The sequence below is a fragment of the Ambystoma mexicanum genome, chromosome 4p, assembly GCF_040938575.1.
Source record: "Ambystoma mexicanum isolate Mex_15411 chromosome 4p, UKY_AmexF1_1, whole genome shotgun sequence".
Taxonomy (NCBI): Eukaryota; Metazoa; Chordata; class Amphibia; order Caudata; family Ambystomatidae; genus Ambystoma; species Ambystoma mexicanum.
This window is the reverse complement of record NC_090927.1, coordinates 839,096,710-839,168,798: the sequence shown is the minus strand read 5'-3', so window position 1 is coordinate 839,168,798 and position 72,089 is coordinate 839,096,710.

The following is a 72,089-nucleotide window of genomic DNA, read 5'->3' as shown; positions in this document are numbered from 1 at the left end:
GTTAAATACTTGAGATGTTAGATCCACAATGGACTTGATCTTGCAGATTAGAACCCAAATGAGGGTACCAGCTGACCAATACCCGAACCTGCGTCGCCATGTGCAGTCTTCTATGGCCCAGCCCTGTCCAAATCGCAAGCACCCTAGAGTGATAACGCATGAAGGTAAAAAAAATTACACATTTAGCATGAGATACCAAGTGTACAAATAGAGCAATATAACAGTGAGGCTTTAATCAAAAATGCCATACCCTCCTACATTGGCTTTGAGAGACATACTGTCAAGCAAGAAGTCAGTAGGTCCAACCAATGGCATCAGTCATGGATCAGTAGAAATGGAAGATGAAGCACTCTCAGATTGTTTGGGTCTTTGCGGCAAGCAGAAATTGGACATCTTAAAACATGCAGAAGCTTCTTCAGGGTCCAAAAAGGGAGTTTTGTAGTTATAAATGACACAAAGATTAATTGAATATGACATTTCATGGTTGAGGCCATGGTCATGCAATGTCTGTTTAATGGAGATGAAATTGCAACCTGCCTCCTTATAGAGGAGGTGAAGTCAGGATAAATGGAAATCTTCACATCTTTATACGGGAGATCCCCAACTCTGTGGCTGTATGCAAGATCAAATTGCAATCTCCGTAGTGGAAACGCCATATAATTATGGAGTTTTACAAGGTGGTGATAGTGATCTATTAGCTATCTGAAAAAGTGTAATGAAAATGAATGAGCACAGAGAACATCACAGGTAAGGTTTCCATGTCGGATATAAAGGTCGACTCAGGAAATCAAAGAATGCATATATTTCTCCTGAGGGAGCAGGATTCCAGATTCTCATTCACAGTCTACATGTCATGCATCAGTTTCTCTAACAAAGAAAATATGTTCCTTACCTTCTAGTGTTCTTATCCTGTTGTCAGCAGCAGTTATCGTACTACTTTCTATTTCAAGCCTTGTCTGAAGTGTGTCTATGTTGTGTGCCAGTTTGTCTATCGTCCAGCCTACTGAATCAAAGCCTGCTTTCATTTGGTTGAGGATATCTGCAGCATTATACTGCCATCTAGTGCATGTGCAGTGCTTCAGAATGTGGTATGGGTGTTGCTTCCACGACAAATTGCTAGGGAGTACTCAGATATTCTGTGTCCCTACCCACTCACTTCAAATGAATAATGTAAAACGTACATGAGAGGACAGGTGGGAATCAAGAACAAGGTTACCTTTGGATATATCAGATTCCAAGGACAGGGCCAGACCAACCATTATTTCTCATTGTTACAACTGACACCTATTTCAGAGCGCTCTGCTGTTGCTCCCTATGTCTGAAATGGAAGCAGAAATACCAAGCTCAGCTGTCAATGGTGAAATGGGAAGCAGAAATACCAAATATTGCTAAAGGGTACTGGTACGTGAAAGGGCTCCATCTCAGCACGGATGAACATGCTGCAGAGGAAGTGGGATGCTGCAGGGCAACTCCCCAGATAGGGAATTTAGCAGCATGCGCAATGTTGGCTGGCCCTCTGGCCATGCAAAGTACAAATGCTGCTCCTCTTTCCATATGCAATTTGATAGAAAAACTGCTGCAGCATGAGAAGTGAAAATGCTAACAGCAGCAGGAGCCCTGCAACAGTAATCTGTGGGCTAGGTGTTGTGGTGGCTGAGCCTCCTCAGAAAGTTGACATAGTGTGACGTACCCTCTAGCACACCACAACATATCAAATTGCTATTCAACACTTAATTCCTGCAATGCTATTTGCATAACAGGAATTATTATTACGAAAGGTAATAGTCTTTAATCAATCAACCTGTGAAAGATGAAGGACTTAGCGGGTGGCTGCCCCCTGTGGTAGAACATGAGATCTTGTTTCAAGTTATGGAACCATCATGAGAAAAGACATGGAATGACTTGCCACAGTAGACAACTGCATATGCAAGAGAGCAACTGGCCAAGGCATCTCAACCACTACCAAAGCTATCCATTTCCCAATCCACTTTTCTGTGTCTGATGTGTAGCAGGTGACAAATCATCATCATTATTTGAGCTGGCGTGGTGCCTGGGGCTAAATGTTGTTTGATGGTCTTCTGCAATTAAGTGACTGTTCATTTTGACTTCACCCGTGGTTAGAGTCAATAACATTTCATATTTGTCACTTGGTAATGGGTCATTCGTGTCATTTTAAGTTATATTATTTGCCACACATGTTTCCCATTTGTTTCGTGATTGCTTTCTCTTGAGGTTCGTGTAATCAATTGTTGTATGTATCCACATGTTTGTGTTATCGTGCATTTTTTTACATTTTTGTTAATAGGTATCATTTGTGATTATGAATTTTGAATACGATTTGTAATATATATATTTTCAGATATACTCCCTGGAAGTTATGTATTAGGTGTGTAGCAAAATACCCAACAGGAAATGTCTCTGATGCTATGTATGCACTTCTGGGACACCACTGGTGGAGATGTCTACCTCACACCCAGCCGTTAAGGGTCATTTGGGTGGGCTACAGGGGATATGCTGCTTGAGAGATGGTATGAGGAGGAATGATCTTTCAACTTCTTTGCAAGTCTGCACATGGTGCCTCAGCATGTGGGTCCACATAGATGTGGTACCCAAGTGGGTTCATCCATTCCTCAGTACATTGCTCTCTGGCAGTGTGCAAATGGCCAAACTCAGTTCATGTTTATTCTCTGTGAAGTGTTGCAGCACTTTTGGCTCCTGTCAACTAGCACACAGGATGGGCTCATGTGGTCATGATGATGCTGGTGGTGGTGTGGCCAGTGGTGTTCTAGATGCTACATCATGATGTGATCTGCTTTCCAATCTGCAACAGTAAGGCAGTTTCCAAAATTACTACAGCCCCTACATCTGTGGTGTCATTCTTATTCTATTTTCCTGCAGCAATGGTTGTTTCCATCTGGGCTTTGATGGATACAAATCTTTGTGCTGATCGTCCTTAGTCTTATCATCATTCAATCTTTCTGACTTATCATTGCATGGGGTAGCAGAGATAGAGCACTGGTGTTTCCTCCCACTGCTTTCCTACACCATATGTTGTTCTTCACTGATCTCATCTAGATAACATCTGCATACCTCCTTCTATCCCCCTGAGATACTGTACAGAACTAAATGCCCAACCTCTTCTGTCAGTCTTGGTGGATATTCCCCATAGTGACTGCAATACTCATCGATTTACTTGTACTGGAGCATTTACCCTACAACTACTTGTGAGAGAGGTCCTGTACATGAGTTGGGTGACAGAAAATTGACTATGGGCCATTCACGGCCCCCCAGAGTACACAGTAAGTGCTGTTTCAGGACTGACTGAAACGACTGCAAGCAACATGTCTCCCACTATCTGTTTGTCTGGTGTTGACATATTGTTCTAAATGTGTTGTGTACTCAAGATATGGATAGTGACATTGTGCCATATGCCTCCCTTAATCTCTGCTACTCCCACCCAGCAACTTCAGGTGGGTGTAACTCTCCCAGAAGCTGCCCTCAGGGATGTCTAGCTCCTGCTGCCTCTACTCCCATGTAACACTTGGTAGAAGTTGTCTTGCCCACTCGCTTCAAGAGACAGGCACTGTCACTGACTATTGTGCCACCCTTCTCCTCAAATCTCTATAGTTTTCTCCTAGCAAAATCAGGTAAGTGTGCATCTGCCATAGGCTGCTCTTATGGATTCCCAGCTCCCCCAGCTCCTCCTCAGTGGTGTCACGCAATGGCATGTGTCTCACCTGCTCACTTCATCCCTCTCCCCAAATCCCTGTTGCGAGCTCTCAGCAAAATTAGGAGAGGTTGCGTCTCCCACAATCTGCCCTCAGTGATTCCCAGCTCCTCCCAGGAGCATAACTAGCAATCCAACATGTGAGGGACACAACACATATTGATGAATGTACTGTTTTTAACCATATTCCATTTATTTCCCTATTACAGTCTCCTTTACTGCAGCTTGGTAGGTCTTGTCCAAAGCAGTGTTTTTTTCAGGAACTTTACTAAAAGGGAATCTCATCCTTGGAAATCATTGAGGTATATCCTTTGGTCCCTTCACACGCTCACTCCCCCTAAATACATAAATAAAAGATTAACCACGTTTGACCATTCACCCTGACAGAATCCTTAGCAATAGCATTCTCAGTTGCATTAGGAAGCCTCACACCACTTTGTAGAGCCATTGTTTATCCCTTGATGCCAATGAATGAACTTTTTGAAGGTGCACATCTGTTGTATAATCTTTTTTTTCTCTTCTGTTTTTCGACCATGTGTGTATATTCGCTCACTCTTTATGCAATATATGCCCATTGCTTTAGTGCAGGTCTCTCACTATAGCCATGAAATTGACCAACTTGCAAATGGATAAATGGCATTCACCCATTGGGCTGTTCCTAGCCAACATACTCCAAAATCAACGAGGGTGTAAGGGCAGCAGGAGAAGACGTCCTGATTTTGGGAGAGCAGTTACATAATTTTACATCATAAGCCAAATGATATAAACTTTGCATATTTGGAGGTGCAACTGCACTTTCAATCATATGTGTGCTAGTGTAAAGGACTAGGAATAGCGCAAACATTGCCCTGGTGAAAAAATACATTTTGTTTTATTAGGGCAATTTTTTCCTAGTGCTAATTGCACTTGCATCGATGAAAATGTTCTGTATTGTGGCCCCCTGTCTCACCCTGACCAGCTTCTGCAAATAGTACATTACCCTACTTTTAGAAAAGGCTTTGAAGCAAGATCCTTATCGAATTACTTCTATGATAAAGAGCGAATACAGGTCAAATTACAGGTGCAGCAGAAGCCAGATGTGTGGCAAAGACTGGCAACCTTTAGCTCTGCCAGAGCATCAGATTGCCTAAAAAAAAAGAGAGGGGGCGAGATAAGAGTGTGGGGGAGTGATCGGTGCGGGAAAATGATGGGTTGAATGAGAAAGGAGAGAACTGTGTGATGGCCAGAGGAGACAGTATAATGGACATAACAGGAAGAATGAGTAGAAGTCATAGGGGGTCATTACGACCCAGGCGGTAACCATGGTGCTAGTTTCCGCTGGTATTTTACCGCTGGTATTTTACCGATTGTGAATGGCAGAATTACTGCCCCATTCCAAGGTTGGCGGGCGGTAATTCCCCATTCACCATTGGCCCTTCCCCATTCCCATTTTTGCCCCCATAGGGCTCAATGGAAATGGGGAAGGTGGTAGTTACGGTACTGCAAAGGTCCTTTTGCGGGTCCAATCCTTAACGGCTGGTAAAAACCAGCCGTCAAGGTCGGGACCCGCAAAGGGACCTCGTAATTAGGTGGTAAAGGGTTAACGGCGCCGCCACCTTTTATGGCGCCGTTAACCCCTTACCGCCTTAGTCGTAATGAGGCCCATAGTCACAATACAAAATGCATTTGTACCCAGTGCCCCAGCATTCTATTAGGGCAATTTTTTCCTAGTGCTAATTGCACTTGCATCGATGAAAATGTTCTGTATTGTGGCCCCCTGTCTCACCCTGACCAGCTTCTGCAAATAGTACATTACCCTACTTTTAGAAAAGGCTTTGAAGCAAGATCCTTATCGAATTACTTCTATGATAAAGAGCGAATACAGGTCAAATTACAGGTGCAGCAGAAGCCAGATGTGTGGCAAAGACTGGCAACCTTTAGCTCTGCCAGAGCATCAGATTGCCTAAAAAAAAAGAGAGGGGGCGAGATAAGAGTGTGGGGGAGTGATCGGTGCGGGAAAATGATGGGTTGAATGAGAAAGGAGAGAACTGTGTGATGGCCAGAGGAGACAGTATAATGGACATAACAGGAAGAATGAGTAGAAGTCATAGGGGGTCATTACGACCCAGGCGGTAACCATGGTGCTAGTTTCCGCTGGTATTTTACCGCTGGTATTTTACCGATTGTGAATGGCAGAATTACTGCCCCATTCCAAGGTTGGCGGGCGGTAATTCCCCATTCACCATTGGCCCTTCCCCATTCCCATTTTTGCCCCCATAGGGCTCAATGGAAATGGGGAAGGTGGTAGTTACGGTACTGCAAAGGTCCTTTTGCGGGTCCAATCCTTAACGGCTGGTAAAAACCAGCCGTCAAGGTCGGGACCCGCAAAGGGACCTCGTAATTAGGTGGTAAAGGGTTAACGGCGCCGCCACCTTTTATGGCGCCGTTAACCCCTTACCGCCTTAGTCGTAATGAGGCCCATAGTCACAATACAAAATGCATTTGTACCCAGTGCCCCAGCATTCTATGCCAAGACTGGAGGCGAGCATTCCTGCATGTGAGGGAGAGCTCCTGCGGCACCAAGCCCCCACCCTCAGGTAGGCGGAGCTTGGCGCTCGTGTGGATAGCCGGCTCCTCAGTGCAGAAGAGTGAAGCCCCCACCTTTTAGAGGGCGGAGTAAAGCTCACACAGAGTGCGGTGCGTGAAGACTCCAGCGCCCAGCCCCCTCCCTTGGAGAGGAGGAGTCGGAGTGTTCAAGAAGACGGCGGCGAGATATGAACATCGTTTTATTGCGACGGATTCGTTGGAAGGAGCCGTACGCCTCACATGTGTTAGCTTGCAAAAAGGATTAAATCCTTATAGAAAGCGATTTCACGATCACACGCGCTCAGCAGCACCGGCAGCATAGATCAGCTGCTTAGGAGCACGTCAGAAGCAGCAAAGCCACAAAAGCTGCCCAGGCTGCTAGAGACTAAACATAGAGCGCAGGAAAGCGAGGGACCTCGCAGCAGCCGGCTGAAGGCAGAAGATAAATACAACTGGTGCAGCCACAAAATAAAAACATTAAAAAAAAACATTTAATTAAGAAAGGCATCACAGGAGCAGTGGGCGTGCTATGACACCTGATTCAGGTACACAGGCACACAGCACAGAATTAATATGTCTGAATTTGAGTGGAGCGAAGAGGAACAGCCTTTTGATCTCGCTGCCAGCTTCAAAGATGTGCTGGGCAGCTCCCTGATGGATGCAGTGGCAGAAGGGGTCAGGCCTGTGCAGGAGAGACTGGAGTCGCTATAAGCTATGCTCTCACAACCCAGTAATAGCACCAGAGACTTGGAGCGCACGCCCACAGAACCCTTAAAAAGAGGGCATAAGGGGAGTAAGACATCCCTCAAGAGGAAAGCCTCTGACGACCCCCAGGGCTCATTGGACGGGGCGGAAGACAAGGCTCCAGAGGTAGCCAACACTTTTGCGTCAGGCAGTGCCAGTCCTCATGACCCCCTCTCCAGGGGATGATAACACAGGAGATGACCCAGGCTCGGAAGAAGAGCCAGTAGACGACCAATCCTCGCAAGAAGGAGAAGAGGTCGCAGAGGAAAATTGGGCGAAGCCCAGTGGGGGTAAAACGGCGCGTAAGGAGAAACATCTCCATGAAGCCCAAGAAGATATAATTGATCCGGACAACATCCGGAACCCAAGGTCCACGGAGTGGCAGCCATCCCCCTCGAGTAGCGCAGTATATGACAATGAGACTACGCAAAGCGCTGGACAAGGAGGTGAGGCAGCGCCTACGAGCAGAATGCCCGCGACCGGACCTCCCAGGGAAAGTAGCAGAGACTCCCGAATTAGACAAGCAAGGACCCTCGTAAGGGTATTGACAGGTCATGGAGGAGCTGCCAGGAGAAGGTGCTGGACCTGGCAGGACCCCTCGCTAAGATCATGGATCTAGCAGAGAGGGCAAAGGATACCGGAGAGGAAATGGACCCGGACGCTCTCGCCGGTTGGGCGCAAAGACCTGTCTGTCTCCTTGGTAATGCGAACTGTGCAATCACATCAGAAAGAAGAAGGGGTCTGCTGCTGAAAATAGACCAGAAACTCAGCGATCTGGCGTCATATGAAGCAGGAGAAGGAGCACAAGGACTCCTTTTTGGAGAAACCTTTGGCAAGGAAATGGGCCAATTCGTCGGGACCTACACGTCGCTTGATTAAGTGCAAGCATCTATCAGGAACATTTTCCCGAGTACAGTTTTTGGTGAGACCGGCAGCTTCAGGGGTCATGCAGCCAGTCGCGGTCAGGGTGGAAGAAGACCCTCGAATCCCAGAGCACAATACTGGGAAAACAAGCAACAAGACACGATCTTCCCGTCCAGAGGGAGATTCCCGAGAGGACGCAGGCCCAGAGGTGCAGGCCAAGGTCAAGGATTTACACCAGGTGAGAGTCATTCAGTATCCTCCGGTAGGAGGGAGGACGCGCATGTTTTTAGAGAATTGGCGCAAGCTTTCAAGCGATTCCTGGATATTGCAAACCGTCAGAGGTTTGCAGCTAGATTTCATAAAGACCCCAATCCAGCCACGCAGGCCGCAGAGGCAGTGGGTAGCGCAAGCAGAACAGAATTGTCTAGACAGCAAACTAGTGCAGTTAGTTCAGAAGAGGGCGATAGAGAGGTGCGAATCAACCCTGAGATTCGTGAGCAACATGTTCCTAGTGCACAGGAAAGAAAAGGTGCGCCCGCTTATAAACCTCAAGGAGCTGAACAGATGGATCATATACCGACATTTCAAAATGGAGGGCATCCATCAGCTTCGAGATTCCCTGAGAAAGGGAGACTGGTTGACGCGTCTAGACTTGAAGGACACATACCGGACAGTCCCAGAGTTCAAGGATTACAGGACGTTCCTAGCGTTTCACTGGCAAGGACAGTTCTTGCAATTCAGAACGATGCCATTCGGGCTTGCTTCAGCTCCTTGGGCATTCACAAAGTTAATGAAGCCAGTAGCAGCAGCGATCAGGGAGAAGGGGATTAGGTTGATTATCTACCTAGACGACATATTACTCCTAGCAGAAGATCGAGAAGTACTAGTGTACCAGAGGCAATGGGTACAGGACCTACTCGGATCGCTGGAGTTCCTAGTGAACATGGAGAAATCAGATACCACGTGAGCGCAGAGATTAGACTTCCTAGGGTTCATCCTAGATACCAAGAAGGCTACCCTAGAGCTACCTGCTCGGAAAATGAAGGATATCAAGAGGGAGATCAGAGCATGCTTAGAGAAGCAGCAAGTATCGCTCAGTGCCTTGGCAAGGATAGTTGGGTTGCTAGCAGCATCTATTCAAGCCATATTCCCAGGTCCCCTGCACTACCGAGCACTGCAGAGGTTGAAGATAAAGCATCTTCAACAGGGCCTGAGGTATCACCAGCAAGTGCCTCTGGACCAAGAGTGAATTAAGGAACTAGAGTGGTGGTTAAGGAATATGAATGCCTCGAATGGGCGAGCCATATTTGGGGACAGACCGGACCTCATAATAGAATCAGACGCCAGCAGGAAGGGCTGGGGAGCCAGATATGGCAGTCTAGAGACCGGAGGCAAGTGGAGCGAAGAGGAGCTTTGTCTGCACATAAACTGCCTGGAGCTTCTGGCAGGGTCGTTCGCAAACAAGGCATTCACAAAAGGAAGAGTGAAATTGTGCGTCCAGCTGAAAATGGACAACGTATCGGCAGTACGATACATAAACCACAAAGGTGGGATGAAGTCCAAGATGCCGGCGGAACTAGCGAAGGACTTTTGGCATTTCTGCCTATGCTCAGAGATGTCAGTGGCAGCAGAGTACCTGCCCGACCCGCTGAACGTAGTAGCAGATTTGAACTCGCGATGTCTGACAGACACCAGTGATTGGAGACTGGATCCGGTAGTGTTTCAGAGGCTGAACACGAGATGGGGGCCAGTAAACATGGACCTCTTCGCCTCCCGGCTCAATGCTCAGACGAACCATTACTTCAGCTGGAGGATGGACCCGGAAGCGCAAGGAACTGATGCCTTCCTGCAAGAATGGTCAGGAGGTCTTCACTACGCATTTCCTCCCTTCGTGATGTTGAGCAGAGCTGTAGCGAAATGTCGGAGGGAGAGGGCGGAGCTGGTCTTAGTTGTGCCATTATGGAAATCACAAGTGTGGTTTCCAACGTTGATGGAACTAGTAACGGATGCTCCCAAAGTACTCTCCAAAGGAGAGCGACTGCTCAAGGACCCAGCTGGGTTGTGTCATCCTCTAAGAGTGAGAGGGACACTCCCGCTAGCCGCGTGCAGGATATCAGGAAATGTTGGGCACTGGCAGGAATTTCGGCGCAAGCTGCAGAGCTTATCACGGATTCTTGGGCTCCATCCACTAGGAGGAGCTATGACGCAGCTTGGGTGAAGTGGACAATCTGGTGCAAAGGGAGAGGTGTTCATCCCGTTTTAGCACATGTAGTGGAAATACTGAATTTTTTAGCAAATCTATTACAGAACGGAAGAGCTTTCCGTACGATAGGAGTTTACAGGTCAGCAATTTCAGAAGGTAAACATGGATCAGGGACAGATGTATTTGCTGCTTTTATTGGATTAGTCAGCAGCTTTGACTTGGTAGATTTTAAATTGTTGTTTTAAAGGATGCAACCTGAGGCGCTTTTATCTAAACAGGCAGCAGAATGGATGCTATCATTTTTAACTGATTGTATTGTCAGGGTTTGCAATGGCCATGTGGAAGCTGACCCTGTGACCCTGGCCCATGGTTTTCCACAGGGTCCTGTCTCTACGCAACTCATTTTAATTTATATAGGAAGCCTCTATTTTCAATGCTGGATGATGCTGGGGACTTTTACATGAACTATGCTGATGACTCTCAGATCATGTTAGTATTGTACTGTGATTACATTGCTGATTGATTTGATACAGCACTGGATGGGATAAATGGATTGATATTCAACGAAGCAAAAACTGAATTGCTTCTTGTAGGTACCCCCCAAAGGCTAGCTAAACTCCCGGCTCTGTATAAACATTTTACTATGGCTGGTTGTCAGTTTGAGTTTCTGTTGAACGTTAGAACATTAGGGGTCTGCCTGGATGCTACTTAATCCATGAAAGATCAGGTCTGCTCGGTTTGTTCCACCTCTGCATACCATCTCAGTTTATTGGCTAAGATGTGCCCCTTTGTAAATCAGAGGGAGAGCATACTATCTTTTGACTTTCTGGCTGAAGACTTTCTTTTTTACTTAAGTATGGACTTGTTTTTAGGATTTTCGTAATATGGATGATGTTCCTCTGCTGCTCTGTTTTTACTTTTTTTTATTGTTTTAATTTTTTGCATATTTGGCCTTGTTTTATGTTTTTATGCTGTGCTTATTGCATTTCATTTTTTATCCTGTTTGTTTGTCTGATTTTATGTGCAGCGCCCATTTGCCTCTGGGCCTCAAGTGCTTTAGCAATGTTAAATAAATAAATACATTAAATAGGGTTTCTAAAGTACCACGATTGTGTCTGTATGTGGGTGACTTGTGACCCTTCCTAGGGTGTCAAACATACTGCGGTCTGTGTGGTAAAAAGGAGAAGGGAAACTGGGAGGGTAGGGAAGAGGAAAACTAGGAGCAAGACATACAAACAGAGTTGAGGCAAGTGATAGTGGTTGCAGTGAAAGCTGTAAAGATTTTGTCCTGGAAAGACAGAAATCTCATACTGAGTGCTTGCTTGCAGAGTTTAGGTTTCTCTGTTTGCAGAATGGTCCCTTATTTCTACTTTCTTATTTATTGTGTAGTAGATGTAACCCTTTAACTCCTGCTGCATGTTATGCCAAAAGCATCTTGTATCAGTCAAGCATTTGAAATGCAGAGTGTGTTTTGCCTCATTGGCGTCCATTTTTGCAACGCTCTCTCCTTATTAAAACTAGAGCCCTCCTGTATCAATGAGCGGTTTCACTGAATTAAGTATATTGACTTGTGGTTACAAACCTTGATAAATGACTTGAATTACATTATCATTAAAAATTCCCTATAAAAAACAGGAAAGCACACCAGGATAGTGCACTCTAATGTATGTGTCCGGGCATAGGAGTGGGTGTGAATGTAGGGCATGGTGACGGAACCCTCACCATAAAAGAAGGGAAAAATACATTGAAGTAGTTGAAAATTGGTGTACCCAAATTCGTATAAAAATATGGTTGTGGGAAATGATAAGTTGTCCATTTCCAGCCAGGAAAGTGCTAGAGAACCAGGGTCCCTGTTAAAAGGGCTCATCCAAAGCAGGAATCACTGGGAAAATCCATACCAGCAAATTCCACGTGGACCAGGAGAGCCAGGTGAGGTGCTGGGGGTGTTTGAAGGCAGCATTAACAGGGGCCCACTGGATGCGGGGACCCAGCCACACATCTAAAGATTGAGGAAGCAGACCAGAGGGGGTAAGAGAGGAGGGACTCCATTTGCAATCTCAATTGATGTTCCCCCAACAATGAAGGCCCACATCAAAGGCCCTGTCTGTGCCTGTCCAGGCCAAGGAGGGCCACCCATTTTGTCTCCTTCTTCAAACTATGAAGCTGCCCCTTGCTGTGCAGCCTGCTACCCCACAAACATGGGCCCCTTCACCTCTACGCTCACTGTAAATATGCCAGTGAGTGATGGCTGAACTTTTATACTGCTTTAAGTTTGGCAGGACCTCGAGAAGCAGGTAAGGACTGTTTTTTTGGCAGTAGTTAAAGGATGTGTAATTGTGTCCGGCTAGGCCTAAAATAAGATTATCAGTCTATGTGTCAGTCATCCGGCGCTTTCTAAGAGTGACTAATGTGGGCTTTGTGAGTGACAGATATGCCAACCAATCAAAGATAAGCAGAGCTTTTATTCTGGCTAAGAGAACCAACCAGAGATGTATCCTGAATTTGCATCCAAGTATTGCATCATTGAAAAGGAACTACATAAGCAAGCTGATTGCAGCAGCTCTGTGTGCCTTCCAGCCTTGTTACCAAATGGCAAATATTCACTTTTAGGCATAACTCATTTTCTATCCCGTTTCCAGAATATATTTTCACATATTCATGATGTGCGTGTAATACCTGAGGCAGCCTTCACTTCCTGATTCATTCTGACTCCAAAAAATATGTGCTGCCGCACATGCACTCTTTTTTCTTCAAAAAGCACAATAATTCTGATTTTTGCAATACTCGAACCATTGATCAGCCTATCATGTTACCTATACTCAGTTTGAGGGGGGGTCTGATACCCCTATACAGAGGGAGCGGGATAGGAAGGATCTCAGTCTTGCTGGCATTGAGGTAGAGATCATTGGAAGTACACCCGGACTGGATGGTGGATAGACAATCAGGAATGATAGATGAAGTGAGAAGTGGATCAGGGGGAAGTTTGAAGAAGAGTTGTGTGTCATCTGCATAACATTGGACGTATGGGGAGAAGGTAGAAATGATGTGTTCAAGTGGGGCATGATAGTTGTTATAAAGCCAAGGAAAAAGGTTGGAGCCCTGAGGGACACTGCAGGTAGAGATAGAGGTGAGGGAGGCGAAAGATCCCAGAATGACCTGGGATGAATGGTCACTGAGGAAGGAGGTCAGCCAATCCAGTACCTGCTCTGCGATACCTTCAGTATCATGAAGCTGTTTTATGAGGACGGAGTGGTTGACCACATCAAATACAGAGCAGAGATCAAGTAAAATGAGAACAGCTGTAGAGTTTGAGTGGAGATGTGAGCAATTCCTCAAGTGTGTTCAGGAGAGCAGTTTACGTGCCTCTGGATGCTCTGAATCTAGATTGATGATCGTGAAGGCAACCAATGAGTTCAGTGTTCTGGGTAAGTTGGGGGAAGACCAGTTTCTCCAAGAGTTTCCCAAGGAGGGGGCTGATAGATATGGGGTGGTAATTGGCTGGACAAGACAGGTCTGCAGAAGGTTCTTTCAGAAGGGGACACACAAGGGAGTGCTTGAGGGAGGGTGGGAAGATAGAATAGCAAAATATTGGTTGCAGAAATCAGTAAGTGCAGGGGCAAGAGAACCAATGTTATCCTTAAAGGTTCTGGAGAAGCAGGCATACTTTCCTGGAGCGGTCAGTTCTGGTGACCTCATCAGGTGTGACAGGATAGAAGGTATTGAAAAGGCAGAGGGGGATGGGATGCCAAAGGAGGCAAGGGGGCAGGAAATGGGGAGGGGCGCAAGGGTGCTCCGGATGTCCTGGGTTTTTGCAGTGTGTTGTACCTATGTCAGTTTATCTCTATCCATGGGAAGACGATAACACCAGAACGTGCATCTGCAGTACGCAGCACACCCCAGCCAGTGACAGTAAAAGACATCCAGAAGTTCCTGGGGCTATGTAATTACTGTAGGGCCTTGCATTTCCACTACGCCACTTACACACGGCAGTTGTTACAGGCACTCAAAGAGGCCCAAAAGACAAAGGCCCTCATTACGACCCTGGCGGAAATCGAAAAACGATGGCGGAAATGCAATTCCGCCATCGAATAGCGCTCGGTGCGACTATGACCCGTCACCGCAAAGTACGATGCCAGTAGCGACACCGTAGTGAACGCCAACGCTAACTGCACCAAGTACGCGCGCGCGCGCCATGCCAAACCGTAAATACCACCATGGCGCAACGGTACGCGAATTCCGACCCTAGCGGACATGTACCTAACGCCATCAAGCACGGCGGAAAGTACCATTCCGCCATGGCGAGAAGTACGGCATCGCGAATCAACCGTAAACGGCCCCACTGAGTGCCTGTACACCGCTCCCTGCCCACAAAGTACAACTCCCCGTAGGTGCAATGAAGTCACAATGCAACCAGTGAAATGTACAAGTCACCCATGCATGCCAACGAACAAAAGAATCACAAGAGGGGCCGATGGGAGCTGCAGGGCACAGATGGCACGAATACAGAAGCCATCCCAATGGACATGACCACAGTCCCCCACCAAGAAACGCACGCAAACACAGGCACCTGTGACCAGCAATATTCCGAAAATCACATCATTCCACCAGTCCACCTGGCTGACCGGCATCTGTTACACAAAACCCAATCCCCCGCCCCTGAGCATGACAACATTCAAACAGTCATATTGGCAGCCCCCATCCCTGACCTCACTGGGCTTCGTAGGCAAACGCGCCCAGCACAGTACCACGCAACTAAACTCCGAAGCTGGAACCCAATGCAGATCTCCTCACAATACATCGCTCCCCAAATAGGAATATGCCACATCACTTGCAAAGAAGAACGCTACACGGCCCATATCAGAATAGAAATTTAATGCACAACAAAATCACCAAGCCCATACAGCCATTAGGCCATGAACTCCAAAACACATTTCACCATTGTGGGCTGCATCCGCAAGAAATGACCAGCTACTACTTGTGTGACGCCCTGTTCCATCATGGTACACAGAGCCACATTCACGTACGAAAAGGCAACATGGAAGCGCACAGAACCGCAGGGCCGTCCCAATGGGGAGGCACTAGTCCAGCTGAAAGGCCGAAATGTTGCTCCGAGCCACTAGTACTGCGTAAGGGCATGTGGCCCATTGGCGATCGTCCCATAAGATCGTAATGCTGCTCCACTGATTAACACGAAGCAGCAGGTGTCGGGAGTGGCATACAGATGGCAGTGGCAAAAGGGGAGGAGATACCTGTCAACCAAAAGAAAAGAAAAAGAACAGAATGGCCATCAGAACTACATTCGAACAACTCACTTCAATGATCACACTAAATCCACAGCCATATGCATGCTAGCCCACTCCAAAGGATCATCACCACCCCAAAACCACTTGCGACTCATAACCATCTATATCGAGGTGCAAACACCATCACAAACGAGTGTACCTGTGCATGCGTCTGTGAAAACAGAATCCATCAGATGGGAATGTTAACGTGCATGGACACAAGTGTCTGAAGGCGCGTCGAGACAGGGAGGGCTCAACAAGGCCAGATAGACGATGGTCCCACTATGGCAGCCCTGCATCACATAGCGCAGGGGAGGCGGACAGATTCCAAGAAGCCCTGTACATGGCAAACTCTGTATCAAATCATCTGCCCATGCATCCATTCATCATTCCCTCATCCCGGTATAAAAACGCCTGAATATTAACTCACATAACATTAGAAATATCCATTGAGTCTGTGCGTTATGCAGCCTGCAAAATCCACAGTGCCCCAGCCCGGAATTCCAGTGTTGTGAAGTAACATGTATTTGGGAACGTCCGGCCTCATCGCCCACGTCGCTATTGCGCATCCCAAACTATTCATATCAATCATTGCATCCTCGCCATGGCCCCTGTCTCAAGGACATTGAACAATAGAACGTTATATTTGCAGTCAGACCTGTGGGCATCTCCTCGCCGCTAGCTGAAAACCGAAAGTGCCGCCCTTCGAATTCCTCATTTGCAACATCACGTCGAAAAGGCATCTGTGGCCGTTTGAAATCACAAATTAATCCATCTAGTGCGGCTGTGTGTGAAAATGGCAACTGCCTTCACCCACAAATGGGACGCCCCGCCCGTCGGTGCAACTCGGTACAGTGATGCATGAGGGCCCACCGTTACTCGAGTACTACGTTCCACTGACCCTTCACAAGTCTGTTCGCGACTGCAAAGATTGTATGTGAAACAATGGGACCATAGCCGAATGTACATATCAACCAATGTTACACGGCCATCGGGTACAAATACATGATTGCAATAGCAAGATGCCATTACTCGAATTGCAGCGTTGTGTGCGGGACGTGCTCGGCCAAAGGGGAGAGCAGCTTGCACAGGTGGAATGAATCACCACAGGTGGAGGCCATACAGCCTGAAAACACATAAATTGCACACCCAGTCTCCTCCCACAACCACACGCACTCCGAAATGCTACCGGCAGGACTCGCGATGTTGGCCCTGGGGGACCTGATAGCACTGCAAGTACTCCAACTCCAAGAAGAAGACGAACACCAACTACAACCGGCCGCACGGAGGAGACGCAGGAGGAGGAGGAGGGCAAGGCAGGGCCAGCAAGGGCCGCCAGTACAGCCACTACCACCACGCAGGCAGCCCGCAATCCCACGCCTCCGAGCACATCCGTTCAACCTCACTGCTGAGCAGATCCACACCCTCTACCGTTTGGACCGGGACACCATAGCCGCCATTGTGGACATGACACAGGCTGACCTTGTCAGCATGATAGATAGCCCAACCGCCATCCCACCCCTACTGAAGGTGGTGTCTGTACTCCACTTCCTGGCCACAGGCACCTACCAGCACACAGTCGGACAGTTGCATGGCATTTCTCAGCCACTGTTCTCACGGACACTATTGCAAGTGCTCGATGCCCTCCTGCAGCACGCAGACGACTACATCTCTCTACCACGCTCGGAGCAGGAAATTACCAACACAAAAGTGGGATTCCATGCACTTGCCGGCATACCGGGTTGCATTGGTGCCATCGACTGCACCCATGTGGAATTGGTCGTCCCACATGCCATGGAGGCCCAGTACCGCAACCGAAAACAATTCCATTGCCTGAATGTACAAATGGTGTGTGACTCCAACAGGATCATTACACATTGTTGTGCCCGATTCCCTGGATCAACCCATGATTCTATGGTCTTGAGGAACTCTACAATACCACGCTACATGGAGCGACACGCAGGGAACAGATCCTGGCTACTCGGTGAGTCTCATTTCATGCATGATGATGTGGGGTATGTGATTCGTCAATGACCTGGCAGGAAGGGGGGGGTGTGCGTACGTAGCAATGGCATTCCACATCATACGTTTATCGTCCACATACAGGTGATGCTGGATATCCACTGAAGAGATGGCTCCTCACACCAGTCCGGAACCCACGGGACCAGCATGAGGAGGACTACAACCATGCCCACTCACGTACCCGTGTAGTCATTGAACAGGCATTCGGCCTACTGAAGACTCGTTTCCGCTGCCTCAGCAGGTCTGGCGGGGCACTCCTGTACCGCCATGAGAAGGTTGCAAAGATGGTCATGGCATGTGTCATGCTCCACAACATGTGCGTACGTAGAAATGTGCCCATGCCCCCTGACGCAGAACTGCAAGCACCTGAAGATGGCCATGATGAGGGTGGGGATGTGGCAGCACCTCAAGGAGTCTGCGAGGCACCGGAGGGCCGTGACATTCGTCAGCATCTCATTGATGCATGCTTCTAGCACTCACGCCTGGTGGCTGATACATGGACACGGTACTCGTGGCACTGTGTGTGTCTGGTACATGCACAATATGGACTGTACGCCTATGATGGCCTAGTACACAAAGATCATTGTCCACACATTTCATTGGTTGATCGTGCATTGTTTATGGCATATGTGATATCATGTTGAACACCCTATCGACCCGCCACCCAAGTGAGCCCAAAACACCCCCTCCATCCTCCTACCTCCCCCCCGAACACCAGTGTCCAAAGATGCTCATCGTCAGTGGGCAGTCGCTATTGCAAGCCCCCTCTGCGGGTATCAGGGGCACCCCTGCCTGTGGAGCGCAGGTTCCTCCCAGATCTACGTTGGGGGCTGCCCTGGACGGAACTTGCAACGGATGATGTCTCTGCCTGCTCACGTCCATGCATGTCCCTAAGGGTTTGTGAGAGCTCAGTGAGCACACGGCGCACTGCGGCAAGTTCGGCACATACGTCTTTGGACGTCGCATGCAGTTCCCCCCTCAGGCTCTCGGTGCTTCTCTCCATTTGGACTCTCAGGCTCTCAGTGCTACTCTCCATTTGTACTCTCAGGCTCTCGGTGCTACTCTCCATTTGTACTCTCAGGCTCTCGGTGCTACTCTCCATTTGTGCCCTTAGTGTCTCTGTACTTCTCTCCATTTCTGCCCTAAGTGTCTCAGTTGATGTTTCTATGTCTGCCTTAGTGCCCCCACATTCATCGGCATGGTCCTTGAGGAGCGTGGCCAGTTGCTGCTGTTGCACGATTAACTGGTCGAGGGACTGTTGCCTCTGCTGGGCCATGGCCATTTGCGGTGGTGTCACAGAGGGGCTGGTGACCTCATGTTGCCTTGCCACAGGGCTTGTGGGGGATGGCCAGTCGTCGTCTTGTGGGTGCCCCTGCGTGGTATCCTCATGGTGTACGGGATGGGACAGACAGGGGGATTGGGACAGGTCATGGATGGATCTGACTTCGACATCCCCGTTTTCTGTGTCGGAGCATGCTGCCATCAATGGGGTGTCACCTATGGTGCTGCTGCCACCAGAGGCAGTGCCTTCTGTGGCATCCATTGGGGGGACCTGTGGTGGTGGTGTTGTGGGCATGCTGGCTGCTGGGGTGCCTGTTGATGTTCCCTCCTCTGTGCTGCCACCTGATTTGTGCTGCTGCCGTGTCTTGATCCGTGCAGCTGAGGTGGAGGGTCTTTGGCCGTTGGTCTTGGCCCTCTTTGCAGCTGTGCTGGTAGGGGTGTCCTGATGCTCGTCGTTTGGATCGGACCCTGTGGTGGAGTAAAGGAGGGCGAGGGTTATTAATGGGTCTGTGGGAATTGGAATGGCATTGTATCACATGCATTGGGGTGGTACCTGAGGGTGATTTGGGTCGGGGCCTTGGAGGTGCTTTCATTTGTGTGTGGAGTGAGGGTGCAGTTGTTTGGCAGCCTGCAGTTAGGGTGTGCCTGCTGCACGTGTAGTGGGTGTTTTAGGGGTTTTTAATTATTTATGTATTTATTGTGAGTTTTAAAGTGCGCTATCAGGCCAATGTGTGTGGACGTTCTCCTGGACATGTGTTTCTGTTGCACTATGGGGACACATGGTACTTCACATGATTGGAAATTGTGGATTTAGCATTGTTTTATTTGGGCCACCTACCTGATTCTTCGGATGTCTGCACTCCTTTCTCCATCCCTCCGACTCCCTCTATGCTCTCCATTCCAATGGTGGAGGCACAGATTTCTTCCCAGGGGGTCAACTTGATGGGTGATTCAGGACCTCCCCCGGTGGCTGTGGCAATGTTGCGGTTGGCAGAAAGTATGCTACGGACGCGTATCCGCAGGTCGTCCCATCGCTTTCTGCATTGCTGTGGGTTGCGGGGTGCGGTCCCCACCGCACTTACACGCTGTGCCACCAGGGCCCACTAGGCCTTCTTGTTCGCAAGTGCCGTCCTGGTCATTTGCGTGGAGAAGACGACGGCAGCATTCTCCTGGAGGGTCTCTGTTAGCACGGTGAGTTCCTCACGGGAGAAGTGGACCTGCCGCTTGCGGTCGCACACTTTCTTCGCTACTTTTCCCATTTTTCTTGGTTTCGCTAGGGTGGATGACGGGTTGGGGTGTGTTTCAGGGTAGTGTTTTTAGTGGTTGTGTGGATTTTGTGGTTTTATAGGTGTACGGCGGGATGTTTCCCGTTCCGGGCCCATGTTTTTACTTCCGTTTCCGTATATTTACGGTCACCGTACTTTCCGGTTGGCGCTCACTGCGGTGTCCGCTAAGATGGGTGGCGGTATTGCACCTAGGGCGCCGTACGGCGGCGGTGTGGGCCGTTTTGGGGTCATTTCCGCCATCGCGGACTTTGCACTTCCGCCATGCCGTGGTGCTCGTGCCCGATGGGTCGGAATGGGCCGCACTTTGCTCCTTCGTGCAATGGCGGAAACGCTATTCACGCTGTGGCGGTCCGGTCAGTCACTTTCCGCCAGGGTCGTAATGAGGGCCAAGGAGTGTTATCACATGGATAGAGGATATGCTGACTAGTTTCCAAGAGCTAAAAGAGGTGATTGCCACAGCTCCAGTATTAGCTACACCTGACTATACACAACACTTTTATCTTTTCTCACACTCTGATTGGCAGATGGTGACAGCAGTAATGACACAAAAGAGCAGAATGGGCCACAAGCCCTTGCCCTATTATAGTGGCATGTTGGATTCGGTAATGTAGGGACAGTTCATGTGCAAGCAGGCACTCACTGCAGCGGCACTTGCTATAGAGGAGTCATCTACAATTACTGTGGGGTGTTCTGAGATGCTGTATGTAGAGCATGCAGAATTTGCCATTTTAGAAAGGTCCAAATCAACATTGACTGCGCAGCGAGCATCAGCATATGATATTCTACTGTCCAGCCTCAGTATTCACATAGTATGATGCAAAATAGTGAACCCTGCAACCTTTCAGACATAAACTATTACTGCTGATGATGAGGTCCATGACCGTGCGACTTATGAGGTACCAGACAATGACACCCCAAAATCACTTGTTTTTCATTGATGGGTTGGCAACTATTGACCAAGAGACAGTGAGGAGGCATACAGGTGCAGCTGTGGTTCGCCTAATGGAGGGAATGTATGAGACACTAGTACAGAAAGGGTTACCCATGCATGTTTCAGCCAGACAGCTGAACTGATTGATTTAACTGAGGCCCTGGAAGCACCACAGGGGTGTAGATTGACAATCTACTCCCATTCAGCGTACATCACTACCACAGTACATTATGGGCAGGCTCGATGGAAAAGACAGGGATTTAGATGCAACATGCTGCCCTACTTAACAAATTAGTATATGCCATATCGCAGTTCACTCTAGTAGCAGTATTGAAATGTACCACCCACACCAATAATACAGACAACATTTCTCTTGGGGATGCCACAACGGACGCAGTGAGCAAACACACAGCATACTTCCCCATACCATAAACAGCAAAATAGCCTGAGGTTGCAAATATGCAGGTGCAATTGCCAGCTCTATACACATCTTTGAAAATTAGTGAAAGCATAGAGATACAAGGGAGGGCTTCACAGAAGACGAAAGGTCTGTGGGTAAATAGAGGGTGTGTACAGTCACCCATAGACCTGATTTGGAGGCAGAGAATAACTAGTAAGGTAGTGATGCCCCACGAGCTGGTGATGGCTGCATTCAAGCAATTACACTTTTCTTCTCATGTGTCGAAAGCAGCACATCTCTGCTGACATACTGGAGAAGTGGTACGCGCTGATCATGCAGTAGTTGTTAAACATGTTTGTTTCTAATTGCACTGTGTCTCAGACTTACAAAACTGGTCAAACATTGCAGACACTACGAGGCACTGTACCTTGCCCTACTGTGCCATTCCTCGAGCTTTGTATCGACTACTCGGACATGGGAGAATGGTGCAAAACACTCAGATACTTAATAGAATGTGTGTGCCCCTTCTCCCGTTGGGTTGAGGCAGGTCCATGTACACATCCAGACACCAAAAGTGCTGCCACATTTCTTGTGCAGGAAGTGTTTCCCAGATGGGGAGTGTGTGAAGTATTAAGGTCAAATAATAGCACACACTTCTTCAATAAGCTGTTCAACAAAATAATAGCTCTATTGGGCATAACGCATAGGTCATGTTCTATTTGTCATCTCCAGGCTAACGGCGTGGTAGAGCGAATGAACAGCTTCTTAAAGGATAAACTTTGGAAGCCATGTGTTACCCTCAGGGAGAATTGGGTCTACTGTTTGCCTTGGTTCCTTTCAGCATGCGGGTGCAGCCCAGCAAGGATCGCCATTTGTCCACACATGAAATTGTAATAGGGTGGAAGAAACACACACCAGTATCTTCATTTCAGAGTGCTTCTGATGCTAACAGGACCTCATCCATCTTGAGGGACGATTTAAAGATTACTTGTCTGTTCTTATGCATTCAACCAAGCTTATTTCTCAACAGATAGCACCAATGAGAACAGAGGATGACACCAATGCTGCATCTGCTTCTGTAGCTCTCCTCCTCTTCAACTGGCCCCTGAAGACCATGTGTTTGTGCGAAAAATCATCCGCAGGTGGAGCAAGACAAGTTATAATGGACACTTTACAGTAGTCTATGCCACTCCATTTGCGGTGAAGGTAAAGGAGTTGAGGTGCTGGGTGCACCTTTCCGATGTGCGATGGCCCGCCCATACAGCACTTCTTGTCGCAGACACAACACCACCATATTCATGATCACAATCTGATGAATTGCATAAAAAATTATGATCATTGTGAATTCCAGGCTACTGTGAATTGTACATAAAACGTGTTTCTTTCAGGATCAACTACTGACTATAACATTGCATATATTGTGGAATTGTACTTTTATAGAAAATTGTTGTATGTACTTTTTTTGTAGTTTTTAAAATCCCAGATTCTTGCTTCTCTCTGCAAAAGCGTTACAGAGCACTCAACAAGACATCTACCTCACTGGACCACCTCGTCAGATGGTAAGCTGCTACAACATGTTGCGAGACTGTCATAATGTTATTATTACTGGCCAGTTACACATGTATAGCACTTTTCAAAAAGCATATTTCGCAGTTTCACACAAACACAAGATTGTCATCGATGTCAGAATATACATATTGCTTTGATTATGTTTTACTTTGCTTCTATTACTTACCAGTGTAATAGGAGTGGATGTGTGAACATGGGAGGGAACATGTTTGGCCAAGAAACCATGCAGGCAGACAGTTACAATGAATTAATGGATGTACAAACTTTGTAAGTGACCAGCACTAGTACCTGGAAGTGATCATACAGAGTAAAAAGCGAGATGGTTGACAGAAGGGGTTCTGATGAATACAGAGGAATTGGAGGAGATACAATGGCAGATCGGCGCCATCCAGAATTTAACAATGTGTGGTATAGCTAAATGAGCTCAATGGGGAAACGGAGGGCAAACAGAATCTGCTATGTCTACTCCTTATTCCCCCATGTGTCTGGCGAGTCCAAAATACTAGGGCCCCAAGAAACGATATCCCTAGAGGCTCAGTGCTTAGTCCATCTAGCGCTATGCCGGGTTGACAGCATGTTCGAAGGGTACAACTTGTCTTTATGAGCAGAGATGAAGAGAAATGTGAAAAAACACCAAAGACCCACAGCGCAAGCCACGCCCACTTCTGAAGATGGAAGGTGTACTGTTAATAGCAGAGAGAGTTCAAAATGGAATAGTGAGTTGTTCAGCTGGGGGAGTGGTGAGGTTTGATGAAGAAGTAATATGGGACGTGAACAATAAATGAGCCACCATCTGGGATACGTATGTCCCAAAGCTGACATGGCTTCAAAATAGAGAAATACCAGTGAAAGTGCAAGCAGAAGAAGAATATCAAATGTGTTTCCAAAAACTTGGCAGTCTCCCTGTGGGAAGCAATAATATGTGCAACAAGACTCTGTATATTCCAGCTATAAACAAGGGTACTGCAGCATAAACCCCTTAACTGCCAGGCTATTATGCAAGTCTATGCAAAAAGGATGAGCATACTCGTCCTTGCCACTTTGGATGTGTCCTCCTCTGCCTACGACATGGTTAACCATGACATCCTGATCACACGTCTCTGTGACACCGTGGGAATCACAGGTCAGGCTCTGGTGTGGTTAACCTCCTTGCTCTCTGACCGCCCATCCCAGGTGGAACTCAGAGCCTTTCACTCAACTACCACTCTGTCAACCTGTGGTGTTCCCCTGGGATCTAACCTATCCCCCTGGTTCTTCAATGTCTATATGGCTGCCCTGGCATGTGTGATTGCCACTTTCACCTCTAACTTCCAGTGCTATGCGGATGACACTCAGCTATCTTTCAGGCTACCCTCAACCGCCTCCTTGCTCCTATCTGACTGTCTGACCGCTATTCAATCTTGGTGTGCTGCAAATGACCTCTGCCTCAATGCCACTAAGACTGAGATTGTTTGCATTGGGACCCCTGCTCCCACTTTCCCACATTCGCTCTGGCCGGCCTCCCTTGGTCCTGCACCTGCACCCACCTGCGAAGCAAGAAACCTTGAGGTGGTCTTTGACTCCACTCTCTCATTCTCCTCTCACATTTCAGACATCTCTAAAAAGTCTAACTATAAGCTGCACCTCCTCGGAGTCACTCCACTTTTTCTCATTCTCCCCCAGAGGCTCACTGTCTCCAGAGCCCTGGTTCTCTCCAGGCTAGACTATTGGTACAGCCTCTTCCTGGCTTCCCCTTCTTCTGCCCTCTGCAACTCATCCAGAACACAACCGCAAGACTTATCCTTGGCCTCAAGCCCAGGGACCACATCTCTCCAGCGCTGAAATCCCTTCACTGGCTCCTCGTGGCTGCGAGGATCAAATTCAAGACCCTTTGCATTATTCACAAGGCTTTCTCGGGCTTGGGACTTACCTACCTGCAACCCTGTCTACCTAAATACTGTCCCTCACGAGCCCTCCGCTCATCTACCTCCAACCTTCTGCGAGTGAGCCGGTTCTCCAAGCAGAGATTTGGAGGGAGATCCTTATCCTCAGCAGGTGACTCCCTCTGGAATAGCCTCCCTGCAACCCTGCGTCTTGAGCCGGATTTCCTTAGATTCCATAAACTTCTCAAGACCTTCCTCTTCTCCTCTTCCTTCTCTCTCCCTCTACCCTGCTAACCTAGTTCTCTGTTTTTTCCCTCTCTCCCTCCTCTTCCTTACAGTATGCTGACTGGACGCCGAGTGTAACTCAGTCTCACTGGTCCCCGGCACCCCCTCCAGTCCTCCTTCGCACTTGCCTCAGGGCCCTACACCCCACCCACACTCAATGCACCTGAGAAATTAATCCAAGAGAGTGGCTCTCTCTGCACTTAACATAATATCAACCGGCTGGGTGCACTTAATCCTCCATCTCCAATTGACCTTTTATGCACTTGCTTGATCCGTACGTACTGTGCCTGAAGATCATCTGTCTGTTGTCCCCTGTCTTCACTCTTTAATTGCACTGTTGAAAATGCAGAATCACCATCAGGCCTATTTGCTGTCTCCCAAACTGTTAAATGTACTTTCTACGCATGTACCTGTGCAGACTATTATTGTCTCAGAATTTCAAGGGCTCTGAGTGACTGTTTTCTCCCCATTCACCCACCCTCCTTGAGCTCTGTGAAACACTTGCCTGTGTATATGCACTAAATAAATAAACAATACCATACCATTTCATACGATACCTTACCATACTGGGTGTCCGGCCATCCTGGAGGGGCACATGCTCATTGGCAAAACTGCAATCAGCCATACTTGTACTTCCTGAAGCACACCTATCAATAGCACCAACTTCTGCCACAGCAAAGTCAAAACAACCCATGCCCCAGCCCCCAAACTACCTATTTGAAAATTCATCCAAGTTACTGAATGAAATATCGGACAAGTATCAACTTTTCTCCAAAACAGAGGTGTGCTTTGCATCCATCATGTTACCTCGAGTGCAGGCTGCGGCAAACTCAAAATGGTTGCAGATCATCAGGTGTGAAATTATCCAGTTGGCGAACGATACCGAGCAAGGATTGTATGGGGTCACGAGTGAGATGCGGACCATCTTGGATATTTTGATAGCCATGGAAGGTGGGGTCTGTAAAAAATTGGACAATCTTCATGTGCATACATACCCCCAAACGTTGCCAAAATTGGTCTTTGTCCCACATAATTGGGGCCCTGCACAGACTTAAGCAGACGACCGGTTTCATTCAATGTTCTCATGGGCGCCATCATGGATGGGAGTGCTAGTGAACATCTTGGTCCAGATTGTGGTAGTCTTGTTGGTGATGTTCTGCAAATGCCAGATGATCCTTCGGTGCTGTGTAAAGAGCATTTCAAATAGCGCAATGATGATGGTTTCAATTATGGAATTGGTGCACCACGTGGTGAAAAAAGGTTGGCCAAGCACAAACAGATGACCGAACTAAGCCCCATATGGTTAGAACAGAGAGACCTATGGATCCCCCTGGGACTGTAACTATGCCCCCTGCAGACCCAGAAAACTATACAGAACACTGGGTCAACTTATCAGGTGACGGAGGGTGTGTTTAACTTACATGTTTCCCACAGCAGTATGCATAGGTGGGGGAAAGCTTGTGTGATGTGTGTAGGGTCTGGTTACCTAAGGGAGGAACAAAGGGGGTTAAAAGAGCAGAAGGATTGACAGCAGAGTTATTTAATTTGGGATTACCTAAAGGGGGGGAATGTTGGGATGCATATTCAAGTCCCCTGCCCGCCCAAAACGGCTCAGAGTGAGGAAAACATATTAAGGATATAGTGTAACATTGAATGGTGACAGTAGAGGCAAGGGGGTGCCTTGTAGGGGTGAAGGAACAGTACAGCTTATAGTACTAGAGGGAATGGGAGCCATCTTTAGCTCAGGGACCATAAGCACTGAACCATCACCATTTCTGAGACTAAGGCCTAGAAAGACCAGGCCCCAGCATTCACAATAACACACCATTGTATTTCTGTCCCCGTTCCCAACTCAGGCGGCCACAGAGAGGCCTTCACGCCAAAAGCAACTATCCTGTTCTCTCACGCTGCAGGCCTATGTACCTAGGAAGGAATGTGGATAGTCGAGCGAGGGTAGGACTGCGCCTGCCTCTGAAGGACAATCTCCTGGGAGCCAGGGCAGATGTCCGGAGCTGCCAAAATATCCCAGTCCAGATTTAGGGCCCCAGTGCCCCCACAATACTGGTCACTCTATTGAACTACCAAATGCCCACCATTAGAAATCTTAAATCCCTCAAAGAGTGACTGATTATTCTAGTCCCTGCCCAAGCCTAGGTGAAAGCCCAGGGAGGCTGCCAAGGGGGATCTCAGAGCAGGATATCTTGTGATGTGTACTGCGAGGTTAACAGGGTGAGGATAACAAATCTCGGTTAATGCCAGGGAGGCATGGTGGGGGCACCCTTGTGTCTGGCATCCAAGTAGCACCTTGCATTTGAGAAGGCCAATTTGACCTCGAGAGTATCCACTGAGCTCATGTCCAACTACCAAGTGCACATCACGTGAGGTGTTCATGGGGGGGGGAGAAGTGTTCATTATTGAGGTTGCATTCATATCGCATGAACTTAGAGTGGCAAGGACAAGGACCACGTGTAAAGGGATTGATACAATCACCTGGGAACCAATCATATGCAGCGGTTGGTATGTACATAGGGGAGGGCCAATGAGCAAGGGGAATCAACAATGTATATTGATTGCATCACTTGTGACGACAATGTTGCTTAAAACATACTGCTTTGCTCTGAAGTATGCAGTGCGTGCTCCGTAGGAGTCGGAATTGAATGCCCCTAACATGTTCTGACTTTACTTTGGAAATAAAACTTTGTTATGCTTGCAAGAGATGTACCAAATCTTTTCCTTAGAGGATTGTCATTTACTCGTCTGGTTGCCGGTGGTCTGCCCTACAGTACCAGTGGAGGCCCAAAGGCAAATACTTTGTGACCTTGTTCCAGAGCATCCGTTGATTGGTATACAACTTGAAGTTCCCTCTGGAGACTAGTGGGAGTCAGCAGACATATGTAAGTTCAGGCGAGATGTGGTGTGTCCTTTCTATACCAAAGACAAACCTTTATGCGCTGGTCCAGCCGGGGTGCTTTATGGGATCTCTTTGGTAACTCTGCATACACAGTGTTTCAGAAGCCTGTTATTGTTAGCGCTCTTTTACTGATTGAGTAGTTAATATTATTATAGTTCAGGCGAAACAGCATTCCAGTGTATTCAGTGCAGAGTTGGAAGAGAGTCTTGGCACTCCCAACCGTGCAGCGTGCTACCTCATGTACGCATAAAAAAGCCAGGTGGATCAAGGAGACGAGAAGACATCAACTGGACAGGAGGGATATTTTTGAGTGCCAATGTGCCAGTTAATTGAACATGTTTTAACTATTTTTTCCCAGACACATTACATTCCTTCAGTCTTCCTTGTTGGAAGGCGACAATATTGCCAAGTGCTATTGCCAAGTGCTGTGTACATAAACAAGTAAATAAATATTATCATCTTCGGCAGGGGAAAGAAAAGGGACCCAGGACTCTCTGGTGGTTTAAAAGGCAATACAACACATTCTTCAAAAAGATGGAATTCACTAGAACAAGTGCTTCTTACTGTAGCGGGGCAGATGTTTGGATTTCTGATCGGCTCTCAGTGATCTGCTGAGCGCATGTGTGCAAGCTCAGCTGGTCCAAACTATGTTGCCCCAGTTCACTAAAATAATAAAAAAATAAACATCCCGGAACATGGTCGCTTAGGACAGCACCCAGACACTGGGCCTCATTACAACCCTGGCGTTGGACCATGGTGCTATTAGCACCATGGTCCATGCCGGATTCCGCCATGGTGGATGGCAGATTTACCGCCCCATTCCAAGGTTGGCGGGGCGGTAAATCCCCATTCACCATGGCCCCTTCCCCATTCCCATTTTTGGCCCATAGGGCTCAATGGGAATGGGGAAGGCGCTAATTACGGCACCGTAAATTACGGTGCCGTAATTAGCACCAAGGTCCCTTAGCGGGATGGATTTTTAACACCTGCAAAAAGCAGGCGTTAAAGTGTGAATCGGGCGTTAAGGGTTTAACGGTGCCACAGCCTTTTACGGCACCGTTAACCCCTTAACGCCAGGGTTGTAATGAGGCCCACTGTCTCCATGAATTGATTGGCACCTATGTTGAAGGTCAGCATGCTGGGCCTACTTTTCTACACTGAAATAACCACAAAAGCTCAAATGGGCAGTGACGGGACATCGGGGCTTTCAATAGTCAGCATAGATGGCATAGACCTCATTTAATGACACATAATGTCCGCAACCAAGAATTCATGTATCATAGATGGTTCCCATTTACAGCCGCCTTGTATTGCTTCAGCGAAGTCAAGATTGCATAGCTGAATACCAAATTGCGACAAGGGCATGTCATCCCCCTCTCCATTCCCATGTTCCCACTTTCCCTATTACCAGGGGTGTTGCTAGGTCTGGAAAAGATCTGGGGCTACGTTAATTTTGGGACTCGGGGCTAGCTAGCCTTTAAATTGTAACCTCTGAGCTTCTATCAGGGGCTGCAACCAAAAGTCCCAGGTCCATGGCCCCCTGAGCCCCCCCATAGCAACACCTCTGGCTGTTACTAATAGATTTTTTAAATTAAATCTGAATTATTATGACACACTAGCACATGCAAATCATTATTGACATTCTATTAGCCAATCAGAAGGTTTAGAGTGCAGTGAACATTCTGTCTTCAGACACGGACCGGGAAGCAACAATGCAATTTCCAGGCAAGACTTTGTTTCAACAAGACAATGTGCCTCATTACGAGTTTGGAGGTAGCCATGCGGTTTTTAGCGGCATGGCTGCCCCCAAACCGGGTACCAGGTCCGGGTCCTGCAAAAGGGGACTTACGGGGCCATTTCAACCTTTGAGGGCCCAGTAATTCCCTTTCGTGAGACCCGGACCTGGTGCATCCCCATTCCCATTTCAGACCCCATGGGGCTCAATGGGAATGGGGAGGATGCTAACAACGGGCCCGTTAATGATGGGCCCGTTGTTAACATCGTGGTCTGCTAGTGGGTCCCGCTCTGCACGTCTGGTCTGGCCAGGCGTCCAGAGTGGGACCCGCTGCAGACCTCGTAATGTGGCAGCCCGGAATGAATGGTGCCGGTCCCATACGTTGTAATGAGGCCCAATCTCTTCCTGGGAGGACCTTTTTGTTGCTGCAACGTGCCATTTAACAAACAAAAGATAAGACATTGGAAAAGCTTTCACTTTCTCATACTACTTTATGTCATGTGATAATGCCGTGGCAACTATTGACACAATAATCACATTATACAGTTTTAGTGGTGATCTGTGCAAATACTTTGCATTGTTTAATATAGCATATTTAGCTTGTTCTTTCCACAGTTACCATTAATTAAGGCCAGCCGCTGTCCGCGGTCAGAACCATTGCCAGTCAGTGTTGTGGACTCGGAGCCCAGGCCCAGTGAGCAAAGTAACGCCTCTTCATGTCTCTTTTTTAACAGTTTGCATAATATATAAATGCAGCTTTAGGCTAGATGACTTATTTTTAAGCCATTTAAAATGCAGATTGCTTCTACAGTATGATAGAAAGCTTTAGTCTGAAGTTAATTAGGAATTATTAAAGAATGAATTAATCAATTTATGGCCAGGTTCTTTGCAGGTTGTCATATAGACTGAAGGTGGTAATGTGAAAGAAAGCTCATTTTGAATGTATCATTATGCAAGCCCATACCCGTGCACATTACACAAGTTCATGTTTAGGAACATGCAATCAAAAGGGGTGTTTCCTAATTTGCATGGCACACGCACTTATGCAAATAAGTACCTGTGTATTTACTGTGTACATTTCTTTTAAAATTGTAATCTTTTTATTGAGGAAATGTACCCAATACAACAACAACAGAGAAAAGCAGGCAACAGCAACCCCTGCCCCTCTATTACATAACAGGCGACTTTAGCATCCCCTCCCACACAACGAAACCCACCCCCCCAAAAGAACAAATCATAAGTGAAAGAGGCTAAAAAGAAAAGGCGTGGTATTTAGAGGAAGCAAGACAGTGAGTGAGCGAGACCCTATAACTGACTGAGCCAGGGGTATCCGAGGCAACACTCATCACACATATCCCAGCGTACCCATAGCCCCATCAGGTGTAGGTGTGCGCAGACACTCAGGATAGAACATTCTATCCATACAATATCATATGAAAGGGTCGGATAGTTCCCAAAAATGTTGGGCTTGTAGGGTGACAGCAGCATTCGAATGAGCAGAGCCCCCACAGGAGGGAAAAGCTACTGGTTAACGATAGCGGGTTTCTTGGCTTTCCAGTTTCAGCCTGTGAATAGCATCAGATGTATCAGCTTCCTGGTCATGGAATCGTCATGCCATTCCTCGGCCCCAGCACCAACCAGCATGGACAAAGGTGACATTAAGACCGCAGAGCCATGTATGAGTAAGACCTGTCTATGGATTTTAGTCCAATATGCCTCAAGCCTGTGGCAGGACCATAGCATGTGACCCAAAGTGCCTGGAAGTCCACACTTCCTCCAGCAGACATCGAAGTGTGCCAGTTTCATGCTATGCAAACATGCGTGAGTAAAATACACTTGCTGAAGAAGTTTATACTGTATTTCCCTTTTGCAGACACTGAGCGACACATTTACTACGTCCGAAAAGAAGCTATGGAGATCACCTACGTCCAGGGCAGTATGTAGATATTCGGCCCAACTAGCCACTAAGGATGTATTTCTGTATAGGTTGTTTGTGACTCCAAAATGTTCAGGCCCATAAAATGTTTTGATTTTTGGGTAAGATATGAGATCCAGCCCGAGTTCGACCTTGCATGAAGATGGGGTGAGTCGGCGATGGTGTGAGCTTTGATAGTGGAGTGAAGAGCTATGTAGTGGAGCCACTCTGAGTCTGAAAGACCCAATAGTCGATTTGCATCTTTAAAGCTGAGGGGTGTGGAATCTTCTAAGAGATCCATGACACGTATGTGTTGGCACTCAGTGAATTGCCTCACGTGCAGCATGCGGTTTAGGGCGTAGGAAAGGACGCTCTTATACTGATCCAAACCGAGGCTGTGTGTATGGTGACCCCCATGCATGACAGCATTTTGTGCTACTGGGAGAGGATCAGGCTGATGAGCAGATGCGCTCTGAGTGTCTTGGGCAGTGTGGACATCAGGATGGCCAGGGCTTCCAGTGTGGGGCCGCAGTGCAAGGAGTTCCAGAGAGCGTCAGCTCGATGAGTCCTCCGTGTTGAGGAAATGCTTGGTCCACACACCTGTGCAGACTGGTGATACAGTTTCCATGACGGAGGTGCTAGGCCACCATCGGATTTGGACGCCTGTAGAATGAATCTTCTGAGGCTCGTCTATTTCCCCTATCATATGAATTTCGTCAGCTGTTTGTCAAATTTGTTAATCATAGTGGTAGGAGGAGCAGTTGGGATCATGGAAGCTAGGTATGTCTATTTTGACATGGTGTTTATTTTGATGGCGTTTATTTTGCCCATTAAAGAGAGGTGTATCAAGGACCATCGGGTTAGATTAATTTTAGCAACAGCAAGAGGGTAATTCAGGGATTAGAGATCAATTATGTTAGCGCTAATGTGAATACCAAGATATTTCAAATGACGAGTTTGGATCCTGAATGATGCAACTCCACCAGTGTCCCATGGGATGTCTGGGTATATTGATAAGACTTCTGACTTCTCCCAATTCACGCTGTATTTGGCTATAAATCCATAGTCCCGAAGGACCAACTGAATACGGGGGAGAGAGGTGGAGCATTGTTTAATGTATAACAGAAGGTCGTCGACATAGAGCGAGAAACAGTGTTCTTCTTCCCCCCTCCATATACCCAACCAGTCATGATCTTTCCATAATTTATGTGCTAACGGTTCAATCACCAGAGAATACAGTAAGGGTAAAAGGAGACAGCCCTGTCTCGTGCCCGTGTAAAGGGGGAAGGTATCAGAAGTGTGGCTGTTTGTGATAACAGCAGCGTGAGGATTAGAGTACAATAGATGGATGAAGTGGAGAATGGACTCAGCAAAGCCAAATTTCATTAACACCTTGAACATGTAATCCCACCACACCCTGTCGAATGCCTTTTCGGCGTTGAAAAAAAGGATTACCTTGTCGGATGCGGACAGGCCTGATATTATGTTAAGGAGCCATCCCACATCGGAAGAATATCGGTGTAGGATAAACCCGGTCTGGTCTTGGTGCACAAGCCGGGGCAGGAGCTTATCGATGTGTCTAGCCAGACACTTAGTGAGGCTCTTCGCAACAGAATGTATTAATGATATTGTGTGATACAAGCCATAATCAGGTGGATTGTGTCCCTTTTTGTGAAGCACAACAGTGTTAGCCATTAGCATGGAATCTGTAAAATGCCCTTCTTCCACGGCCTCAGCGAATAACTACTCAAGTGTCAGAGCCAATTTGTCCCCCAACAACTTATATAGGTCCAGTGGTAGGCCATCAGGGCCTGTCGCTATGGCAGTTGCTAGACTGTTGATGACTTTGACTATTTCATCCTCTGTGATGGGTGTATTTAGGGCCTCTAAATCGGCTGACAAAAGCCCAGGCACGACAAGGCAAAGAAGGGGAACAGAGGTAAGACAGAGACAATGATCTTACTAGGCCAGGTGACATTTAGATCGCGCAAATGCAGGGGAGGGCAGGGGAGCAGAAAGTGCCAGGGGGAAGAGGGAGGGGAAGTGCAGTACATAGGATAGACAGTAAATTAATAAAACAATAAATAAGAACAATAAATAATAAGTGCGGCCAGCTGGTGGCAGGCGCAAAGGTAAGTGCAGACATCAGGTGTTGAGTGCAGGTAGGGGGCTGTAGGGATACAGAAACAGCCTCGGAGTGCAAGGGTTGCCAGGGGGGCAGTGCAGGTTTGCAACTGGCAGGGAGGGGACCTGAGCCTGAGAGTAGAGGGTAGCCAGGGGACCAGTGCAGTTTCAGTTTCAGCCAGGAGTTCAGCAAGCGAGAGGAAGAGAGAAAGCAGAAGCAAAGAGGAAGGTCTTGAAGTACTTCCGGAACCAGAGATGGTTCTCCTCAATTTTCAGAGAGGGAGGGAGGTTGCTCCAGAGGAAGGCTCCAGCCGAAGAAAGAGATCTACCACCAACACGTTGCTTGGAGAAGTGACTGACCCTGAGGGATTTCGAGGCGGATGAGCAAAGAGCTTGAGAAGGGAGATATTTAGGAAGAGAGAGTTGAAGGTATTGAGGTCCCAGGCCCCAGAAGGCCTTGTGGACAATGCAGAGGGTTTTGAACTTAATCCTCACTGCCACTGGGAGCCAGTGCAGAGATGTCAGTCCTGGACAGATACGATCCCTGGGCTTGAGGCCAAGGGCAAGTCTCACAGTCCTGGTTTGGATGAGTTGCAGAGGGCAGAGAGTAGAGGCAAGCAGATTTAGAAAGAGGCTGTTGCAGTACTCCAGCCTAGAGAGAACCAGAACTCTGGAGACAGTGAGTTTCTGGGGGAAGGAAAGGAAAGGGAGAATGCCTCTGAGGAGGTGCAGCTGGTAGTGTGACGTCTTATAGACGTCAGAGATGTGAGGAGAGAAGGACCGTGTGGAGTCGAAGATGACCCCAAGGTTTTTAATCTCACTGGTGAGAGCAGGAAGAGAGGCAAGAGAGGCCGGCCAGAGAGTGAGAGAAAAGGAGGAGGCGGATGTGACGATGGTCAGAGATCATTGGTGGCACAACACTCCTGGATAGCATTCAGACAGTCAGAGATGAGAGATGGAGAAGAGATGGCTGAAGGAAGCCTGAAAGACAGCTGAGTATCATCCGCATAGCACTGAAAGTTGGGGCAGAGAACAGCAATTTGGTGGGCAAGAAGTGCCAGGTATTGGTTGAACAGCCGAGGAGAGAGGTTAGACCCCTGGGGAACACCACAGGTAGAGATAGTGATAGAGACGAGGAAGGACCCAAGTTGAATCTGGGAGGGTTGATCGGAGAGGAAAGAAGTCAGCCAAGCCAGGTCCTGATCAGTGATACCCAGGTTATCACGGAGACGGTTGAGCAGGATGGCATGGTTAACCATGTCAAAGGCAGAAGAGAGATCAAGTAAGATGAGGACCCAAGGGGTGTTGGAAACAAGGTTGGAGAGCAGGTCTTCACAGATGTTCAGGAGAGCAGTTTCTGTGCTTCTGACTAATGATTATGAAGACAACCAACAGATTCAGAGTGAAGATTAAGCTGAGAGATGGCCATCTTTTCCAGGAGTTTGCCCAGGAAAAGTGTTATGGAGATTGGGTGATAGTTAGCCGTGCAGGAAGGGTCGGCTGAGGGTTTCTTAAGAAGAAGGTGCACAAGGGAGTTCTTCAGTGGGGAAGGGAAGACTCCAATGGCAAAGGAGTGGATGCAGAAGTCGGCCAGAGAAGGAGCCAGGGTGTCAATGTGGTGCTTGATGGTTTTGGAGGAACAGAGGTGAACCTTTTTTGACAAGACTTTCATAGATCAGACTTGTCTAGAAACCTTGTCTGGGGAGAACAGGGGAAAGGCAGAGAAGGAGGGAGGAGAGGTGGCCGAAGAAGGGCCAGAGGAAAAGCAGGGAGTAGGGGGAGAGGGGGAGAGGAAGAGAGAGAGGACAGGATGTCCTAGGTTTTAGAGATGAAATGAGAAGCCAGAGCCATGCAAAGGGCCTGGGAGGGTACAGGAGAGGTAGAGACTGCAGCAGGATTGGCCAGTTGCTTGCAGATTTTAAAGAGTTCCACCGAGTTGTTAGATGCCGCAGAGACGTGGTCTTGGATGTGAGCGCTCTTCTTGGTGCGAACATAGAGCCAGTATTGCCTTTGGAGCAGGCGGCGGGACAGTTTGTCAGAGTATGTACCAGAAGCATGCCATTCCCTCTCAGCCACCCTGCAATTGCGTTTGAGTGTGACGAGGTCAGAGTCATACCCGGAGTTGCACTTGGCTTTGGGCTTCAGGCGGATCCTCATGACAGGGGCAAGAACATCGAGAGTATTAGATGTAGCACAGTGGAGCATGGAAAGGGCTGTGTCAGAGTCAGAAAAAGGGGGTGGGAGGTGAGAACGTGGCAGCAAAAGCCTCAACTGACACACGCTTCATGGGTTGGATAACCGAGAAGGTGGGTGGCTGTGCTGGAGGTGGCTTGGCCTGAGAGGTAGAGAAGGTGAGGTGGGAGGAAAGGAGAAAGTGATGACTCCAGGAGAGAGGAGTGGTGAGAATGATAGAAAGGGGAAGGTCTGAAGAAATCAGAACTTCTAGAGTGTGCCCTGCAGAGTGAGTCGGGACAGAGGAGAGAATAGAGAGAGAGAGAGAGAGAGTCGCAGAGGCCGTGAAAGAGTTCAGAGGAAGGACAGGAAGCATCCATGTGGATGTTAAAGTCTCCAAGAAGGAGGAGTTGAGTGGTCGAGACCAGGAGGGAAGAGGAGAGGTCAGCCCGCTCAGAGAAGAAGGAGGAGATCTGACCGGGTGGCCGATAGATGGTAGCCACAGTAAGGGAATGGCCAGGAGAGAGAGAGCCTGAAGACGATGCATTCGAAATAGGAGTAGGCCTGCATAGGAATGACAGAGGCAGGGATCCACTCATGGATGATCAGGGCTACACTCCCTCCGGAACAGTTGGATCTGGGTGCGGAGAGGAACTTGTGGCCATGCGGGTGAATATAATGTCTGCGTGCCAGGGGACAAGCCATTAAGAGTTAATTGACTGGCAGAAGAGGCAGGGACTCAGGGGTATAGAGGGTATGGTTCTGCATCAATAGAAGACCACACGGGACAAGCACAAAGTCTGACTGTGGGCCTGCTAGGGCACCCAACCAGAGCTATGCACACCTGAGGAGAAAGGCCCCAAGGGGTCCGAGCCTGTGTCAACCGGCATACCAAGGCAATGGGAGAATTGAGGTGAGGATATTTGTTGTGCCAGCAGAAATACGGTTAAACATTGTCACAGCTAAGAATACCCATGGTATAATATCATTTTGAGGAGCCCCTCTTATGTGCGTGTGGCAGTAGATAGTGGCCCGAGCCCCCATTTTTGCAGGTTTGGAAGATGTTCTCGCTGGTTGGATGCTCCAAAAAAGTAAACATCACACCGCTGAAGTGATGTTAAGCTTCTTGAACGTATATCCCGTTCACCGGCAGGGCCAGTGGGAGCTCTAGTACACCTTCCTCCTCTAGTGCAGCCATGCATGTCTCGCTGTGGTTGCCAATCCTGGCCAGCCCTGGGGCCTGCACTCGAGAGGGCATGTCGTCGGTAGTCACTAGGTAATGTTAGTATAGAAATCGCCATGCCTCCATGGGGGAATGAAATGTGTGCCACTGACTCTTGAATTGTAGGCACCAGGTGGCTGGGAACTAGACATAGTACCTGTGACTTGAGCCTTTGAGCACCTCAAAGATGGGATTGAAATCTCTCCTGCGCTTGGAGACTTTGGCTGAGAAGTCGTTGAAGATCTGAATGGTGGCGCCACTGTGCTGAATCGTGCCCACCGTGCAGTATGCTTTAAGTAAAGCTAACTTGTGCTGGAAACTGAGAAGTCTCACGGTAATGATGCAGGGGCATTCAGAAATGGCTGGTTTAGTGATTAGAGCTCTATGACCTTGGGAGGAAAGGAGGAGTTTTAGTTGCTTAGTAACAAATTGTCGGGTTATGCCCAAGATATAGCTAGTAACACAATGAAAGAGGGGTGGGCAGACAAACCTTCTAAGCTTCTAAGCTTCTAAGCTTCTAAGCGCCAATGAACATCTATAATGTTCATAGGGGAATCTCCATGTCTCGGGACGAGGTGACGAGAGTACATGATGTACTGGACTACTGGTGTGGTTAACAGATAACGACAACCAGGGTCTGGGCTTTCTAGGTAGGTTAGGTCAGAGTTGTAGCTATAATGCATATCCTGTGCAACCAGTGGGCATCCGGCGAAGGCCAGACATTAAGTAAGAATGAGTACGTATAAGGTGGTCAGACAGGTAGTATCAGCCCGAAGGTAGGCTTGAGCAGCGGGCTCCAGTGAACCACCTTTAGTAAGGCAGAGGAGCGCAGTACCAGGATGTAACCTTAGCTGTATCACGACGGCTGGTAGCTGGAAGCGAAGCAGCATAGGGAGCTGGCTGGGTCACAGACTGTTAGGCTCCTGTTAGGGTCATTCACCACCGGCACACATCGGGCCACAAGTGCCCAGGTAATAGGGTCACCAGTACAATGCTGGGGGTATGGATGCCCCACACCAGAGAACGCGAGAGGAGGAGACCAAAAACAGTTTGCAAAAATAGACACTGATAGCAGAGCCTGGGTGCCACCAAGCAGAACACAGTACCACAGAGTTAACATAACGCCACCAGGTGGACCTCCACCATGATGCCAGTCAATTTGAGAAACTAATCAGGTGTTTTCAGTAACTGCACAGTGAGAGCCCATAGACCAACAGTGTTACTGGAATGCGCCATGTGTTGGAGGGGTAAGAGAGCAGCATACCCGGTCCATGCCAGGTGATGGCAATAGTAATCATGTGCCGAGGCCCTTGCTGGTTTCCAGAGCGGGCTCTAGGGGCTATGGCTCCACAGCCAATGTAGCCAGAGGCCAACCCAGCTTGACAGCAAGGTGCCCCCCCCCCATTTCAGCCGGGAGCTATGAGGGCTATGAGCACAGCTGCTGCACCTAGGCTGCTGCATTTAGGGGCAGAGCCCTTCAGTGCTGCTTCTCCCTCTAGAGGCACGATCCTGTGGTCAACTAGATCGCCTCTCCACTGGCCTCAGATGCAGGTAAACAATGTAGGCCGTGTCCCGGGGCGCCATCCCACAGCATGGAGCAAGGAGGCCACTGCAAACCTCAACCACGCACCACGGCGGGAGCAGTGTAGAAGAGGCAGTAGTCGAGGTAGGATTGTAACGTGACACGGCATCTTCAAAATCTCAGGATTGCTGTACCAAGGGTGTTGGAGCCCAAGCCCATGAATAAAGTCAACCCCTTAGGTAGTGCAGTGGGTGAAATATGAACGGGCCTGCTCATCAGCGGCAGAGCTACGTCAGGATGCTGCCATCTTGCTCGGACTCGCGAGCGCCCCCTCTACTCTGTACATTTTTGTTTTAGCGAAGTATGACCACTGGATATTGAGATGTAGGCACAAACGTGAAAGGTTTGGCACTAGGGTTGATTGGAAATGAGAAGTGTCCTTTAAGCAGAGAGATCATTGTGTTATATTATTCATTCCCACCAGGGGAAGTGAGCTCAGCCAAGTCAGTGGCTGGGAAATCAGGCGAGGAAACATTGTGTACCGCTCGCTTTTTCCAGCTGCTCAAGGATCTTCCTGGGGTGGCGCTATCTTGATTGTGGGGAGGCAACAGGGAGGTTCTCCTGTTGCCTCCCCATATTCCCATTCTCCACCCCCCCCACTAAACAACTGGAACAGAGCATTGTGCTCCAGTCCCAGCACTCTTCCTGCCTGTGGCCGTCACCATGGAAATAGAAAAGAGAGTATGTTTGTGCCTCCCAGTCTCAGAAAGTGATTTGAGCAGAACCAGAAATATCATCATAACCATTAATTGCTGCCAAACCAGCAATCATCCTGCGGGTTGGCTTTCTGCCACATGTATTTGCTGGTAACATTGGTTTCAGGGAGATTATGGCAAGAGATTATGCCTACTGACAAATGTCCAATTGGAATCACTTGCAAAGCTATAACTAAGTTGCATGATGAAGTAAAACTTACAGTGAGAAAGTTATTGGACAAGTCGGAGGATAGGCTAGAAACGTCTTTTTTTACAATGGGTATGTGGATGACTGGCCAAAGCACTGATTACATGTCTGAAACAGTACATTGGGTCACTCTACCCTCTACTGGTGACACTGGCAAGCAAGTTCCACCAATAAACCACTTTGTGCATGCAAGGGTTTGATGGCAGGAGCCACACAGGTGCAGATCTCTGGAATGGAGTGAGTCAGGTGGTGACAGAATGCTATGTCCCTAATAGCTGTCCTTGGACTGTCTGGCTGTTGACAATGGCTCAAATGTGTATTCTGCTTTGCAAATGTTCTCCATCTTGTGGTAACACTTTTTGCAATCATTTGCCCTGTTGCCCTGTCCATGATATGATAAGCTTGCTCTGGCACACAGGAGTGGCCCTCATTTTAGCCGAACACACATCACCACAAATGTTTGAGTGTTGCGGCCACAACAAATACTCCAACACCACCAGCTGAAAATGTCTGTGAGGCCACTATAATTGAACCTTGCATATGCTCAACCACTTGTGTGAACAAGGCAATGCTGTATGTTGTAATATCTACAATCGCTGTTCAGAATCAGACATGACTTTCTTAACACCAACTCAGTGGCAGCACCTGCTAATTGGCTGTTGTATGTTAATGCCCTTTGAGGAAGACAAACAGCATGAGAGCCAGGGCTCTGCTCACTTCATTAGGCACTTCCATTGATACACTTGTTGGAAATTAGCCTTACAAAAAGTGTAACATGAATATAAGGTCATGTTAGACAATGTAAAGCTGGTGAAACAACAGTTGTCAGTCTTTAAATGCATAAGCCTCATGAAAGAAAACATTAAAAAGCTTTTGTCTTCTTTCCTTGACAGCCACTTTAAGGTGAAAGTGGCTACACTGAAAATTATGGGGAGTAGAACAACACAGTGTGAGGCCACAGTTGAAATGTACAAGATTGCACACAAGAGGTATTAGCAACAGAATGTGCTTGCAGAGCAGAGGTATGGAGGGCAGACAATTGCTGAGAATTGCTGAGAATTGCCAATGTCCAAGGCATTTGGTACACCCCTCTTTCCAAAAGCGTCTGTTTCAGGTATGGGGAACTGTGTATACATCCTGAGTCTGCCTTCAGTATGTCTAGGCCTGGGTGTACAATGGCTAGCAGTATAGGGTACACTGCTGCACTGACTGTGAATGCATTTTTGAGTGACAAATGCCCATTTGAAAAGGATGATAACCTATGACGGTTTTCTAAGCGGCCAGTATGTCCACCGGCCAGTAGCACCTCTCAGTGTTGCCATCAATATCCAAAGTGATCACCCAGCTATTGTGAAACTGGAATGTGTTTTCAGTGGTTGAGCTGGGGGTTCAAAGGCCTCTGACAAATAGAGAAGTCTCTCTTTACCTCATGCAAAGCAATTGAGATTTATCAAAATAAATCCACAGGGAAGTGGGTGCACGCAATCTTTTTTCCTCACTTGCACAAGGCAAGCAGCAAACATACACTTTTTGCTACACTCCTGCAAGTAAAGGGGCATTCCCAGAGTTGTTTCTGCACTCACGCACAGAAGGGATGCAGTCATACATTTTGCTGCACTCCTGCAAGAAATGGGAGGGGCACGCACATCTACTTGTTGAGGCCCACCACAAGAAATGGCATACACATGCAATGTCTGCCACACTCGAACAGGTTAAGGAATGCACACACACATTTTCTGCTATACTTCCGAAGGGAAGTGGGGCCAAACACACACTAATGAGGGGTGATTCCTGAAGAACCCCCTCTCAAGCTCCCAAGCCGGAGCTGGCAACTTCTGGAAAATATAATTATCAAATATCACCAGGGCACATTGAACTGTTGCTGAAGGATGCAGCCACAGGGACAGCAACAGCATTTCACAACACTTCAACAGCTGCTCCTATTTCCCACAATCACTAGGCAATCTCTCCTAGGCTGATGATTGTCTATGTTGTCACTGTCTTGTCTCTATGTGACATTGACACTGCGATCAACATTCCCATGTTTGGGATGGGATGGCAGAGGAGGTGTAATTCTGCCAAACAGCTCCTTAAATCAGCACACCAGATGGCACCCAGCTTATCTGCATCCTCCCTGTCACTGGTGTTGTGCCATATGTGCCCTGGCTCTGGGGTGGAAATCATCATTGTGCTGGACTATTGCACAGGGCCCTACCACCCAGTCAACGGGTGTCAGATATCTCACCCCTCAGTTGTGCAGAGCGCCAAATGCTGTCAAGAATGCTTAGAATCCTGTATTAACTCTGATGCACAGCAAGATGACGCAGTTCTAAATAACCTCTAAAGTGGTGTACTGTTGTGCAATAGTAAGGCAGGCATATGAGAGAAGCCTTGATGACCTTACCCATGTGGTGGATGAGAGTTAGCTGGGACCTCTTCACTGACCACTACAATTTCCTACATTTGACTACCACAACAGGAGTCGGATGTATTACATAGTGTTCATTGTGTTTGGAAAGGTCACTTACCCATGTAAAGTATCTTTCCCTAGAAATTTGAAGAGTCAACTGTCGTCCTTAAAGAGGATAGAGCATAACAAGCTTCATTCTGATTAAGCATAAAATGCTTCCTGATTCCGGAAATAGGACACCTGCCTGTTACATGTAAAAACTGACTTGATTATTTGTTCCTGAACACTCAAAACATGACACCAGCCCAATCTACACTGAAGCAAGGTAAACATGTCTTCTTGAGGGTATAATTATTTTGTATCATTTTTGTAATGAGAAAACGGCAAAACTAAACCCCTTCATAACCAAAATGAAATGTATTGGCAATCCTCCTTACTGCCACTGCCACAACAACATTGTCAGCATGTTCAAAATGTGGTCGTGGTGGTGCTTCAGAAAATGCTGAAGCCCACTAGCCAATCTCACCGTCTCTACCTTTCCTCCCCAGAAAATAATCATCCCACATGCTAGACAGTATGAACCAAGCTACTTGACAAATGTGTCTGTGTCTGAGTCACCTAGACAGGGCCTGTGGAACCCATACATCTTGGGGTGCAGCCATGAAAGGGCCTTTGCTTTTCGTGTATAGGAGCCATACTTCTGCAGCTTGAACATGATTCTATCACTGGCAGAACATGCTTTCACTTACAACTGCAACATTATTCCACAGTGTCCTGTGGGCTGTTAACCTCCTCCTCCTCACTTATTTGGGTTTATTGGGTACACAGTGTCAAATACATTGCTATGCCAATGCCACATGTGGTTCAGGAGGACCATTGTACCCAGTGAATGGCTAGTGAACGGCTAAATACACAATGTGCACTGGAAAGCTTCAGCCTCTGCTGGTAAAACCTTCTCAGGCACCTTAAGATAATCACAGGCACAAGAGGATGATGGCAAAGGGGGATTCCTCCTGCTTTCCATTTACCTTTGGAATGACTGCTGGGTCTGATTTTCATCCTTATTGGTGTTTAATCCTTCTTAATGCTGCTGGTTGTATGGCCCTCTCTTTCACCATCCTCTCATCCGCAAGCTCCATCATCCTTTCATTCACCGCCATTACCTCATTATCCTCCTCCCTTTCATTCTATGACACTTCCTCACGCCTCTCCTCCGATTTCCTCCTAAACCACCCTCTCACCTGTAAGCTCTTCCTAGTCCATTGCCGACTCCTCCTACTGCCCCTCATCATCATTGATCCTGCCATCAATCCCAGCCCAATCATCAAAGCCAGTGACACCACCAGTCTCACCATCAACTCCAGCATCACCTGTTGGAGGAGGAGGAATATTGCCCTTGTGCCTCATCACACCAAAAATGTGATATTCCCTCTCCTTTCTTATATTCAAGGTAGGGTTGGAGGACACCAATGATATGTCTCCCTGGACCTCTTCATCAGGATTGCTGGACTCACAAATGGATGCACAGCATTTTCATCCTCTAACACTATCATTTTCTTTAAAGAAAATGGTCCCCCTAACCAAACTGGCTTCACAAAACAAAAACTCCCCATCTCCTGCCACTGTGTAAAAGCTTTTCATCACATCCCTGCAGCTAAACTTGACCCACAGAGGAAACAGGAAGTTGCATATTCCTTTATAGCCAGTCACACTCCCCTTCAACCAAAGAACTAACCCAGATTGTCACGCAAGTAACCAATCAAATATGAGCAGCACTATCCTGCCAGTATCCTCACCCGAATTGTAGTGCTGGTGGCATTTAGACTATGGTCTTCATTTCATGCGCAGGAATCTAGTGGTTGAGCTTCATGATTTGCGGATGAGTTCTTGGAAAATTACCCCAGGGTTCATGCCTTACTTGTTTGCCATGTGAAAGAAAAGGCATGTGGCAAGTCCAAACTAAACATTCATTCACAATGACCTCATCTCTCAGGTTGCATCCATCACATATGTCGTCATCACTTGCCAATGTGGTATTGAGATTTTGTTTAACCGCAATGTTTTCAGAGGGTGCATGATTTTTCTTTCTGATAGCTAAGTTGTATAGCACGCTACACAACTCTATGATGTGTGCCTCTCTGAAGCATAAATGAGGTCTCCACAACTGACATGTAAGCAACGGAAAAACTCTTCTGGGGCCAGCTTACAGAAACTTTGCACCAGTGAGTGCAAGTGCTAAATTTGCACGTATTAGCAGTAGGGCAAAGTTGCCCTATTTTTAAAAACACGTGGACACATTAGAAATTTATTTCACCATGACAAGTGCAGTTTGGCAAGGCATAAGCCTCAGAAAATAATTGCCATAGTGCAAAAACGTGCATTTCCGATGTGTTTTTTCACCAGGACAAAGGTTGCCCTAGTGCTAATGCCATTCCGTATTAGCACTAGGGCAAACATCACCCTGGTGCAATTGTGGAGTGAAAATGTATCTTTTTTGGCCAAGGGCAATTTTTGCCCTGGTTCATATACCATGCCAAACAGCACTTGTCATGGTGCAATAGTTTTCTAATATGCCCAAGTGTTTTTAAAAATAAGGCAAACTTTTCCCTAGTTCTAATAACGTGCAAACTTTGCACTTGCACCTGTGCAGTTTCTGTAATCTGGCCCCTGGTGTCCAAATGCAGGTTCCTCAGTGTTCCTGTTGATGCAATGGTCTGGGTTCGACTTTTTTTCTGCCTCGCTCTGTGGACTCCAGGGTGGCATCACTATCTACGTCATCAGTGGTATGTGCTATCACCTGTAGAGAGGTGAGATGAAGTGTATTATATTGTATCGATGTCCATGCTCGACTGCCATCCACAGAGACTGTGGTGACTGCCATATTTACACAGTGGCCAGTATCTTTCGTGGGCAAAATGCATCTTGAGATCAGGTGCACTACTGGCAAGAAGCATGAAGACATCATGTGCTGAGCCAAGAAAATGCACACGACAATGAGTAATCATCAGTGCAGCACCGCAAGATATGTGGACATTTAAGGGGTAATGCATTGCCCTGTTAATGAAGATTGCCAGTCTTGCATATGGAGGGATGACACAGGTGTGCGCACAATCAATTGCATCCGCCATATTTGGGAAACATACAATCCTGTAGTAAGCTGCGTGCACCCTTATCAACTTATCATATGTGTGGGGTAAAAAGATGAATTCATCCATGTGCGATTATAGTGGGTTTGCCCTGCAGAATTTCACAAAATGCAGAGGGAGAAACGCAAGCAGACAATGGGCCTCATTACGAGGTACCGGCAAGGCTACCTCCAACCTCACATCCGGGTTCCGGCACCCGCAAATGGGCAATTACCAGGCTATTCTGGCCCAGGCAGACCCGGTAATTCGCCGGGCCGGTACATCCCCTTTCCCATTTCAGCCCCAATGGGAATGGGGAGGGTGGTAGTACTGGTACTACCATCGTGTTCTGCTCACGGGTGGCGGTATGGCCACCAGGTCAGACCTGGTGGCTGCAAGGGCAGCCGCGAGCAGAACTTCTAGTATGGTGGTACGGTAGCAACGGTGCCGGTAACGATACCGGCACCGTTGTTGCCTTACCACCATACTTGTAATGAGGCACAATGTCACTGTACCCTGCAATGAGCCAGTTGTACAAACATGCAACGCAGAAACACACTTCACCAGTGTTAGGAAAGCTGTGCAAATGCTGATCCATAACTCTGGATCTACACTGATGAGTTCCAACCTGCACACAATGAATCCGTGTTCACTCTCTATTCTGCTACAATCCATTCCTCTGACATGTTGATAGTTACTCTGCATGTTCCTCCTTTGCTCCTTCTCGTCCTTGTTGTTGAGACATGGTCAGTCATGAGGTGTGATCCAACAATTCTCCATTGCCACAATCATGTTCTTAGATTATAGTCCCCAGGAAGGTGTGCCCTATTGCCGTGTGAGTGCTCTCCAGGAAATGTGTGCCCTATTGCGGTGTGAGTGCTCCCCGGAGAATGTGCGCCCTATTGCCGTGGGAGTACTCCCCAGGGAATGTGTGCCCCAGGGAATGTGTGCCCTATTGCAGTGTGAGTGCTCCCCGGAGAATGTGCGCCCTTTTGCCGTGGGAGTACTCCCCAGGGAATGTGTGCCCCAGGGAATGTGTGCCCTATTGCAGTGTGCGTCCCCCCCGGAGAATGTGTGCCCTATTGCCGTGTGAGTGCTCCCCGGAGAATGTGTGCCCTATTGACGTGTGAGTGCTCCCCAGAGAATGTTTGCCCCATTGCCGTGGAATTACTCCCCAGGTAATGTGTGCCCTATTGCAGTGTGAGTCCCCCCCGGAGAATGTGTGCCCTATTGCCATGTGAGTGCTCCCCGGAGAATGTGTGCCCTATTGCCATGTGAGTGATTCCCGGGGAATGTGTGCCCTATTGCCGTGGGAGTACTCCCCAGGGAATGTGTGCCCCAGGGAATGTGTGCCCTATTGCTGTGTGAGTGCTCCCCGGGAATGTGTGCCCTATTGCTGTGTGAGTGCTCCCCGGAGAATGTGTGCCCTATTGTTGTGTGAGTGCTTCCCAGGGAATGTGTGCCCTATTGCCGTGTGAGTGCTCCCCGGGGTAGCTGGGCACCATTATGCTTGTCCTGCCAGCTTCTGCCATACTGCAATAGTTCAAATGTCATTGCTCCGAGTGCAATACACCTAGAATTAATGCATAACTGTTATATTGTTTTTTGTGGTCGCTGTGTGTGTTTTTATGGCATACAGTGTAATGAACACCTGCATTACACCTTTGAATGGTTTACGTGGTAAATTATGCCTTAATTCAGTTTAATTGAACAACAGAAAAATTCAAAAATTGTGAACAAGGTATCTAATTTGGCTTGGCAATGCCAATGCGCCAATACCATGCTTACCATGCCCTTTGAGGCACACCCAGAAATGTGTCATGATTTACATCCACATGTGCATATGTGAGCCAGTCGGTGCGCTTTGATTGCATGTTTCTCACTGTATCCGTATCATGAATTTCTGTGCAATTTTGATCTGTACCAAATGGATATGTCTGAGAAATGTATGCACACTTCACTGTGCACCCTGTGTGTTTCTCTGCAACTACAGTGTTCCCGAATCTCTGTATATCGCGATGACTTTGTGTGCTTTTGAGCACTGTATGCATGTGTCTCTTGTCTATTGTGCTGTGAAGTGTGTGCCGTTATACTCTGTGCGTGTGTGGTACTGTGTACTTCCATGTTGTGTTCATGTTTTTGATTCTCTATGGTTTATTTCATGTCTGTTATTCCTTTTTTCCTTTGTCTCTGTGTGTGAGAGAGGGAGAGGGGGAGAAAAAGAGCGAGAAAGAGTAAGAAAGAGAGAGAGAGAGAGAGAGAGAGAGAGAGAGAGAGAGAGAGACAGACAGAGAGAGAGAGAGAGAGAGAGAGAGAGAAAGAGCGAGAGAGATGAAGGCAGACTTTAAATAATGTCCTTGATATGGTGCCAAAAGACCACACACCAGTGAGGCTAATGAGAGCATTAAAGCCTTTGGTCCACTGAGCAAAATGGAAGGTTTGGGAGAAGACCTGAGTAAGTCACTTGGATCATTGCAGTGCCAACAAGTGCTGCAGTTTTCAGGATGGAAGCCATTGTTTTGTGCACACTAGGTGGCTGATGAGATATGATGTGTCTGGCTTGATGCCAACAGCATGAGGTCTTCCATGCCTTTTTCACAGAGATCTTTTGAATGTATTTCTTTACAACCGATCCTTAGATAAATGGCAGCAGAATTTAGAAGGGGACGCATTTCGTTTCCCATTGTCAATTTCATCTGTAGTTAAATTCCAGTCAGGAGTATCTTTTCCTATTTGATAAGCAACAGGAGAGGTTTCTCTGTTACCTATACACCTGTTTTAAAGCTCGAAACTTTTTAAAATAAGCCAATTATCTATTAAAATACTAGTTATTGATGTTTCATATGGATTTTCAACAATTACAAGTCTAGCTGTTGTTAGTACAGCGTAATATTTAAGCAAAGCAAAGAGTTTCTGAGAAATAGGGCAGAAAGGTGTCTAAAGAAAAGAGTAGCAACAATCCAAGAAAGAAAGCAATAATGACACAACTAAAATATCTCAATGTGCACAGTTTGGAGAGAAGGCAACATGGCGATGGGCACCAGACTGAAGCATACCAATACTCCTTAGCTATGACAGAAAATCCAAGCATTATCTCTGTGAAGAGTTTTATTTTACTACCTTTTTTATGGCGCAAAAACAGTATTGGCATAAAAGGCAATGGCATGTTGTCAGTAGCACGTCGTCAGCTGATCAGGGCCTCTCAGACACTACTCATTTCAGAACAAGAGACACCATTAAACACTTTGTGGTGGCTGGCATCTACCAGGTAACACGCTATCATCATCATCCACAATGAAGTGACTGTTCATTTTCCTAAATGTCAATTGTTCAGCATGCAACACTCCATGGCTTCCCGTACAGTTAAAGACAATAGCCCTTGTTGTGCCAAAACCTCTCTCCGTACACTTGTGGGGGCAGCTTAACGATTCTAAAGCAATTTGCACTGACTGGTATTTTCCTCCACTCTGAATCTCTCCTACATTCTCTGACAAAAATCATGTGAATGTGAGTCTTACCCAAGCTTTCCTCAGGGATTCTCTGGTCCTTCCAAGTCTGATGGACACGGTTTCTTTGTTCTCATAACACTTGTGTTGCTTTCCGTCACTTAGAGAACAGAGTGCCTGTTATCTCATCCTGCCTAAAAGTATGACGGTCTTCAAGGATTATAACAAACAGTGGTCTCTGACAGGGCTGCATATTGGCACCGTTTTTGTTTAATGCTTATATGGCGGACCTGGGGGATCATCTCAAGTCTGCATCATTTATTGCTCCCAATGTTTTGGGAACAAAAATGTTCTGGCTAACATATGCGGAAGACATCATTTTGTTAGATTGTACTAAAATGGGGATTCAAAGAATGTTGGATCTCTTCCATTCATATTCATATTCATTCAAATTGTATCAAGCATGACCTCACCATAAACATTCAGAAAACCCATGTGCTAGCTTTAACAGCAGGAACACGTTTAAAGACGAATTCCTAATGGTTCAGGGGAGAAAGAATCGCTCAGGCTGATAGTGTGACGTATCTGGGTTTTGATATGTTTAGCAATCGAGGGAAGAGATTGATAATGGAAGGGTTTTATGTAAAGGCCTTAAAGGCAATAGTTCAGATGAAAAAGTATATCTTTAAGTATGGAAAGCTTTCTATCATTCCTTTTGTTACATTTTACAAACATTTATTTTCCCCTATGTTGATTTATGGGGCAGAGATTCATCATAATGTGTTGCATGAGGATTATTATCATCTAGAACTTTATTGCATGATTTGAAGGTGATGCATTTTTATTGGTATGATGTTTGATGAATTTGTGTAAGGTTTTAACTTGTTTTAAAAGTCATTGCACAATAAATACATTGATACATTTTGAATTTACAAATAAATAAATAGCTAAACTATGACTAGTATTTTCTCCAGTCCAGATGTCTAGAGGGATTACATAAGCCAAAAGTCATGTGTTCTTGTCTCTCAAAGTCACGCAAGCTACTCTTACTCTCACTGAATGCGCCACACAATGTAAACAAAACTTACCCAAATCTAAACCTGTGAGTATCCAGTCAATGATTATCTCTCTCTAACTACACTCTGGTTTATGAAACCTCACGTAAATATCCGAAACCTGCCATCAAACACAACCTCCACCCTCCCTGAAAACTAACACTGAAAACAAACTGCAACCACTTGTGCTCCTAATCTGTAAACAAGCTCCCAATCTTCCACACCAAAACAAAACAAGGGAGCAACCGAGGTGCACAAAGAAACCAGCTTTATGTACTTTATTTACTCCATTTGGCTAGTAGAAGGCCCACAGACATTATTAATTACTTCCTGTTAAACCAGGGGCTGTAAACTAAACAAATGACATCATCATATTCATAAAAAACAAAATATTCAGCCATTGGTTGTTAGGATAAAATCACCTATATTATTCCATACATTAATTCTTCTAATTGAATAATCATTATCTTTCAGCCTGCCCAAGGTCGCTCCCATTATGCAAGACGTCATGACTCAGGCTTTATCGAACCGTTCTCTTATTGATTGGCCATACAACATGCTGACATCACTTCAATACTGGTGCCTGTTACTGGGTCTTGGGTCATGATGTGCATAGTAGAGTGAGGCCAGTTTATGAGACCTTCAACTTCAATTCTTTCAGACTGTTCATATGTTCTTTGTGCGTTTGTTGCACTGCTTTCACCATTGGAGGCGCTGTGGGTATATCTTGCTAGTGTGTTTTTGGCAATGTTCCTGCCTGCACCTGGCAATTAGAACTTGTATATCTCTGTCTGCTAGCAACAAAACAAACTTAATTGTTGATTATCTAAACTGGAACCATGAGAAAGGCCTATTCATGCAGTTTCAGCTATCCTCCCTTTCTCTCAGTCTTGCCACTTTCAGTCACGTGGACACCATCATGGACCAACACAAATCTGTATTAATCTGTTTAAACTGCAGTGCTGTGCTTTCTTAACCATGTACTGTGCATGGCTTTGCAAAGGGAAAATGGCAGTACTCTTGCCATTTATAATGCTGATTTATATGTATGTACTGTTGAGAGGCAGAAGAATAAATCATCCATAGCGTCTTTCCCTCCCTCAGCTTAATACCGCACAGGTGAGAAATGTTACTTACTAAGACAGTCATACTGCCCTTATCCCAGGCGTGTACAGCAGGAAATGGATATGATCTAACTTGAAGATGGCATGAGTAAACCAAATTAACGTTGTGACAATACATGTGCATGCATTAGGCACAAAGCATATGTGCACTCAACATGAAGAATGCGAACACTAGGTAACACATGCTTCTATACAAAAAAAAGATTAACATAGCATCCATAAGTCATGAAGAATCCTAACATAAGCAATGTATATGCTGAATGCAACACGAACGACACGCGGATATAGCTCACTAACATAGAAAATCAACAGAAATGGGCAGCCATCTTTTCCAAAATGGAAGCCAAAATATGCATCTAAATTAAACAAAAGGCCCCAAGCTTCAGGAGAACTCAAAATGCTGAAATAACAAAATGCGGATCCATTCAGAGGTCAGACAGTAGCTGGCAATCCAAGCCAAGGTTACCAAGAATAAGGGCGGATATGAACAGCAGAAAGAAACCACAAAATAATGATTTCCAAGACGAAAAGTCATATATTCTCAGACTAATTAAGAGTACAACCAACCTTCATGATTCGCTAGGTGCAGGACAACTATAAGCCAAATGACTTCATGAAGAATAACTCAAGAGTGTCCCCAGTGGTAAAAGAAATCTTAAACTCACATTAATATTAGCTAAATTCACAATAAATGAAGGGTGAAATTATTCCAAACACAGTCCCATCACACGTAACCCATAGTTGAAGAACACTGTCTATTCATTAGCAACAAACACAGATAGGACACATGTCTTACGCCTCACATGTATCCACAGACACAAGATGCCAAATAAAGCCATATACAAAGAAATCTCCCTGGCTCATGGCTTAGAAATGAGGGATGGCATCTTCTTTTATTGAAAGGAAAGCAGTCCGTGGACCTCTCTCCCCCTACTCCTGTCTGGCTCATGTCTCGACACCCTCTCAGTTGTCCAAGGTTGGTTAGTAAGAAGCGAACCAATGAAAATCTCCAATGTTATGCCGCCCATGAAGCAAGGTGACAGCAAAATACATATTGTAGAAATTATGTATTTTTACTATCAATCTAGATGTTGTCGCAGGAGGAGCCATCATACATGCAATACACATTTTTAAATGTAGCCCTATAGAATGTATATGTACCCACCATTACTAGCCACTGCCTATACCCTGTAAGTTTTGGTAACTAAGATTACAGTATGATGTCAGCTATGACAAATGTTGAATATATAGACCATTGTTTTTGATAAGCATGTCACGAGCACCAAGAATTCCATGCTTGTATGCTGTCCATGTTTTATTTTGATGATAATAAAGCTGGCCTTTGCCTTGCACTTTGTCTTTTTCCATTATTGAGTCTAGGTTGAAATGGCTCCAGAACCTCTGTTTAATTTGTGACTTTCCAGGCCGTCTTAAAATGACCCTTCTTAACTGTGCATACCACCATTTACAACATTCACTCTCTGTGTATTCAGAAACCTAACCCTCCCTATAATTTGGCAAATTAGCTCCCAACAGTGTAGCAAAACGAACTCTATCCTACTTGTGTTACATTCTGCATGGCGATGGAATACACAAAATGACACCTTATTCTAGTTTTCTTATTCTGTATGTTCGTTCTTGTTTGAGAACAGGTGGGGGCGTGGCCATGTGTGTCAATGGTCTTATCTGCACTGTCATAAATCCATGATGTTGCACTCAAACATTTGACAGAAGCTCAACCTGCCCAATTACCCACAATTCAGGTCATTGGACGTTTTATCTAAAAAGGGTAATCAAGTCATATTCAGTAGTCATATTCCGATGATATTATGTTGTATGTCATCCTCTCTATCAAGTAAATCATTCTGCTATCTCTAGTCCTGTGTATTCCTTACTGAGTTCCTTACTGACAAAGTTACTCCAGTGTTTGTTTGGTTACATAAGCACTGTCCTTTGGGTGTACATTTTCCCAGGCATGCAGAGCTAAGGGAAGACAGAGCTAAGGTTGCTATATCCTTCTCTATTTCATTCTGTGTTCCTTGTTAGTCCCTGTTTCTAAAAGGTTGCCAGACAAATGTCTCACGCAAATTACACAAACAACATCCAAATCAAACTCCAAAACAACACTCTACTAAAACAACACATTGCATACAACTGCTTTGTTTTCAACTGCCACTGTGCACCTGCTCAAAAACATTAAATGAATGAACTCATTAGCACACATTCCGAAGATATACTGTTCCCTACATAAACATGGCTCAAACCGAACCAGGCACCTATTATCCCTGACATGTTTCCCCTGCATCCACCACACAGACCACCCACACAATGAAGGTGGTGGCATTGCCATCATATTTAAAGGCACACTCTATTTCCGGGGTGAATTTTTGCTGGGACCGGACGCCACCGGGGTGGGTCTTTCGGTCGCTACAACTTCCAATGCAGACTCCAAGTGCCACGTGCCCAATATTGGGAGGGAAGACAGCAGGACTATTTCTTCCCGGTCAGTGAAACATTCCCAAGAGGTGGTAGAGGAAGAGGTTCCTACTGGTAGCCGAACGCCACTGGCGGAGAGTAAAGCATGCAAACAGGTAGGAGGGAGAACTCTCCGTTTTTTGAGTGAATGCCGAGCTTTATCGAGTGATGCATGAGTGATCCAAGCAGTGGCGGGCCTTGAGTTAGAATTTGTAGGCGGCACCATACAGAGGGTACAGCCTCACCCAATACACATGCCGCAAGAAAAGGTAGTGCTATTGCAAAGCGAACTGCTGGGGAGCCAGATGCGACCAAGTATAGACAGGAGGGAAATGGTAAGAAGTAGAATTGAAGTTACATATAAATTGTCTCAAACTCCTAGCAGGCTTGTTCGCAGTACGCGCTTTCACCAGAGACAAAGTCAGATGTTGTGTCTTGCTAAAGATGGACAACCACTCGGCCGTACGCTACATAAACAAGCTAGGAAGGACCTGATCCAGAATGTTATCAGAGCTAGCGAAAGACTTCTGGCACTATTGCCTTCAGCACCAGATTGCAGCGCAGCAGAGTACCTACAAGGGACTCTGAACAAGGTAGCAGACTAGAATTCATGGTATCTTGTAGACACCAGCGATTTTAAGCTGCAGCCACAGATATTCAGGCAGTTGCAGGAAGTATGGGGTCCTCTAGACACCAATTTATTTGCGTCCAGACTGAACTTTCAGATGCACAAGTACTTCAGTTGGAGGATAGACCCGGGAGCAGCGGGGACAGATGCCTTTCTACACCCATGGAACGGGGCAGTGCACTATGCCTTCCCGCCGTTCATCATGTTCACGAGAGCTCTAGCGAAAGCCAGCAGAAAAGAAGTGGAGCTTGTGATGATACTGCCGCTTTGGAAGTCCCACGGCTGGTTTCCATTAGCAATGGAACTTTCTACGGATTTCCTGAGGATAGTTGCTCATCGTCAGGACCTTCTTCTCAGAACGACCGGCCTGCCACACCCGTTGATAGAAGCGGGCACGCTACACTTGATCTCCTGCAGGGTTTCAGGAATGGATGGGAATTACCAGGAATTTCACAACTCGATGCAGACTGTATCAGAGACTCATGGGCGCCTTCCACCATTAGGAGCTATGGCGCTGCATGGGACCGTTAGACCCAATGGAGCACAGAACATGGTTTGGATCCCGTTTCGGCCCCCGTAGTTCATGTCCTCAACTTTCTAGCAAATAGGTTTCAAGATGGTTGCGCCTATAGCATGTTATGGGTATACAAATCAGCCGTGACAGCAGGACACACCAAGGTAGAAGGAGGACCGGTGAGAGAACACCATGCGGTCGTGCGACTTCGCAAAGGGATCAAATTTAAGAGACCGCCAGAACCTAAATACGCAGTGTTATGGGACGTCAGAGATGTATTTCGACGTCTTTCTCAGATGGCCAGAGAATGGCAGCCTTCCTAGGTCACAGCTTTTAGGGAAGATAGCAACGCTGCTATGTTTAGCAGCATTTTGAAGGGTCTGACAACATGCTAGAGATACACAGATTATCCAGAAGGAGTAGCTTTAAGCACAGCAAAGAGAATGAAGAGTGATTCAGGAATCATTTCTTATCCTTACTCCGTGGAAAATAAGAAGATATGTGTAGCTCAATGCATTAAGGATTATGAGGAGGCGACTGCTCATCTTAGACCTCAAGGTGTAACTCAACTGCTCACTGCGCGTAGAAAGCCCCATCATGCTGTGGCCACAGCAACTATCACTACGTGGGTTAGAGAGGTGATGCAATGGGCTGGGATAGACTTGTCTTTGTTTGGCGTGCATTCTGCTAGGGGAGAGATGGTTTCTAGAGCTTTTACTCCATGTGTCTCATTACAATACATAATGAAATCAGAGGATTGGTCCTTTTCATCAACTTTTAAGACATTCTATTTCAAACCTGTATCAGGAATAACTAATAGGGTGGTAGCAAGCTTTGAACAAGCATCTAACAAGTCGGCCGAACTCTTTAAAATCTGCATGGAGCTGGCCAATCCTGCTGCTGTCTCTACCTCTCCTGTCCCCTTCCAGGCCGTCTGCATGGCCCTGGCCTCTCATTTAATCTCCAAAACTCGGGACATCCTGTCCTCTCTCTCTTCCTCTCCACCTCCTCCCTCTACTTCCTGCTCTTTCTCTTGCCCTTCTTTGGCCACCTCTCTTCCCTCCTTCTCTGCCTTTCCCCTGCTCTCCTCAGACGAGTTTTCTAGACATGTCCGATCTATGAAAGCCTCATCAAAACAGGTTCACCCCTGTTCCTCCAAAACCATCAAGGCCACATTGACACCTTGGCTCCTGCTCTGGTCTGTCTGATTTCTGCAACCACTCCTTCACCACTGGAGTCTTTCCCTCCCCCCTGAAGCACTCCATTGTGCACCCTCTTCTTAAGAAACCCTCTGCCGACCCTTCCTGCCCAGCTAACTATCGTCCTATCTCTATCACACCTTTCCTAGGCAAACTCCAGGAAAAGCTGGCCATCTCCCAGCTTAATCTTCACTTTGAATCTGTTGGTTGTCTCCATGACCATCAGTCTGGCTTCAGAGCTGCCAGATGCATGGACACTGCTCTCCTGAACAACTTCCAACACCCACTGTGTCCTCATCCTACTTGATCTCTCTTCTGCGTTTGACATGGCCAACCATGCCATCCTGCCCAAACGTCTCTTTGATAACCTGGGTATCACCGATCAGGCCTTGGCTTGGCTGACCTCCTTCCTCTCCGACCGACCCTCCCAGGTCCAACTTGGGTCCTTCCTCTCCTCCATCTCTATCTCTACCTGTGGTGTCCCCCAGGGATCTAACCTCTCTCCCTGGCTGTTCAACCAATACGTGGCACTTCTTGCCCACCACATTTCCGCTCTCTGCCCCAACTTTCAGTGCTATGCGGATGACACTCAACTCATTTTCAGGCTCCCTTCTGCCACCTCTTCTCCTTCTCTCATCTCTGACTGTCTGTCTGCCATCCAGGAGTGGTGTGCCGCCAATGATCTCTGCCTTAATGCCAGTAAAACCGAGATTATCCTCATCGGCACACCTGCTCGCTCCTTTCCTGTCACTCTCTGGCCAACCTCTCTTGGCCCTCTTCCTGCTCCCACCTGTGAGGCTAATAACCGTGGGGTCATCTTCGACTCCACATTTTCCTTCTCTCCTCACATCTCTGACTTCTCTAAGAAGTCACACTACTAGCTGTACCTCCTCAGAGGTATTCTTCCTTTCCTCTCCTTTGCCCAGAAGCTCACTTTCTCCAGAGCTCTGTTTCTCTTTGAGCTGGACTACTGCAACATCCTCATTCTAAATCTGCCAGCCTCCACTCTTCACCCTCTGCAACTCATCCAAAACAGGACTTGCAGACTTGTCCTTGTCCTCAAGCCCACCCAGGGATTGTATCTCTCTAGGACTGAAATCTCTTCACTGGGTCCCAGTAGCAGTGAGTATTAAGTTAAAAACCCTCTGGATTGTCCACAAGGCCTGCTGGGGCCTTGGGCCACAATGCCTTCAATTCTCTCTTCCGAAATATCTTCCTTCTCGGGCTCTTCACTCATCCGCCTCCAACTCCCTCAGGTTTAGTTGCTTCTCCAAGCAGCGAGTTGGTGATAGATCCATTTATTCTGCTGGGGCCTCCCTCTGGAACAGCCTCCCTGCCTCTCTGAAACTTGAGGAGAACCATCTCTGGTTCCGAAAGCACCTCAAGAACTTCCTCTTTGCCTCTGCTTTCTCTCCTCCTTTCCCCTGCTGATCACCTGGCTGAATCTGAAAATGCACTGGTTACCTGGCTACCCTCTGATCTTGGGCCCTGGTCTGCTCCCCACCAGCTGCACACCTGCACTGCCCCCTTGGCAACGCTTGCACTCGGGGACTGTTTCTGTATCCCTACAGCCCCTACTAGCACTTGACACCTGATGTCTGCACTTTTATTTATTATTCATGTTCTTATTTATTTACTGTTATCCTATGTACTGCACTGCCCCCTTGCCCCCCTGAACTTTTCCCCTCCCCCTGCACTTGAGTGATCTCAATGTCACTTGGCCTAGTAGGATCCCTGTCTCTGTCTTCCCTCTGTTTCCCCTCCCTTGTCTCGTCGCGCCTTGAAACACTTGTGTATAGGCGCGTTATAAATGCCTTATCATATCATATCATATCATAATGCTCGCCTGCTATCTTGACATAGAATGAAGATTGCCCAGGCTTACAGCGCAGGGTAGTCTTGATTCTATTAAAGACACAGAGGCAAGCATTATATCCCACACATAATTTCAAAAGTATTGATGTAACTTGTAAAGGTATACAGTGTAAGAGCTTTAGCGCATTCCCGCCCTCATGGGTTCTTCTCCATTTCTCGCAGGGGATGACCAGAAGACAGCCTGAGGAAGCTTGAAGATTCAAGCAGCAAATCATGTGATTGCACGTTGTCCCATTGGACCAGGCAAACCTTGGCATCAGGGGGCAGTTGAGGGTTCCACTCGTTGGGATAGTTCTCGTACAGCTAGTTCGATGTTCTGACTGGAAGAGCAGTGGACAGCAAAGAAAGAGGAAGGGACCTAGGACTAAGGACTCGTATACATCTCACAGGCTCCTGATAGGTGGAAGGGAGGAGCCCAGGACTACCAGAGCCCAGAATATCATGGGACTCAAAAAACTATAAATGCCCAGTTTAAATGTTCAATGTTTTAAAGTGCTGATGTTGAAGCATTAAAGAAAGAATAAGCATAATTCTCGCCTCTGTGTCTTTAATAGAATCAAGTCTACCCTGGGCTGTAAGCTTGGGCAATCTTCATTAATGATTCAATTGTTTTCCCAGATACAAGTACAATAATGATAGGAGTTATTAAAATCCTTCATATTGGACTTTCTTCCCATAGCAGTTGCTAGAGGAAGCATGCGAAGCCTGCCACTGGTAAACAGCAAACAAGTGTTGCCCTCATAGATCAAGGATAGGTATGGCACAGGACCAGAAGTGGGAGACAACTAATGGCCCAGCTTAACAACAGGGTAAAACTTCTAATTATCACCTGCATATATCCCACAATCCAAGCCCACGTTCCGAGCAATCTGAAGGCTGCTCTCCCACACTACCATTTTACGCCAATCCCGACCATCCCTTTATACCCCCTTACCTGATTCCTTCATCTCCATGGCAGCCATTATTGGTAAGTATTCTGTTTGAATGAACGGGACGCCACAAGCACGTCACACTAATTCAAACAAAATAACATTGCAGTCAGCACCCCCGGTTTTCAGATTGAAAACCTAGGGTGCTAATAGAAATAAAACTCAATCTGGCATGCCGGATCTGGTGCTTATGGCACTGGGACCCATTGTTAATGCCCTTGGGCTAACCCCCAGACTGGGTTTTATTGATTATAGTCAGTTACCCCACAGCCTAAAATGATTGGATAGCAGCAATGTCATGATATATTAAAAATGCATGGGCAATATATTGGGAACAGTTAACCAATATTAACCTTTTAATACTTTCAAAGTGCTTCCAAATGTACCATGAAAATGATATCTTTGTGGTATGTCATACTAACTAGGTATGATATAATGTTACATGCAGGGCCATCTTAAGCACTTTTGGGGCCCTGGGCACGGACATCTTTGGGCCCCCCTCCACCAAACCAAAGGAATTAAGGGATCAAGAATACTGGTCGTGCCCCCCCCACCCGTCACTCTCACAAGCTATAGGTTGATATGCTGCCTCGCAGCATAATAAGCACATTTACTCTGTTTAAGTTCCCTCACCCTCTTCATTCTTGCTCTAATCAGAATAATAAACAAGTAGGATTTGAACACCAACATTAGCAGTCTACAAAGGGGTGACTGTTCTAGTACATGTAGGATACTTTTTTATCAATAACATCCAGGAAGGTAGATGTAGTATTAATGCAGGACCGTATGTAAAAGGTGCATGTAACCCATAATTGAGAGAGAACTCACATTGGCTGCCTCATAGAATGGAAAAGTGATCATGCATGGATAGAGAGCACCAATTGGAAGGAAGGAGAACGCTACACATACTGTAGCATGGATAGTGGAGGCAGATTAGAAGCTACCAGGAAGGTGTGTTTATCCAGACAGACTGAGGTTAGAAGAAGTGGGATATGGTTTTCAAATAGTGTTGCCATTAGATATCAAAGGAACAAATGCCTGTGGTGTGCGATATAAATAAGTATTCACACTATTAACACAGTGAAACCATCAATAAGGCAATACAAAATTAAATTAGATGCCCAGGATCACACATTGGTTAAGTGGTGAAGGGGTGAAGCTGGGATTTTTGCCAACTCTAAAAAACGCACTTAGAAAGTACACAAATCACATTACCAAACATGGCCATTTATAAATAAAATATCATAGAAGGCTGTTATGCAAAAGGAGAATGATTCTAGCTTAATTCTCTCCATCATCAAGGGAAGCATATAAGAACCAGCATAGCAATCGATGTGATTTAACCCATTTAATCTGGGTTTGTCTTTTGTATTTTAAAGCTTTAAATACTTCCAAAACAATGGCTTGTGACATTTTCTTTTATAAACATACATGAAAAACATTTGACTTTTACCAAAAAGCAAACCGTTTTTGTGTCAAACAAGCAGACCTTAAAATATGCTTGCCTGAGGCCTGCAACATATGGTCCACTCTCTTCTGTCTACCAACCTTTCCACCCAAATGGCCTGCATAAGAAGAAAGATCAAGTAATAGACTAAACGATACCAGCAGCATGCAAGATGGCAAACCTCACAGAAGACAGCACAGTAATGTAAGATATATTAGATGATTTGTCCATGATCACTGTACCGTCTGCTGGAAAATCCAGGATACAAACATGAACAATGTCGTTCCATAGTCTTGAATTTGGATACTTATTCCCCTCTTGGACTAACACATTATGCCATTGTTGGAGGCGATTGCCTAGGTATTACAACACCCCATCTGAACAAACCAATTTCTAGACCTTCACCATACAGTTGATATGTTAGTTTTTATAGCAACCCCTAACTGGTACAGGTACATTGCTGATAATAGCAGATGTTGTTTTGCAAAACCAAGTACATATGCAGGCAGGTTTATAAACTTCATACATAGGAATGGCTCAGCCGGCCTTGCTGGAATGTGATATTCTAGTTTTGCATTTGAACACATATCTCTGCAATGAGTGCTTCACACACTGAGCTAACTTTTGAACCATTGTGGCACTCAATTTATCAATATGCATTTCACCGTTGCCTATTGCACATGATCAACATAATTCGCACAGGAAGGAAATAATGCTACAGAGTTGTGCCATAAGGAACACACAAACTATGTATACCAAAGTGAACACAGAAAGCAATACATGATGTGATCAAGGCAGAATGCACTTTGCAAACAGAAAGGCAATGGATTTAGAGCCTCAGCGGCACACCATAAAATATCCTGACGTGTGCTATTTAAGACAGGTGGACAATGGAATCTTACTTCTTCAGATCATCTAGCCTTGTGGGTCCCCCTGCAAGGTGGGAGCCCTGGGCAAGTTCCCCTTTTGCCCTCCCATAAACACATCTCTGGGTACATGTTAGGGTCACCTGAGGAGCCTCTTAAGGGAAGCTAAGTCCTCCAAAGATCTTGACCCTATTAAATCACATACGTAGGCTGTATACAGGTCTGAATGATTACTATATGTGCAAGTGAAGAGGAATACCAAACAGCTGCCAAACAAGATTTTCTCCTTTTTACTATAACACTCTACTATTGGTATATTGCTACAGGGTTGTGCAATTGTATGCAGTGGAAAATCTTTGCATTACATATTTTTGACATGTATTCACTGCAATCAGGCTGTGACTGACCTAAAGGCCAAAAGGGCAATGCCCAAAGTTCAGGTCCAAAATGCTAGTGGGGACCAGTTTTCTCGGTTAAGGTGGCCCAGGTCTTTGGCTAAAATGGGCCAGTTTGTTGAGTTCCTTTACTGCACAGCTGGTAGTTTTGACCAGTGTTACTTAACAAAGATTCTTAAAAATGCACAATTTGCAACACATCTTATGCAAAACATCTTAGGTACTGCCCAGTATTTCACAAAAGTAATGAAATTCCACTTGTGACTGTGGCCCACTTCTGTATTGGTGGCCAAACCAACTGTATGTCTCAGTCCGACCTTGAATACACTGGCCCTCATCACAAGGTTGGCGGTATGGGTTTACCGGCACCGGTAAAGGTGCCGGTGCCGGTAAACCCATTCCACCATACTACGAGGTCTCCTCGTGGGACCCGCAATGGGCGCCTGGAAAAACCAGGCATCCATACCGGGTCCCGCGAGGACACCAGGTTAGCTCCATCCCCATTCCCATTGAGCCCTACGGGGGGCTCGAATGGGAATGGGGATGGACCGGTCCGGGTTCCTCGGACGGGGAATTACCGGGTCCGCAAAGGTTGCGATGGCCCGGTAAGTTCTCATTCGAGGAACCCGGGCCCGGAATGTGGTAAGGAAGCAACCATGCCACTAAAAGCGGCATGGTTACCTCCAACCTCCTGATGAGGGCCACTGTCTTCTCAATGCAACTGAAAATGACCACCACCACCCCACTTGATCTGCACCATGCATTTGACTGGTTTTTAGCATGACAGACCCACGTGTTTTTTCAAAAGTATATCTCACGATTATCATTATACTAACATTTGTAAATCACTTTCCAATTGGTATAAATTGTTTAAGCAGAATTTGCATCGACGCTCAAATACATTTACGTTTGATCTTGTTTGGCAGAAAAAAAAACCTTGAAAGGCTACTAGGTTTACTTTAGCCATAAGTAGTGTCATCTACATATTTTATAATTCAGGAAATTGCCACCAACCTGTACATGAAACATCTGCCCGCCCGGCCTGCCATTTCCCACTTAGGGAATGCATGTATTAATTAAACAGAAGGTGGGGCTAGCACACACGGCAGTGATAGTATCGCTGATGAAAACTTTGAGGGTGACTCGATATTCTTTTTAAAGGCACTAAACACCCTCCCCAATATATTTTAGGACTGGTGCAATTATATAAACAAACTCCAGTCCTAGAATGCGTGGGGAAAGTGTTGGATAGAGCCTTTATAAAAAAATATCGAGTCACCTTCAAAATTTTGAGCAGGGATAATATCCGTGGATACCGCACACACTTGTTTTGCACATATCTGTCCATTTAATTGGTGCAGTTATCGCCCTGAAATTCCCTTACCTGAATCGGCATCATTATTTATTCAGCCTTCCTTCAGTATGGTGGTCAAAGGGTGAGAGATATCTGTTCCACCGTGTAACACACATAATTCCACGTTCCACATAGATGAAAGTGGAGGATAAGTCTATAAACGCAATGTCTCATACCGTGAGTATATGTACATATATGTAACCCCTGTAAAACCACCCTCAAACCTTCCAGTCGATATATAATAATGAGAACATTTCCCTCTATGAGCTATTCCATTAAGCAATATATAATAATGAGTACATTTCCCTCGTTGAGCTATTCTATTAAGCGATATATAATAATGAGAACATTTCCCACTTTGAGCTATTCCATTAAGCGATATATAATAATGAGAACATTTCCCTCTATGAGCTATTCCATTAAGCGATATATAATAATGAGAACATTTCCCTCTTTGGGCTATTCCATTAAGCGATATATAATAATGAGTGCATTTCCCTGTTTGAGCTATTCCATTAAGCGATATATAATAATGAGTGCATTTCCCTGTTTGAGCTATTCCATTAAGCGATATATAATAATGAGAATATTTCCCTCTTTGGGCTGTTCCATTAAGCGATATATAATAATGAGTGCATTTCCCTGTTTGAGCTATTCCATTAAGCGATATATAATAATGAGTGCATTTCCCTGTTTGAGCTATTCCATTAAGCGATATATAATAATGAGAATATTTCCCTCTTTGGGCTGTTCCATTAAGCGATATATAATAATGAGTACATTTCCCTCTTTGAGCCATTCCATCAAGCGACTACAGACCACTTTCCCAAAGAGATTTGCAGACCTATCAAACAATGGAATTCAGAATAGTGTCCCCATTTTTATAAATTGGGAACCCTGACCGCATTTTTCTGTCGATTTAGAATAGACCCTGTTAATGCAACTGAATTAAACATTAGGGTTAATAAGTGAACGCTTAAAGAGGTCATATATCAGAACATAGAGAGCAACATTATCAGGTCCCAGATGTGTGGGTACTGTCCATGGGCCGCCTCAACTTCCTCTGTTGTGAACAAAACCACATCAGTGTCTGACAAATTATATTTAGGAACAGCAGAGCATACAGTGGGGCCATTACTGAAATCAAAATCAAAGCCACCCTAGTGATGTACATTAGAAAAGAATGCACCCAAAAATATTCATAGAAAACCCAGGGGGAAATACATAACAACTGCCCCCCTCCTTCTATCTGAGCCCAATGAGGACATATTATTAATATAGTGTGTTTTTTTGAAATATGTAGTCTTGTGGAGATTTGGTATTGGCAGATTTAGAGTGCTTTTTTCACTTGTATTTGCGTGAAAGCCATTTTACTGAGCTTGACACTGTGCATTCTGGGACAGGTACTCATGTAGACTCCTTTGTACCTCGTCAGGCAAAGTGCATTCAGGGGAATGTACTTGTGTAGGAGCATATATGCTGAGTGACAAAGAATATATTTCAGGTCAATTAGATGTTGTCTACTCTCGGCCAGGGTATAGTAACCCTTTCGTGAGACCCCTTAATAAAGGCAATACAAAAAAAAAGATTGGAAAGTAAAGTTGTAGTTAGCTACAAAACAGACAGAGAATGACGCATCTCCTAATGCCAAGTGGGGAAAGAATGTTTTGAAAACATCCACCACGGAACAGACCACACGATCCATGATTGTGGAACATCCCACATCTGTGACTACAAGGCAACTGGCAATACACTATACAAACGAACAGAAAACTGCAAATAACGGATTCAGGCTTCAGGTTAAGAGACCTTATTTTCTATATTTGAATATTAGAAGTAAAAATGGGCAAAGTTGCCACCGCTGTCAAGACTTCAATCTGCCTTTCCTGAAAAAGTAAAGAATTTGGGAGTCTCTGGAGGGCAGACTGTTATTACTAATGAGGAACATGCATCGGCTGGGAGAGCTGCAGTCAATTCCACACTAGAGTAAGATAAGGGACTGTTCTCAGGTTGTCACCATCGTCAACTTTAGTCGGTCCAGAATGCTGCAGTTAGTCCCATATTTGGGATCTAGTGAGAGATCTGATCCGCACTTTTAGACAGATACTTCACTGGTTTTGGTACACTGCAGAAATATCCTTTAAGATACTCTGGGGATTTCAAAGCATTCATGAACAAATTAAAGTGGGGGGAACTCATCAACAAACGCAATGGGATGTGGCGTCACCATAAATTAGCATATCAAGGTGAAATATACACATTTCATTAAATTGGCTTTGCATAAACACCCACATTGCATAGGACGAACAGCATTTTCCTTCGATAAAATCAACACACACGCAAAGCTAAGGGAGGATATTTTCTTCTAATAGTTTTTTGAAAACGTTAAAAGGGGTGCATGTTTTAAACTCCAAGATCCAATACAAATGTTTCCCCTGGAACTTGCACTCCCGAAATATGAAATTTCACCTTTAGCTGTTTGTTATTTTTCATCAGGTTATATAGTGCACTGGTGAAGTGTCCAGCCTGCAGTTTTGACGACAGCCAGTTCGATCACCATGGCATTAATTCAAAGAGGACAACGTTTCTCCTTTTAGCAGGGTGTGTGGGGAGGGCTGAGTCCACCCTCTGAAAAAAGTGGGTGGACTCTGTTCACCCCCGTGTACCCTCGACTTGAGCCCTGAGTGGGAGTTGTACAAATGTTCTCACTGCCTTGGTTTCAAAAATCAATTGTTACTAAAGACACAAATGCCGGCATACAAACCCATGAGGGTATTTCAAATTTGCTTATTGCCCCTTGCTGGGAAAGATCGCACTGTTTGAGATCAGTAGCACATATCAATTGATCCATTCATTTAAATTTCATATTAGACCTTCCCTTTTTGCTAAATTTTCTGCTGCATCCTGGGACCACTCTACTCTTTTTTTTTTTACCTTTTGTGTTTTGTATGTGTGCATTTCGAACCTTAATGAGGTTAAGTCTGCTTTGTAAAGTAAAAAGTAAAAAGAATTTCCAATATAATGTAATGATTTATTGAACTTGAAACCACAATATGATCAACACAGACGTTTTTGTATGCAGCCTTTGACGAACTTGGTTTGCCACGAGTTACGGGGGATACAGATAGGTGAAGGGGAGCTTGGTATAACAGAGGGGGAAGTGCTATGGGTTTATATAAACAGAATGTATGTTAGTTGCACAAGTAGAACATTCATGGTTTGAAAAAAGAAGTCCCGTGTGGGAGTGAACCTGACCATCAGTACAGGAAGCATCTTAGCTAATTTCCTGGCCACCTCGCAGTTTGAGATATTGAGAAATTAGATTCTTCAAGCTCTGTGCATTTTGGCAAATGCAGGTGTATTTGTCAATTTGAAAGTGGACTTATAGTCCCAATTGTGGTCAATCGACACATGTTTTGACCTCATGGGTCTTTATCAAAGCTAGGATATGGGTTGGGTTTACCCCAGGTGGGGTCCTGTGTATAGTCTATGATGGTCACCGGCAATCATCTGAGGAAGCAACAGCTCCCAGACAACTTAATTCCAAAGGGCCACTGAGGACCCCAACTGTGAACAGACAGGACCGTCATAGACCATACACAGGACCCCAAATGGGGCAAACCAAACCCATATCCTAGCCTTGATAAAGACCCACAAGGTCCAAACACATGTCGGCTAACCACAATTAGGACTATAAATCCGCTTTCAAATTGACAAATAAATCTGCACTTGCCAAAACACAAAAAGCGTGAGGAATCTAATTTTCCTTAGTGAGGAATCTAATTTCTCAATATCTCAAACTGAGTGGTATCTAGGAAATCCCCCCCCATCCAATCATACAAGGAGGTTTGGGCTTCACCTCAACCATACCTGTGACCTTGCATCACCATTTCGAAAAGCAACAAATAGCCAGAGCTTAGCGCAGGACGGCTCCAACTCTAGGGCCCAATCTCATCTTAGCTAACGAGTCCTATTATTTTATGAAGAATATTCAGACTGTATCGAGAGCAGACAAGAATGCAAAGGAATGGTACAAAATCTTGGAACAGGTGGAGCTGCAGTCTCAGGTAATAACAGATGTCCCATTCAATTGACTGTAAGAACAGCATTAGCAGGAGGTGCATCAGTAATACTAAGGAGATAACTTGGTATAAAGTGTTGTTGGGCAGAGGTTATCTGAAGACACCAACTCGCTGAAAACATCTTTTCTGGGAAATAGTTGCTTTTATATCATGGACAGATGCACACCATAATAAACATTTGTCCTCCCGAAAACCACAACACTCCCACCCACCAATGCCTCATGGATTCCGACAGCTTGTGCAGAGGCACACTGTAACAAACTATCATCCTTCCCTCATCCCCTGCCCCTCCTATCTCTGGGCCCCTCTCCCACTGGTCAGATGTTAGTTTCAGGGAGACCACGGATAGCGAGACCAGCCAATCGCATTGGACCAAGAAAAAGAACACTGAAGTTAAACTCCATCCAAACACACAGTATGTATACCTTGCATCACATCTGTGGACACAGGCCACAGGTACAGCTACCCATCCAGGCACCCTAGAATGCAGCTATGGCTATGCTATTCTGGTCTAGCAGCATACATAGCCATCCACACTGAAACCCCTGATGTACCTCAACACCTCTGCCATTAGTATACAGAGACAAGTAGCGAAAAACAATTTGGTCTAGCTGGGCCCTTATCAAACATTTAGCAACAGCACTCTACCTTAACGCACTCTGCAGGGTAAGTTTCTTCCCTTACAGCAGATGGCTACCTGAATCGTAATATGTTGGTATCCCTGGCCCCTTCTAACACTCTATGGCCGGCTGGCTTTCTTAAATGCTCTAAATCTGTACCCACGGCGGATGCCCTTCATTGTTGTCTTTTGTATACTCACTCATTGGTAGCCCATGCTCTGATTGCTATGACTTGGTCAGCACCTCTCAGCCTGATCTCTTGTTCCTGACAGAGACCTGGCTTTGTGATACGTCAGGCCCATCTATTACTCAAGCACTTCCCCCTAAATACAAGCTTGTTCATGTTGATCGTTCCTCTAGTCATCCAGGGTGAGGAGTAGCCATTATGCAAAAGACTATCTTTAAAACCTCCTGCTTTGTGCCAGATCACTCCATGAAGATGGAGTGCCTTCTTGCCAGTATCTCCCTGTCTCCCATCTCAACACTGTCCATCCTTGCGGTCTATAGTCACTCTGGTGCTGAATCTCCTGCCTTTGCGTTGGAACTTCAAATCAAATATCCCAACCTTTTGAACGTTGGAGACTTCAATCTCCCATTTCATACAACAAATGTTTGGCAGGTATCCAATTTGTTAGCTCTTATGTCTGACCTCAGTCTTCCTCAGTTGATCACTGACCCTACTCACCAACTTGGTAATGTCCTAGATTTTGTCTTGGCCCCTGAGGCATCTACTACCATTCTTCCTCTTAATCCAGTACTATGGACTGATCATTTTGTGGTGCCTTTTCTCATCCCGCGATTGGGTCCTACTTTGACCGTGGCCAAGCATGCTGTTTCTAAGCATAACTGACACTGGGTCTCTGGTTCTGACCTAGTAGCTTCTCTTCTCTCTCAGTGTGCTCAAGATGTGCCATGTTCCTTGCTGACATTGGATGCTACCTATTGTGTGGTAGCTGACTATCTGGCTCCCTTTAGGCTCTGTAAACCGAAAAAAACATCCCTCTGAGCCCTGGTTCTCTGATAAACTTAGGGCTTGCAAACCTCTTTGTAGGCAGTCGGAGAGGAAGTGGCGAGCCAATTATTTTCCGGCAGATAAAACTTCCTTTCGATGCATTATGGTGGTTTACCATAAGGCTATTATCTCTGCCAAGCAATCTTTTTTTAGCTGGAAGGTGGAGGCAGCCGTCAACTAGCCCAAGGCATTGTTTGACTTGGTTAATTCCCTCTCCTCTCCTGCTAAGATGCGATCACAACCTGTGCCATCTCAAGATCTCTGTGATTCTCTGTCCTGCTTTATTCTTAAAAAGATTGAGACCATCCGTCTCAACATTAGGAAGTCTGTTGGGCAGTCTGCTATTTCTTCCTCCTCTCATTCTCTTTTTTTGCCCAATTTTACTTGGTCTGTCTTCCCAAATGTTTCTGATCCGGATGTTCTTACGGTTATTCATCAGCTAAAATCTGTCTCGCTTTCTGACCCTACCCCTCTTGCTCTTCTTAAGGAGATCTCTGGTGAAATTGTTTCACTGATCACATCAGCAGTCAATACTTTCTTTCGTGCTGGATATATCCCCAATGCTATAAAACATGTGCTTGTGATCCCTTTGCTTAAGAAGCCCTCTTTGGATTCCTCCGTGCTTTCAAATTTCTGTCCAATTTCACTTCTAAATTTCTTATGAAGTTGCTGGAGTCTCTTGTCTCTCCTTTGCTCTTTTCTGGAATCCTCTGGGTTCTTTGATTCTTTTCAGTAGGGGTTCGGTCCTGGGAGAGGCACCAAGTCAGTCCTCACTTCTGTGATGGATGATCTTGTTTGCCTGGTTGATCAGGGTAGTGTTGGAGCAGTGATTTTGTTAGATCTGTCTTCTGCTTTCGACACTGTTGACCATCCCACCCTGATCTCCTGGCTACCAGCGGCAGGCCTGTCTGGCCAGGTTTTGGCATGGTTCGCTGTCTTCTTGGTGGACCGCTCCCAGTTTGTTTCTATTTCCCCCTTCTGTTCTAAACCTGTCCCATTATCCTTCGGCGTTCCTCAGGGCTCTGCACTCTCACCTACATTATTCGATATCAGTAATAGGCCACTTCTCCGTCTTATCCAGCCCAATGACTTACGATACTACTCCTATGCGATTACACGCAAATTATGGTCCGCCTTGATCTTACTCAGTCGGATACTGCTGCACGGCTTAGGGGTTGCGTTGAGGACCTGGGTTCCTGGATGGCTGGAAACTGGTTTAAACTTAATGGTGATAAAACGGAGGTTCTTTTTGTTGGCACCTCCAGCCCTCTGTCTTTCTGGATGGCTTATTTCTGGCCTACTTCTTTGGTTCCTTTTCCGATGCCTATCCCCTCTGTTAAAAAATATGGGTGTAAAAATCTCCTCATCTTTATCCATGTGTGACCAGGGTGCTTCTGTCTGCAAATCTGAACACTTCAAACTGAAAATTCTGTGGAAAGTTCTTCCTTTCATTCCTGCCCAATTTCAGGCTCCTGTTGTTGCGGCTCTTTTTCTCAGTACCATCGACTATTGTAATGCTCTTTACCTTGGTCAGCCCTGTTATCTCATGCACCGTCTTCATCTCCTCCAGAATACTGCACCCAGGTCTGTACTTTATCCTCCGCTGGGTGCGCATATGTCCCCATTACTTTGTCAGCTCCATTGGCTTCCTGTTGAGAAGCGTGTTCTTTTTTAAATCGCTTTGCATTGTGCATCAAGCCTTTTATAAAAAGGGTGCAGAATATTTGCAGACCAAATTTCTCCCTTATGTTCCATCTCACCCGATCCGCTTTCGTGATTCGGGTACTGTGGGTCAGACTCTCCCGTATGGGTGGCCGCGCTATTTCAGTTGCTGCAGCAAAGGCCTGGAACTCTCTCCCTCACTCTTTGGATGCCACCTCTGAGCATCTCTCCTTTCGTCGGTCTTTAAAAACTCTTTTGTTTTGAATCTGTTATTTCCCCCTTTCCCTTTCTGCCAGTGAGCGCCATGACACCCTTGGGCGAACGTGCGCTTTACAAGTCTCCTTAACATAACATAACAGCACCCACCCATATGCCTGGCCTCCGGGCTGCTTACTGGAGCCTAACTAGCCCACCTAAGTCCTAACTGGGTGCAAAACTGCACACACGTACCTTGTAATTTAACCTCTTAGAACCTCCTACACATGGACTGCGGTCACTGAGGGCGTTCCAACCACAAAGCACATTGAGGCCATACAAATGGGGAAAGGATGCTATATAAATAACAAATATAATACAATACAATTAGACCAATTGAAAAAGAAAGCATTGAAAAATGGTGCCCTCCCACCGATAATCATAACTAGTGGTCATCATTGAGAAAGTGGTAGTCCGGGTGATAATATGGCCATCGCTCTCTTTCAAGCCAAAGGTTCACTTACAACTGACTGTGTATGCTTGAGATGGACCCCTGCTCTGCTGCTTGCATTTGTGCATGTGCAAAATGCACGCCCTGCTGCATACTGAATCCACCTGTAGGAAAATCACAGACACTCGCTTAAAATGCTTGCATCACACAAAGACCTAAGAGATATATTTAGGAACAGTTAGATACAATCGCGTCTATACCAAGCGTGGCTTGAAAGTCATCATTTTTTTATGGTGTATTTTGTTTAGTGTCACCTTGAAACACCATTTGTAATGTAGGCGCCTCACAAATATCCAATAAATACATAAATTAAATAAATACAATTCCATATTAGTATTGTATTTGAACATTGTTGTTTTATTAATGATATATGATATGATAGTTTATTTATATAGCGCCTATACACAATGTGCTTCAAAGCGTTTCAAGGGAGGGAACAAGGGAAAATACAATAACATTCTTACAGGCTATGAACAGTAAGGATGTGAAATTAACTATTGTACTCGGCCTGACGACATTTCAGATACTGCAAGAGCTAAGACATAGATAAGGAAGGGATGGGGAGAGTGGGAAGGAAATGTAAACAGACAGGCGACTACTGTACTAGGCCTGACGACATTTCTGGTAGAGCCGGAGAAAGCAAAAGGTGAGGGAGAGGGGTGCAGAAAGGGAGGGGAGGAACAAAACAAGTAACTATCGTACTAGGCCACTCGATATTTCATATAGTGCTGGGGGGGGGGGTGAAACAAGTCAATGGGCCTCTTAACGACACTGGCGGAAGACCATGGTGCTATTAGCACCATGGTCCATGCCGGTAAATTACTGACTCCGCCATGGACAAAGGGGGAATTACCACCCATTACAATGTTGGCGGGCGGTAATTCCCCCTTCCTCCATGGCCCTTCCCCATTCCCATTTTTGCCCCATAGGGCTCAATGGGAATGGGGAAGGCGCTAAGTACGGTGCCGCAAATTGCGGCACCATAATTAGCACCAAGGTCCCTTTGCGGATCCCTACTTTAACGGCTGGTCTACACCAAAGGGACCTCGTAATTAGGCGCTAATAGGTTAACGGCGCCGCAGCCTTTTACAGCACCGTTAACCCATTAGCGCCTGGGTTGTAATGAGGCCCAATCTCATTAGAGCACAGATTGCAAGGCTCAGATTTATGAAAACCCCTGGCAGAAAAGTTTGTCAGAATGTACCTTACAATGTCCTTTCTTTCAAGTGGCTTTTGACATGAGTGATTTTATTGTAGAGACATTACTCTAGCTGACCATGAGAATGTGTGCTAAAAGCTGGCTACTTTTGTGTCAAGCTATAACTTGTGCTGTTTGTTTAGTATTTCGTTACTGATTAATTGATTATACTGTGCAGTTAAGCAAACCATGCCATCCTTCTTGTTGAAGTTGTGTCTGTGTTGTTTTGTGCTAATATGCATGTGCAACATTTACAGTGGATATAAGTTGAAGCTTCTATAACTATTTAATAATGATAACCTGTGATGGTCCTTGGAGTTGAATTTCAAAATGTGTTGAGTGGTAATGGCGTTTAAGTATGGAATCCCTCTGATGACCTTTC